This window comes from Cygnus olor, chromosome 1 (assembly GCF_009769625.2).
Source record: "Cygnus olor isolate bCygOlo1 chromosome 1, bCygOlo1.pri.v2, whole genome shotgun sequence".
Lineage (NCBI taxonomy): Eukaryota > Metazoa > Chordata > Aves > Anseriformes > Anatidae > Cygnus > Cygnus olor.
In genome coordinates this window covers 101,460,831-101,532,919 of record NC_049169.1, presented here as the reverse complement: position 1 = coordinate 101,532,919, position 72,089 = coordinate 101,460,831, and the positions used below count along the sequence as shown (strand labels likewise).

Below are 72,089 nucleotides of genomic sequence, written 5' to 3'. Positions count from 1 at the left end.
CTGTTCTATGATTCTGTGATTTCCAGGAAAAGACAAGAGACAAAAGGAAGAACTGAAGACCTCTGGTGCAGCTATATTGGCACTTACAGTAGAACTCTTGCTGAAATAGGGTCACCAAAGAAACTTCCTTCACAATCACGCACACACGCACTGCCCATGGACTTAGGAGTCCCATTTAACCTCTGTCTTGGGCCTTCAGTTCCTGCCTGAGATAAAAGTAACCTTGAATGAGTGGGTAAGTAGGATTCCACCTCACTGGGAAAGCTCTGGCAAGTGGTCAGGATGTTTTTCTAACTGTTGTGCTTTGAACAAGATAAAAAACTTTCTGTTGGAGAGTTGGGAAGCTTACTGTCAGTTTAGGTAAGAGAAAAAGCCCCATGGCTCTTGTAGAGGGGGAGTGCCTCAGAGAGTCAGGCACTCAATAAAAGCAGAAGTATGTTCTTTAGGAAAAGATGAAATTAGCGAATATGAAGCAGACAACCTAGTCCCACAAGTAGGAAACCAGGAGTGGGTTCTAACATTTAAAAAAAAAAAAAACAGTATTGTAGAAAAAGTAGGAAAGGACATGGAATCTGGCCTCGACTGTATACTAACATAAAAACTGAAACAGTAGGATTTTAAAGTTATAACATATGGAAATCAGGCCATGAGAGCCTTCTCACCTGGATTTCCTCAAAGACTTTAAGATAGCTCAAAGGTGTTGCTAGGAATCTCTAAACCATTCACTAGCAGCCTGTAGGAGCCCGTAACTGAGTGGGAGAAAGCATTATCTAAAAAGAAGACCTCGCTAATTAGTTTTACCTTGTGGTCAGGCATGTCACAGGAATACCTAAGTCTTTAATTCAGTAACTATGAGGTTCTCTGTGTAAACTTTGGAAATGGTAGACCCTGATTTTTTAATAGAAGATCTTGTTGTTCCTGAAGATACACAGGGGCTTCGAAGCATGTATCTGAGATGTATCCAAAGGAATGTTAACCCCAGCTCTGTGGCTAGCAACATTTTTGCAGTTTAGAAGAAATAAGAAACTTCTTAGGGCATGCAGAGTTGTGGTCAGGAAGGCTAAGGCGCAGCTAACACTGAAATTGATCAAAAACATCAAGAACAAAAGGTTTCTTCATGTATGTGAGCAGTAACCAGAAGAACAGGGAAGATATTAGGCCCATTGCTGAACAAGACAGGGAAACTTGTTGCTAATAATGTTGACAAGGCAGAAGTCTCACTACCTTCTTTACCTCTGTCTTTACCAGAGTAGCTGGATGCCAGACCACAGGACCAAGTGGCTATGACAACACGCTTTTTGACCTACCAGTTGTAGAGGGAAGGCTGGTCTGAAGCCTTTTGCAAGGTCTTAACACATATAAATCTATCGGCCCAAATATCTCTGATGACTGGAGGAGGGCAAAGATCATACACATTTACAAGAAGGGCACAAAAAAAAAAAAAAAAAAAAAAAAAGACCTAGAAAACTACAGGCACATTGGTCTTCAGTTGGTGGGAAAGTAATGGAACAAGTCCTCCTAGAAAATATTAAAAGCCAAATGAAGCAGGATATTAGGGAAAGCCAACGCAGATCTACCAAAGTCATATCATACCTGACTAACCTGATCACCTTCTACAACAATACAGTATTTTCTGTTGACACAGGGAGAGCAACAGATAGCAAAACATTCAACACTGTTTCCCACAACCTTTTCCTGGAAAAACTGACAAGATACAGTCTGTGAAATGGGTAGGAAATTGGCTGACAGGCTGCACTCGAAGGGTGGTGATCCATGGTTTTTACTCAGGCTGGCAGACTTTCACAAGTGGGCTTCCCCAGGGATCATACTGGGCCCTATGCTGTTTAACATCTTCATGAATGATCTATGTGATGAGATTGAAGACACTCTCAACAAGTCTGCTGGTAATACCAAATGGTTGGTGAGATGGTTACATCAGAAAGGAGAGCCATCTTACAGAGAGACCTATACAGGCTGGAGGAGTGAGCAAGCAAAATCTATAAGAAGTTTAACAAAGACAAGTGCAAGGTCATGCACAGAGGAAGACACAGCCATACAGCCCAATACACATTAGGATCTATGTGAATGGGGAGCAGCCTTGCTGAAAGAGACCTGGAGGTCCTGGTGGACAGCAAGCCGAACGTGAGTCAGCAGTGCACCACTGCAGTAACAAGAAAAATCAGATCCTGGGCTGCATCCACAGTGGCATTACTAGCAGAAATAAAAACGTGATCATCCCACTCTACAGAGTGCTTGTGAGGCCACACATGAAGTGCTGTGTCCAGTTCTAGTCCCCACAATTCAGAAAAGACACAGAAAACTCAAAAGGGCACAAGAGAAGGCCTCAAAGACAATCAAAGGGCTGGGAAACTTGCTTTATGAGAATAGACTGAATATCTCTACACCCTGGAGAAGGCTCAAGGGGGTCCTGGCTATAATATTGCAATACTTAGAGAAGTTCTTTCTTCACAAGGAACAACACAGAGAAGACAAGGGGCAAGGAGTCAAGGTGCAGTAGCATAGGTTTCATCTTGTTATAAGAAAGAAATTTTTTTACAGTGAGAACAATGAATCACTAGAACAGCCTCCCCAGGGATGTGTTAGAATCCCTGTCAGTGGAGGTTTTCAAGATGCCATTGTACAGGGTGTGATTATCTCAACCAGGCTCCCTTTTTCCACAAAAGGTTGGACAAGGCTATTTTTCAAGACCACTTTCAACCTGGGCTTCCTATGATTCTAAGAAGTTAGCGTGACAGCTGTTTGCTGTTCAAATTCTACAATGTTGAATTAAGGCAGCCTAAATACTCTGACTTCTTATTTCGTTGCTCATATCAGCCTTGGAAGAATCTCAGAGATCTCTGATAAATGAATTGTGGTGGTTTTACTTGGACGGGCAGCTGAACTCCACCACAGCCGCTCTCTCACTCCCCCTCCTCAAAGTGAAAGGGGGAGAAAATATGATACAAAGGGCTCAAGGAATGAGATAAGGATGGGGAGATTGCTCAACAATCATCATGACAGGCAAAACAGACTCAGAGTAGGGAGAATGTAAAATTTATTGCCTATTACTAGCAAGCCAGGAAGTGAGAAACAAAGAAAACAAAAAACACTTTCCCCCCTTTCCACTCTCTTCCACCTCTTCCCCCCAAGTGATGCAGGGGAACAGGTAATGGGGGCTGCAGTCAGTCTATAGCACTTCATTTCCACTGCTCCTTCACAGTCACTCTCTGCCCCTGCTCCAACATGGGGTTCCTCCCACAGGATGCAGTCCTTCCTGAACTGATCCTGCATGGACTTCCCATGGGCAGCAGGTCTTCAAGAACTGCTCCAGATATGGGTTCGTACCACGGGGTCCATCCATCAGGGGCAAACTGCTCCAACATGGGTCCCCCACGGGCAGCAGTTCCTGCCAGGTCACCTGCTCCTGTGTGGGCTTCTCTCCACGGGCTGCAGCTCCAGCCCAGAATCTGCTCCAGCACGGGTCCTCCACAGGCCTCAGCCTCCATTGGTGCAGGTCCACCTGCTCCACTGTGGGCTCTTTCACGGGCTGCAGCGTGGAAACCTACTCCACCATGGTACACCGTGGGCTGCAGGGGGACAACCTGCTTCACCATTGCCCTCTCCACAGGCCACAGGGGAACTTCAGCTCCAGTGCCTGAAGCACCTCCTCCCCCTCCTTCTTCACTGGCCTTTGTGTCTGCAAGGCTGCTTCTCACTCCTTTCTCTCCCAGCTGCACTTTCACAGCAATTTTTTTTTCCCTTTCTTAAATATGCTCTCAGAAAGACACAAACAACATCACTTATTGACACAGCTCTGGCCAGCAGCGATGGCCCCTATCTAACAAGGGGCAGCTTCTGGATTTTTCTCACAGAAGCCACCCCTATGGTCCCCCTGCTACCAAAACCTTGTCATGTAAACCCACTACATGAATACATCCTGCACGTTTTGAGTATTAGCCTGTAATAGTTTTGCTACTCTGTCAGGATAGCAGACAGAGAATTAAAATGAGATTGTGAGTGTTTTATTTTGGGTGACAGCAGAGGACACAATACTTGGAGCACACACACCTCTGAGTTACTCTGTTGTCCAAAGCATCATAAGGGATCTCCCTAATATGAATTTTTGATAGAAAAGTGACAATTTTGAAAGTAGCTCTTGATGGCATGGGTTCAGCTCTGGTCCTAGCTAACGTGGGAAATCTGGACCCTATTAAAATTTCGTCAGTAGGAACCAGTGTTTGCTGATGGCTTAGTAGAGCCATTCAGCTATACATCACAGGTCACACTGCATGCTACAAACATCCTGTGACCTGTGAAATCCCAGGGCAGAGTCAAAATATTTTGCTTATTTTTATTCCACTTTCACTCTACAGAATTTTCTTTCTAACTTCAGATCCCCGTAAGGCGTGAGTACACACATTGCTAGGATGGAAGGCTATTGTCAGGTCCCTGAGTGCCCTAATAGGCTTTGATGGCCTTAACCAGTCTTACCCAGGTCCTTCACAGATGCACACACATGCCCTGCCCATGGGCAGAAGAGCTCTATTTAAGCTCTGTCTCTGGCCTTCAGTTTCTGCCTGAGCTATGCTATAGGAGCATACATTTTTAGTTTAGCTACAGTTATCATAGAATCATAGAGTATCCTGAGTTGGAAGGGACCCATAAGAATCATCGAGTCCAACTCCTGGCACCACACAGGTCTACCCAAAAATTCAGACCGTATGACTAAGAGCACAGTCCAAATGCTTCTTAAACTCCAACAGGCTTGGTGCAGTGACTACATTCCTGGGGAGCCTGTTCCAGTGTGTGACAACCCTCTCAGTGAAGAACCTCTTCCTGGTATCCAGCCTAAACCTCCCCTGCCTCAGCTTGACACCATTCCCTTGGGTCCAATCGCTGGTCACTAAAGAGAATAGATCAGCGCCTGCCCCTCCACTCCCTCTCATGAGGAAGTTGTAGACCGCAATGAGGTCTCCCCTCAGCCTCCTCTTTTCCAGGCTGAACAGGCCAAGTGACCTCAGCCGCTTCTCATATGTCTTCCCCTCTAGGCCCTTCACCATCTTTGTAGCCCTTCTCTGGACACTCTGCAACAGTTTCACATCCTTTTTGTACTGTGGTGCCCAGCACTGCACGCAGTACTTGAGGTGAAGCCGCACCAGTGCAGAGCAGAGTGGGACAATCACTTCCCTTGACCGACTAGCAATGCTGTGCTTGATGCACCCCAGGATACGATTGGCCCTCCTGGCTGCCAGGGCACACTGCTGGCTCATGTTCAGCTTGCTATCAACCACAACCCCCAGATCCCTCTCTGCAGGGCTGCTCTCCAGCATCTTGTCACCCGGTCTGTACGTATAGGCAGGGTCACCCGGTCCCATGTGCAGGACCCAGCATTTGCTCTTGTTAAACTTCATGTGGTTAGTGATTGCCAAGCTCTTCAATCTGTCCAGATCTCTCTGCAAGGCCTTTCCACCATCAGCAGAGTCAACAACTCCTCCAATTTTAATATAATCAGCAAATCTGCTCAAAACACCGTCTAGTCCTACATCCAAATCATTTATAAAAACATTGAAGAGAACTGGCCCTAAAATGGAGCCTTGGGGTACCCCACTGGTGACTGGCCACCAGCCTGATGCTGACCCATTTACCGCAACCCTTTGAGCTCTACCTGTCAGCCAATTGTTCACCCATCGTGTGAAGTTTTTGTTTAGCAGTACGCTGGACATTTTGTCCAGTAGGATCCTATGGGAAATTGTGTCAAAAGCTTTACTGAAATCACAAAAGATCACATCAGCTGGTTTCCCTTGATCGACTAGATGGGTGATCTTATCATAAAAGGAAATCAGGTTAGTCAAACAAGACCTACCCCTCATGAACTCATGTTGGCTGGGACCAATGAGTGCATTGTCCCCCAGGTGTGCTTCGATAACTTCAAGGATAATCTTCTCCATAATTTTACCTGGCACTGACATGAGACTGACAGGCCTGTAATTGCCAGGGTCTTCTTTCTTGCCCCTCTTGAAAATTGGTACAACATTTTCCAGCTTCCAGTCATCTGGAATCTCCAGATTCCCAAGACCTCTGAAACATAATTGAGAGAGGTCCTGCGGTGACGTCAGCCAGCTCTCTAAGCACCCTGGAATGAATCCCATCTGAACCCATGGACTTGTACGGATCCAGGTGGAGCAGCAAATCCTGCACATGTTCAGGGTCGGCTGGGAGTTTATCATTCCCACCATCACAGTTATGTTTATGTTTGGCCATGGGTTCCAATGATCTGGACCAATTAGTCAGATTTCCAACTTGACCTCAAACTTGCTTTGTCACCATGGGCCTTCCAAATGATAAGAGGACCTTGGTTACCATCACTAGACATCATTCTGATCAATGGACTAACTTCGTAGCTTTATCTAAGAAGTGCATCATCACCACAAAATTACCTGATGATCTGGACTTGAACCTGGCTACTATCGTCAGGTTTGCTCACTTCACAAAGGTACTGTGGGGCTGGACCCTAGCTGATGAGACCCCTGTACTTCTTGGTGTGTGATAGTGCTTAGCTCCCTGTCCCTTAGGGTGTGACCAGCCCTTGCTGCTCCCTTAGATTTCCTTCACAATTTGAGAGGTCCTATAAAAAAAAACACTGCACTTATTAGTATTGAAATTGTAGTATTGAACATTGTCCCAGTGAAGTCTTGACCTCTCCTGAAAACTTTGACAGTAGCAAGAGACCACCGGAAGAGGCCAGATCTGACTGGTTGTTCTGCAAAAATTAACTTGGTCAACTCACTATTCCAGAAGTATTCTTAGAGTAGAAACAAATATCTCTGCCTGTGTGAACTTGTTGCTTTCAACAACAGGGTAAAAAAGAAAATGAAAAATGGTAGAGTCCTCTTATAGTATTTGAAGGGCTGCTTATAGAATTTAAGCAAATACAGAATTTGCATAGTAGAGAAATGACAAAGGAGCCAGTGGTTTATTGCATTAATCATTGGAAGGCCTTTGATTATGTGAATATATCAGAGTTTGATCCCAAGCAGAGTAGAAAAAAAAGTAGATAATGAAGGCTGCAGTACACAAGTAGAATTCATTCAACGAGAAAGCAATGAGCTAAATTTTTAATGAAATTTTGACAACACTGAGAAAAAAAGTGACAGACCTCCTGTAAAACAGAACTAGTTATTTTCTGTTTAATACATTCAAGTGGCTACTAAAACTAAGATAATGTATTTTTAAAATTAGTTATTAACAACTAGTTATTTTCCCCTTACCTTCTGCTGGAAAAGTTGCTGGTCGAGATTTTTTGTTTGTTTGTTTGTAATTTTTTTTCCATGGATTCTCTCAGTTTCACCCTATTTAATAATGCAGAATTTGCCTTATGAAGAAAATGGTCTATGAGTGCGTGATAACAGCAAGAACTTTCAGAGTCTTTAGCTGCAGTTTCTGTGTGCGCCTTGTCACAATGAAAAGCTTGAGATTTTTTGACTTCCTTAGCACTGTGCTGGATCAGAAGGTTTTATTTCATTGTCATTCTTTTGCACTTTTTGCAATATATTGAGGTTTTCTTCATGTTCATGTTATCCAATCAGACTTCATTAGCTAATAAGTTTTGAACCTGATATACCATGACATCAAAAAAGCTTCAAGTCCTGTATTTGCATTGTTTTTGTTGTTGTTTTTGTTTGTTTGTTTTTCTTTTCCTATGAAGTTGAAAATTTTACTCTATAACAGAAAAAAAAAGTCACTACAGACAGATAATTAAGAACAAGATGAATCACCACAATTTAACATTATGCTCTCTTCCCCAGAAAATGAGGAATATGAAAAATCTGTTCCCTGAAATAGGTCTGCACTGATTAAAAAATGAGTACAGAACAGAAGTTATTCTCAAAAGTTAAATCTTCAGGTACATACACATACTCCAGGCACTTCCTGGGCTGAACTGTTGTCTCTGGATTTTTCGTTTGTTTGTTTGTTTTTCTACCAGGAAGAGTTGAATTTTTCTATTATGAAGATTGTCCTAAAGCACTGTGAAATATATCTTGGTAGTGACCAGTAACTAAGCTCTTAAGACAAAAGAAGTTCCATTCACTTATATAACTCTGAATAGGACAGAATTTTAGAAAACAAACTTTTGGAACAAGCATTCTGTTTTTCTGAAGGTTTCTGAGAATAAAACTTGAAATAAAAAGTTACTTTCCCTTTACAAGTATGATTCATGACATGTTGCAGGCAGAGGCTCACGTGAAGCTTTCTATTGTCAGTGGTCATGGACCAAACAATTGAATGTGCTTACCTTTTCCTTAAACTCCTCTTAACTAAGGATTTACTTCTTTGTTGTTTAGATGATCCAAAATAACACTTTTTCTTGAGTGAGCAACAAAAATATCTCTCCTGCTCTGAGAAGAGTATAGGTAATATGACACAAACATTGCAACTTAACAAAGCAGTACAAATTTGATACCATAAAATGACATTAGGAGATGACTCAGTAGGAGCCTCATTTCTCCCTGTTCAGTCCATCTGTCCCAGTACGGAGGTATGTATACTGTACATCAACTGTCATTAAACACAAGCTCAAGGCTCAACATAATATCCAATAAATGAATAACAAATGTAAGTGCATATTTTACTTTAGGTATTCCCAGCAGTCCCTGTAGTGGGTGCACTAGTATTTAAAGTACTTATCTTTGAAACATAACAAGAGCTGACGTAGAGGTGGTATGTATGCTTTGACATTCCTCTGTCCTGCATGTGTTAATAAACAGAGACTGACTGCTCTCTACTGGATTGATGAAAGTATGCTCAAATTTTTAATGCTTTTCTTATGAATGCATTCAAAGTACAAAGGGTACCTTCAATAACTTTACAGATCACAAAATCACGGAGAGTGGTTGAAATGCTGAATAACAGGGCTGCGAGTCAGAGGGTCCTTGGTAAGATGAAGTTACAAGCCAACAGGACACTCATGGAGTTCAACTAACACCTGTTGGAAAAAAAGCTCTACGTGTTGGTACATGCTACAGGAAAGATTGTTTGGAGAGTATCTCTGCAGAAAAGAACCTGAGAGTCCATGTGGGAAGAAAGTTGAGCATAAGCCAGCAGTGTGCCCTTGCAACAGTGAAGATCAACCACATACTAGTCTGCATTAGCAAGACTGTAGCCAGTCTATCAACAGAATTATTATTCCCATCCATTTCAGTAGGGTTAGGTTTCATACCACAGAACATGTCCAGTGCTGGGGCTCACAGTACAGAAGAGAGGCTGGCCATCTGGAGCATGTCAGGCAGAGATCCACTCAGATGGACAACACTGTGTGTGGTGAGACTGAAGGAGCTGAGTTTTTACAATTTACAATGGAGCTAGCTACGGGAGTTGGGGGAGGGGGAACACAGGTCTAATCACAATCTCTAACTACCTTAAACAGGTATATAGAAAGGACAGAACCAGACTCTTCTCGGAGGTACAAAGGACAAGAAGTAAAAAGTTTAAACACTACAGTGAAGGTGGTTCTTGTAGTGGAATGGGTTGACAAAGAGAGAATGTAAAATCTTCATTCTTTAAGATTTTCAAAACTCAGTTAAACAAAACTGAGCAACCTGATCTAATTTTGCTGTTAGTGCTGTTTTGAACAAGGAGAGAGTACAGTCTTTTTAGAGGCTATGATTCTATTGAAGTGTTTTTAAGGACCAAAAGTTTGACAACTCTTTAAAAATTATATTTTGCTAATTAACATGTGAAATTCCTGCATCTGATCATTACCTGTTCACTGACGTTAATGCATGCTAGAGCTGTAGAGCCATCAAAATTATATCACTGGCAACTTTTTCAAACGTTAATCGAAGTAACTATTGGAAGTGAATAAACATCCAAGAAATGTGACTCTCTTGTCCTTCAGTTTTTCGTGTTTGTGAACCAGCTCTATTTGTGTTAGTATTTTCAACATTTAAGACCTGAATACTGATTCATTTTGTGATACAGTCATGAGTGAAGTTATATCTAAATCAACAGATTTTATTTATGAGTAACAAACAGCAAAAGCTGCATCTCCTATTTCTGCTGAAAAATAATTTTAAAAAATGGCCTTCTGAAACAAGAAAAATATCAATTTGTAACATTTATTTATTTAATTATTTTCTTCAAAGAAATGTATGAGGTTCAGGAGGTTTGAATTTTGCTAAAATAAGCTGGCAAGGTCTTGAGTTGCAAAAGAAAGAGTTTGACTTCCATAGTACCTGGAAAACTACTGTTCTACTTGTATACTACTATATATTCTACTGGATAGTGAGGTATCCAACCTCAGTTCCTCTACCAAATAATCCTAATCTTGATCTGTTTGGAATATGTAAACAACAAAGGTGCAACAACACTGTAGTCACAATATCTTTGTGTATTAGCTAAAAGATTTGTGGCACAGAATTCAGCATAAGCTAACTGATGCTGCTACCACCAGCCAAGATAGTTAATGTATCTCAGCACTACAGACTGGAGTGTAAATGTACTGCAACAAAGACCCTTTTAGTTTTCTCTGTACACGAGTCCCCTGTGATCCATTCTATTTCTCAATCCGATATCACTTGAAATGTGTGAGAACTCTGCAGTTTTCACCAGGAAGAAGCTACTTATTCCCTACTTCTCATGATTTCAGAGTCAAGTTGCTGGAAGCTCAAGGTCATCACTCTACCGAAAATAAAATGTAGCTTTATCACAGTTTTGGGAAGAGACCTCTGGTGCTATCCAGCCAAACCTCCCTCTTAGAGGAGGACATTCACAAATTCTGGATCAGATCAGCTGAAGCTCTTAGATAACTGATTTTGCATTACCAGAGCAGAGTAACAAGCATTAGGGCTCACATCTTTGCCCATCTTCTGATTTTAAGCCTGTGATGAGATGAGAGGTCACTTCTCTAGAACCACTGTAAGAACACTGTATCTGGGTGACCTTCATCCAAACCCTGAGGAAAAGACCACAAAGTATTTTTCCATGTGAACATCCTCTGTGCACCCAAGGCATTTTTCCATAATTTGCCCTTTGGAGTCATGAAGTTTACTGAAAAAGAAATACTGTCTGAACAAACCTATTTCACTTAGCTCCTCCTGTAGGTGGGAATGCCAGGGAAAAGTGTTAAATATCCAGGTTTCTCTGCCTCTTAAGTCCCTTCTGAAGACAACTATAAATATTGACTCCCAATCTATTCTCACCTGATGTCATATGCAAACTTAATCTGAAAACTGATTATTTCTATTAGAGACCTGCTCATTGGTTTAGTGTTTTGTTTCCAGTCTTACGAAGTATACTGTCACCTCTTGCTCTTTTCTTCCTTAGGCTATGCGGTCTTTTTAATCTTTTTCCATTTGGAGATTTCTTTTTTCATCAGTTTGAAACATTTTGGTTTCCACCATCATGTAATGGAAATCTGATGCCTGCTTCTTTGTCGGAAGTAATGTAAACAGAACTTGGAGTGTGGGAAGCATGCATATATACTCAGCACACTAATTCTTATAAAACCTGTAGGCATTACTTTGCCAGATCATTCCCACAGCTCGCAAAACTGCTGATTTGCAAATCCATGAGCTCTCTGCAGCTCTACAGATATTTCATGGCCATTTCTAGCTCCATACCATTTTCAGTTAAAGTTGTGTTGAAAGAGTACGTCATGATCAAGGAGAAGTTTAGAAATGATACTTTCTCGTATATACATATATATATATATATAAATGGAAGCAATGATTCTAACAATATAAATTTAAACTGTATCACTAAATTTATCTGAACTGGTAGTTTCCTTCAACTACTGCAACTATGTCTCCAACTATCTATACTAACTTCTGTGCCATGGTATAACAAGCACAAACTTTTAGCTGTGTTTTTAGTTCACATGCTGCCAAACAGTATTACATAAAGATTCTGTCATGTTGATTGTATGAAGTAAGAAGCAGGGACAGATATTCAGCTACTGTTGCCTTTTCGCATTACCTGTGTGAGAAGTATTTCCTTATTATAACTAGAGAAATAATGAATTATAATTTAAAACTAAAAAATCTAAAAGTCCAGACAATTTTCCCCAACTCTCTATGTTAGGGGAGAGATATACTTTGAAACCTTACCCAAATGAACAAATAACTTTAAAAAACATGAGTAACTTATTGTAGAGCTAAGGAAAGATAAATCATTTTGCAGTTTTAAGAATATTTCTCACTACAATTAAGTAAATATAATTTCTACCACCTTAAAATCAGCTTTCATTTTTTGCATCAGTTCTTTCATATTGCCTATGCTCTATGTAGTTTTAGTCTTTCCTATAAAACTATATGAAATATTTTTATATTAATAGCATATCGATTGTATTGTGTAGAAACAAAAAACTTTCCATGCCATGACTAGGAAGTCATGGAGAGAGAACCATAAGAGTATACCTCTTAAGTATGTAGTTTAACATGAAAAGAGCAGCACAAAGGAATTCCAGGCACTCCAGCCTGTAAGCCAGCTCCATCAGGGGCACAATTTAAATGTCTCTATGCTAACACACGTAGCATGGGGAATAAACAAGAGGAGTTAGAGATGTACACATGCCTGCAGAGCTGTGGCCTCCTTGACATTATGGAGATGTGGTGGGATGGCTTCCATGACAAGAGTGTTGAAATGGAAGGATACCAGCCCTTTAGGAAGGACAGGCAGGGGAGATGAGGAGGGAGCATCATCCCTTATGTCAATGAGCAGCTGGAGTGCACTGTGATCAGCACTGTTTAACATCTTTGTCAATGACGTGGACAGTGAGATTGACTGCAGCCTCAGAAAGTTTGATAATGACACCAACCTGTGTGATGTGGTTGACATGCTGGTGGGACTGGATACCACCTAGAGGGACCTGGACAGGTTTGAGAGGTGGGCCTGTGCAAACCTCATGAAGTTCAACAAGGCCAAGTACAAGGTCGTGCATTTGGGTTGGGGCAATCCCAAGGACAAATACAGGCTGGGTGGAGAATGGATTGAAAGCAGCCCTGAGGAGAAGGACCTGGGAGTGTTGGTGGATAAGAAACTCAACATGAACCAGGAATGTGTGCTTACAGCCCAGAAAGCCAACTGTATACTGGACTGCATTGAAAAAAGCATGACCAGCAGGTTGAGGGAGGTGATTCTCCCCTTCTGCTCTGCTCTGCGAATCCCACCTGACTGACACCCCACTTAGTGTACTGCATTCAGCTCCGGAGCCCCCAGTACAAGAAAGACATGGATGTATTAGAATGAGTCCAGAGGAGGGACACAAAAATGATCAAAGGGCTGAAGCACCTCTCCTATGAAGACAGGCTGAGAGAGCTGGGGTTGTTCAGCCTGGAGAAGAGAAGGCTCTGGGAAGACCTTACAGCAGCCTTCCAGTACTTAAAGGGGGCCTACAGAAAAGATGGGGAGGGACTCTTTGTCAGGGAGTGCAGTGATAGGACAAGGAGTAATGGTTTGAAACTAAAAACTTGTAGATTTAGATTAGATATAAGGAAGAAATTCTTTATTATGAGGGTGGTGAGGCACCAGAAAGAGGTTGCCCAGAGAAGCTGTGTATGTCCCATCCCTGGAAATGTTTAGGGACAGCTTGGAAGGGGCTTTGAGCAACCTGGTCTAGTTAAAGGTGTCCCTGCCCATGGCAGGGGTCTTGGAATTAGATGATCTTTAAGGACCTTTCCAACCCAAAACATTCTATAATTCTATGGAAAGAAGCTCAGAGGACAGTCACATAAGTTACTAAATATGAGGCATTTGAACTTCCCCACCTTTGGGGTTCATCTCAAAAACACTTGTGAATCTGCTATCTTTGGAATGAGGGAGGAATAACAAAAAGAATCTTCAAAACAACTTCTGCTATTTGTTTCCTAGGGCTAGACACACACAAAGTACAAAGCAAGACACACACAAATAAACTCAACATAGAGCTCAGACCAGGTGCTACAGTAGTGGGTCAGATTCCAAAATGTACAGATCAGATTAGAGATTGGGTGTCACATTATCAAGGGTACTATGACGATAATGTACATTCTGGCAAATTCTGCCCTTTGTTGCAATTCTGAGAAAGCATAAAAGGATTACTACTAGGGAGTATTTCTGCCACAACTGCACTTTTAGTACACTTTCTCTTGCCTTATAAACAGTAAATACAGTTTGATAGCAGCATAAATGTATGGTCATTTTTGAACAAATAGCTGTAAAAGGGATAGCCCCAGCTTTAAAGAGGTAGATAAAGAGAATGTAAAGCACATCTACAGAAGATAGGAAGTGTAAAGCATCTGAGATCATATCTTTGGAGTAGCATCTGCTATTGGTCTAGTCTGTCCTGCCACACAGTCACCTCATTTTAAATGCTTCACAGTGGGACACTAATACTTGTCTCTCCCTCTCCAGGCAGCTCTGTTTAGATGACTCAAATAAACTATCAAGCAATAATGTTGAAACATTAAATTTGGGATTAACTATTTTTGTTTCAGCAAACTGAAAAAAAAAAAAAAGGCAAACAATAAAATAAAATATAAAACCAACCAAAAAAAAAAAAAAGTCTAAAATTTCTAGAGCAGTTTATTGTCTGACTACCTGTGTCAGACACCTCGAAAGCTACACATTGTAATACTCCGATTTAGGTACTACACATGCAGATACTACTTAAGCAAAACCTTGTCTCCAAATGAAGACTTTGATATTTTGTAACTGCCTTCTTTTCAAAATCAGAATACAGTTATATTCAAAAGGACAATGCAATTCCCTACATCTGCCTTGTCCATTACAGCAAGTCAGTATTGCAAACACAGGCTTATGAATACCCAAGGAAGAAACTGTGAGAAGAGTGGAATTTCTCTGAATAGACTGGAAGTGGAATGATATCTATCCCATGGCAAATTCAGAAGTGAAATTCGCTGAGATTAAAATATAGTGTCCCATGGCTATTTAGAAAACATTATTAGAATAATAACAATGAAATAAATATAATTTTCTTAATAATCTTACTTAATTGTTTAAACAATTATATGCTTTTTTAGCTCTTTGAACACTAAACATTCTTCTTTGCTATTAAGAACAACTGATATGTATTGCATGGTAAAGATCATGCAGCTTCAGTGGCAGTACATAGTAACACTTCTGACAGCAGTGAACCTTCGCAGTCTTTCTTCCAAACAGCTTAACTGCCTTGGCTCTCTGTCTTGTCATTGTACATCCCTTGTTTACTCCAAACCAAATTACAGCCTGGAAGATTACATCAGTGATTTGTGTACCTTATCAAATGAATAGCTACATCATATGGTCAACTCTGGAGCAGGTTCAAGAGAAATTAAGACAAAATCTAGTATAATTGCCCATTCATAAAGAAAGCATGTCAGAAGAATGTCACTGATGTTTTGCCTGAGGAGAAAGGAATGCAAGGCCCTGACAATGAAACTAATGTTTTTGCATTCCCGTGGTAACTATACCATTCCTGTATTCTTCACTTTCTGTAAGGACATGAAGAGTTGCCTCACATTCTCATTTCCAAGAACCCTAGGTATATGTAGCTTTCATCCATTTGGAGGCCTCATTCCATTGCCATGATATATATTAAGTTACTGTATTTATTAAATAATGATTACTACTTATTTAATTAAATAAACATGAATTTGTATCTTTTCTTCATAGACTTTCAATCACTTCACCAAAGAAGGAAAACATTAATATCTACATCATGGGGCAATGAGAAAGGCTTCTAGAGGTACATCAGTAATAAAAAGAAGACCAGGGAAATTGTAGGCCCTCTCCAGAAGGAAATGGGAGACCTGCTTGCCTACGATATGGAGAAGGCTGAGGTACTCAATGACTTTTTTGCTTCAGTCTTCATGAGAAAGTGCTCTAGCCACATAGCCCAAGTCCCAGAAGGCAAAGGCAGGGAATGGGAGAATGATGAACCACATGCTGTAGGAGAAGATCAGGTTCGAGACCAGCTAAGGAACCTAAACAAGCAGAAGTCCATGGGACTTGCTGAGATACTTCTGCACGTCCTGAGGGAACAAGCAGATGTAGTTGCTAAGACACTATCTATCATATTTGAGAAGTTGTGGCAGTCCAGCATAATTCCCACTGACTGGAAGTGGGGAAACGTAACCCCCACTTTTAAAAAGAAAAAAAGGTATATGTAGGAAACTACAGGCCACTTAGTCTCACCTCTGTGCCTGGCAAGATCATGAAGCAGATCCTCCTGGAAACTATGCTAAGGTACATTGAAAATGAAGAGGTGATTGATGGCAGCCAACATAGCTTCAATAAAATAGATCATACCTGACAAATCTGGTGGCCTTCTACAATTGTTTAAGGCCAGGTTGGATGGGGCTTTGAGCATCCTGGTCTGGTGGAACGGGTCCCTGCTCATGGTAGAGGGATTGAAACTTTAAGTATTTTCAAGGTCCCTTCCAATCCAAACCATTCCATGACTCTATGATTTACTGATGCTGAATCAAAAACAGAGGGATGGATATATGCAGATTTTATGGAAAATTAAAATGACTTGCATTGTACAAGCACTAAAATGCCTTCTGCAGCAAGACCTTCAAAGCCTATACTGTATATTGGACTGAGTCCCTGAATTTTGCAAGCTTTTTAATAAGTGATTTTCTAGATTTCATTACTAAAATAAAGGAACCATAAAAATGTTAAGCAATCATATTCAGAGAACAGAAGGCAAACCTTATTGTGTTCCCATATTTTATTTCTTACAACCTTATAAATAATTTACTAATTTTCTGAAGAACTTGCATAACAATTGTGGCTGAACTAGTAAGTGTAAGAAGCTGAAGCTCTTTGTTTTATCTTGTGCCTAACTAGGGTTGTTTGAAGTCTAAAACAAATCTAATTAGATCACTCTGAAAGAGATTCCAACATTTGTTGATAGCATAAGGAGTTGGTGGATGGTTGTCAGAAAGACAATTGATTTGTTATCCAGTGATTGTGAGGCTTGAGATGGCAGAGAGAAAAATGCTTCAACAGTTAAAGTTATTGTGTGGGAGAATATTTTTTCTCTATGCTATGCTGACTCCTCTGCTGCTGAAAAAGGCACCAGCTTCTTCATCCATTTAAGAGAGGGGGCCTAGCAGTGGAGTACTTTGCTTTAGGAGCTTTAGGAGCTCCCAGATGTGGAGTTTCTCCTTGATCCGAATTCTCTCTTTTTTTTTTCTTTTTTTTTTTTCTTCAAAATGACAAGCAGGGGTGCTCATCTCACTTCAATCTAGATAGTTAAAAACTAGTTAAGTCTGATTTAGTCTATAAAGTAATTTATCCTGCATTGATACAGGTGTTTGAGCTGGTTGGGAAACATCATTCCATGGAGGTGATACTTTCTCTTCACTTGGTATTAAGGAGGATTAAGTTTACTACAGGTTTGAAAACCTAAAAATTAAACATCTAAATTTTAGTGAGATGGCTTAGGGCCCTACAGCCTACCATTTGCCTTAAGCATGCAAAATCCAAAGTCAAATCATTCGGTAACCTTTTGAACATATTTCTAAGTCTTCAAGTTACTTTTGGCTTATCATCTAATATAACCTCCAAGCTACTTTTCTTCAGCACAAATTATAAGTATTATATAATTTTCAAGGCTGCTGCCACTATGAAAGGCAGACCCAAGTCTGAAGCTGTGTGGACAGTCTCATTTCCTTTTCCAAAATTCACACTAGATAGCTCGTGTATATTTCCACTGTTATTATTTTAAATAATTAACAGCAATCAAGAAAATAGCAGATTAAAACAGAAAACTTACAAACAGAGAGTGAGAAAAGAAAGTGACATTTATTGTCCATGATTCAGTGGAAATCTAATCTGCACGGTTTTTTGAAATAAAAAGCATCCATTGTTGCCATCACTCCCAGTTCAGAAACTTTTTTTACTGTGCCATAGTAAAATAGATGAAACCTCTAGGATAATAATGTTATATTAATCTCTTGCATGGGATGATACCACCTGGCTGCTGGTATCTGCTGTGTTAGAAAAACCAAGGTATCTTCATTTTTCAGGATCCAACTTTAGTGGTTAAAAAGGGACACGTCTGGAGCCATGTTTCCACTCCTTTTCATCCCTCTAGGTATACTATGTGCTGATGACCTTAGAAACTGAATTCTTCATGAAAAAGCAAAGAGAGTGTGTGTCTCACTGTGTAATGCACGTTGAGTCATGAAGAAACAGTTTCTAGTAGACCACTTGCCACTTTCGCCAGGGGAGGTTTAGGTTGGATATTAGGAAAACTTCTTTACTGAAAGGGTTGTTAGGCATTGGAATAGGCTGCCCAGGGAAGTGGTTGAGTCACCATCCCTGGAGGTATTTAAAAGATGTTTAGATGTAGAGCTTAGTGATGTGGTTTAATGGAGGACTTGTCTTTATTATGTCAGAGGTTGGACTAGATGATCTTGGAGGTCTCTTTCAAACTAGATGGTTCTGTGATTCTGTGATTCTTATAATAAGCATGTCTGCCAGAGGGGAGCCAGTTGCTCAGAATTTGCAGTGCAATTGTTGATTCCCTGCAACAGCAGATCAGTCGCCATAATGTAGAACTGTCAGCAGTTACTTCACCACGATTCCTGCCTGCCTACACTCACAACTGTTTATGGTCTGATCTTCATTAATTTCAAACACACAACTTCCAACATCCATCATTCCTGTCTTACAGATGTCCAGCCATTCCCTCCCTATGGTCCACTAATAAATCTGCCAATTGCTCTCTGTCCTGCCCTGCATCTCTCTACGTATTTCTGTTCTGATTTCTTCATGCAATTCTACCTGTACCATTCACCCTTACCCTATTACCTGGCTTTTGTAGTTCTGGGTTCTCTGAAGGACATGCTTCAGTCATGTCCTTGGAGTCCCCCATAACAGTCTGAAGTGTCCCCATGTTCTCCATCTCTATCAGTTTTCTGATCATGGCATCAAAATCAGCCAGTGGGTGTGGCTTTAGTTGCCTGGCAGTATACTGTCCTGTGAGAAATACAGCCTTAGGTTAGGATGCAGAATTTCACTGATTATGATCTTTCAGTCCATTTCCTTTCTTCCCTTCATTGGCTCCTTCTTGCCTCTAGGCCTTCACTGCTCCATTTTGGGAATGACTTTATAGCCTCCTCCACCCCCCCATTACAAATGCAGTGGGGCTTTGACCTCACACAGAGGAGTCATCTGATGCAGACAGTGATAACCTTCCTGGTGCTGCCTATGGTCCTGTGCTTCACTGGACCGGAGAGCTGCTTTACTAGATTTCACGCACCAGCTCTTTCAACTTGGTGAGAGAGAAAGCATACATTAACTAGTTTGTCTTATCCCTGTCCCTCAGGCCAATCTCAGAGCAGTGGCCAAAGAACTATACTGGCTTGATATTTTGATTGTCTTTGCTCCTCATATCAGGTCATGTTGCAGAGTTAACTAAGTAAGGAAAACATGAAATATTGAGTCAATTTTTCTAGAATGAGTTATCATTGCTATAACTCTGGTTTATCCAATTGTTTCAATTTCATCATCCCTTTCATAGGCTGCTCATTCCCCACCCTTCTGGATCTACAGTATGAACAGGGTAATCCATAGTCACTGTTCTTTTCTACCTTGGACCCCTCTTCAGAGGAATACAAGGGCAGGTATTTGGACTTCACTGAGTCCATTCCATTAGCTACAGAAATGCACTTGTATCTCTTGGTCTAGTTAGAGAAGCATAGCTTTAGACAGGAATTGGTTGTCCAGTCCAACCCCCTGACAATAAGCAGAAATGATTATGATGATGCCAGAAAAGGACAAGACGATATGGAGCGAGATTTTGCATATAAGCTAAACCTATTCAGAGGCAGGAAGTGATGTCAAACTACCTAATGTCCAGGCCCAAGCACAAAAAACTGTATTCAAAATATGTCCAATTTAGATGCAATATCCAACAACTTCAAATTAGCTACATTTTCTGTTCCTTCCCCACCTCCAGAGGATCTTTTTTACCCATTCTCTCTGATAAAAGCCCCAGCTTCCTTTCTTAAATGCTACTATCCCTTTCTTAGTTATAACTCTACCTTTCTCTTAGACATATTTACCCCTAAAACAATGTATTGATCTAATTTTGTTTGATCATTGACTTAGTTATTTGGGTTAAAGGCTTTTTCGTTATCAGTTGAATTAATCTAATGAAGATAGACCTATAATGTAGAGGAATCTACATTATACAAATCAGTGTGAGTGAAGTAAGTGTGAGCTCCGCACTAGGGGCTGGATTGGGGCTGCAGATCACAGCCTGTGTGCCTGGTGCTGGCTGCTGGTCTGGGGGTCGAGTGTCTGTATCTTCCCCAGACCTGGTGGGTATGAGGGGGTTTGCATGTATTTGCTAGCAAACTTCAAGCTGGACTAGTTGGTGAGTCCTTGGCTGGGGAATCAGGTGGACAGGGGATCTGTGCTGATATGCCCAGGGGGACTTGTGAATGCGTTGTGCATGAGGGACAAGTGTGTAAGTGCATGTTTGTTTGCATTGAACTTCAAATTGGACTAGCTGGCAAGTAGGTGACCCATGAAGGGGGTAGGAGGCCAAGGATCTGGGCCGGGGTGCTGGGCAGACAGAGGGACTGTGACGGTACTCAAAGGATCTGCAAATGTATGCTTATGAACTTGGAGAACTCTGTGTGTGCCTGCAGCAGTGAACTTCTAACTCTACCAGCTGGAAAGGAGGAAGGGTGCTGTCTATGTCTATGTTTTACGTAAGTCCTGAGTGTAGGTGATGTTGAAGGCAGTCCTCGGCTGCAACAGCCTGTATGACCGGTTGTGTCAGTGTCCTGTCTCTATCTGTGCGTCTCTGGGATACGTGCTCAGTTTTGCTGCTGGTTAAACCTGCGAAAAGGAAAGTGGCAGCCCACTCAGTCTGGGCAGAGACCATGGCTCCCCCAAGCACAAGGGTGAGCAGCAGCAGCAGGACAGGAGTGGTCCTTGTGCTGGAGCAGCTGGAGGACTCGGGCCACTCTTTGCTCCACTTCACACATAGTTATCTGGATCTAAAACTCACCCATTAGAAAAGTGATCTAGCAAAATGCCTGTATTTAAAACATTTTTGTCACTTAATCTGTCTGGTTAACTGTGCCACAGCAACACTAGTGTCAGCACAACAGAAGATGTAGAAGCAAGTGTCCCATGTCAGAATCCTCCTGGTAAGGCAGAAGCCCAGATTTATGCCAGAATGAATACCATGACCTGAATGCCATGACTTCAGCAGGAGTATGAGTTTCCACATCTGGGATTATTTACTTATCCACTTTGGTTAAATAAAGGTGCTGGTGAGGACTTGAAAGTATTCCACAGTCCCTATGAGGAATGCACACCTTTGATATGCAATCTTAGCACTGAATTGGGTACAGATTCCTTTAGACCCGGAGATCTCTACAGGGAGCATGCCCCTTGTTTTACTAGTCACATGGCAGAACTGAAAATTCCACATTCCAGTCCCACTCCCTCTTACTCTGTCTTATGAGCTGTGTCTTGAGATCTGTTAAGGCCTGAGTATATTGCTACTGATATATGGTATATTGATCTCACTCCTTATCACACACCACTGCCCACTGTAGGAGACAGTATGTGACAAATTTATACATCTACGTATTATTCAACCATTCAATTTAATAAATATTTCTGGAAAAAAAAAAAAAAAAAGGAAAAAAGAAAAAAGAAGAAAAAAAAAAGAAAAAAAAAAGGATTTTAAGTTCCTGAAATCGTATTCTAATAATTGCTTTCTGGGATTAATCTTTTTTTTTTTTTTAGATTAGCTGGAATAAAAAAAAATACAAGAAAGAAAAAAAAGGAAAAAACAAACAAACAAACAACAACAACAAAAAAAAAACAACCACACTTGAATATTTTGAACAAGAAGCTGAAGATGACCAAAGCTCACCACCTGGTACAGAGATTTCACTGTCTGCAAATCTGCAAATCACTATATATATATATATATATATATACTTGTATATTTTTACTTCTGTAGTGAGTTCAATAGGCCTGGGAGAATTATTAACTTGATTTGACAAGTTAAATTCCTGACATGCCTAAATTCCAGACAGGCTTTGAACATCTCAGGAAAAAAAAAAAAAAAAGGTCTTGAATATAAAGATCATTACTAATAGTAAAGAATTAATTAATTAATTAATTAATAGTAAAAGCCACTGGTAACATAAAACTCTACATAAAGTCAAGAACTGTGGAAGATATTTGGTACAGTAAATGATAGTTGGGGTTAAATGTGAGTTTGAAAATAATTAGAGAATTATCCCACAGGCTACATGGTGAAAAGCTATCATTCAAGTCCTAGACAAAGCTTAGTCCAGACTGAGACTCCATTATAAATGGCAATTTGGTCTGGCAAGGTGAAAGGCGAGGGTTAATAAGACATGAGGTTTTTGTTTTGTTTTGTTTGTTTTGTTTGTTTTCCTCTAGAACAGGTACTTTGTAAGAACAGCTGTTCCTGCATTTGATATTGTTAGATCACCATCTAGAGGACATTTAAGAACACATGCTTATAATTCTGATTATTTTTTTTTAATATTTATTTTCTCAACTGAGAGACCCAAAGAACATGAAATACACAAAAATAATAGACATTATATCTTCTTTTCCCTTTCAATTGTACCAGTCTTATATTTATCTATTTATATAGATATATATTCCAATTTCAGAGTTACCTTGGGCACTTCTTGAAAGGAGTGGCTAGAGAAATGTTGAGGATGAAACATGATATTTCATATTAGGTGACCTTCTATTATTATGGTCCTATCAAATGTAGACCCCTTTCAATTTCTCTCTTTCTAACTTTGAAGAAAGACATACTCTCACTGATTCCTAAAAGCTTTCACACTCTTTTCATGCTTTAGGATGTCGTTAGTTAACTATGAGGCAAAGTCCATGGTGTTTCTGCCTGAAAGTGTACAGCACCTTTGTATATCAGAAGAGCCCAGTGATGTCACAATGCGTCCCAAGGCTGTGATGCCAGGGAAATTCTGACTGTTAGCTGAAGGAGGGTGAGGAACAAAAGTGTGTCAAGTGGACAAGAGATTTGGATGAGGAGTAATCCAACCCTGATGGTTTCCCTGAGATTTACTATCTGTCTGGTGTCTATGCTCCTTGCCACTTACTGCCTCATCTTCTCCAATGCCTTCATACCACTGGAAAGCCAGACCATGATTCACACAGCCAAGGAGGGACAGCAAGAAGGAAACAGTCCATCAGCAGGTGAGAAGATGTGTTGAAGTGGGAGAATGAGAAAGAGGAGACTTTGAGAGTAAGAAAGGCAGAAGGTGAGATGGGGTATGGACACAGAAACTTGGTTTTGCAAAGACAAAATCAGGAGAGGTGTGAAAAGTGATGTGAAAGGATGATGGGGATGAGCTGCTCCCTAAGGAGCAAGAAGCCACCAAGTGTGATAACAATACCTGCAGGGCAGAGAAGATGCGGGTGGATGCACAAGCTTAGGCAAGTCAGGACAATTAAGGTCTCTTAGTTCACTCACAGTCCTGACTGCAGCCTGCATTCTCAGTAGGTCCGCCTCACAACTTATGGAGTGAGGGTTTAGAATAGTCAGGCTGTAGAATGATTTAATTGTTACAGGATGCCACAGGGCAATTTCCAAGGGTGAAGAGCCAGGAAAAGGGACAAGGACCTGGGAAGTGGACATGGCATATGGGGGACCTAAAGCCCAGTGTGTGTGCTCAGTGTGCTTGAAAAGAAGGGTCCAGGCCACCTCTGGGGAGCACAAGAGACTGGGCGTCCTAGGGGTGCAGGGGGCCTCACTCAAAGCCCTGGTGGCTGGGTAGGTGATGGGCACTGAAGACATCAGTGACCAGAAACAGGCTGATCCTTCAGAAGGGATCATAGGCTCTGCTCAGTGGTGGGTGCAGCTCCATGTTGTTCAGCTTAGGGCTCAGGAAAACCCAAGCTAATTTTCATTGAGTTCCAGCTGCTTTCTAAGGGACAAGGAGCCAGTAGACAAGTGCAGGCTCAGCAAGGCAAGCAAGGCAGGCCTGGAATGCTAGTAAGGGTCAGTCAATGATATGGATCATCGGACAAGTCCATGATCATGAGGCAGATCAATGGTCAAGCTGGAGATGAAAAGATCAGGACAAATGAAACTAACCAGGGTCAGACCTTCCAGTGTCTGCCAGGCAAGTCCATAATGATGACACATTCAAGGCCAAGTCAAGAAGTCAGTCAGCAAGTTGGGAGCCAGAATAATAGGGTCCCTGTCCAGGAACAGATAAGGTGGAGCTGGAGCTGGGGATAGGTTTACTTACAGCATACCCCAGAAAGGGAGTGGAGTCCCAGGCCTGAGCTTAAATGAAGCTCCCAGAACCATGGGCAGAAGATGGTGCTCCAGGTCAGGCTGGTAAGCGATATTAGGGCCTATTAGTGTAGTCATGGCTGTGCAAAGATGAAAGAAAGAATCTGGGATGACCATTGAGAGGGAAAAGTACAGTAAAGGAAAGAAGGAAGAAGATACAAAGGAAGAAGAGTAGGGGGAAAGTAATTTTCAAAATAAAATATTTCAAAAGTCATATTTTAGGCAAGAACTCTCTTATTCATTTAAGCAATAGCCTTTTTATTGGTCTCTGCACTGGTCTTGTACAATGTTCCGATACTCATTTTTGGAGAGTCACATTGGCCAATGTGGTTACAGTCTTTCTCATGCCACCTCTTATTTAATGGAATGGATTGTAATAGTAAAGTTTTTTGCCCAGAAACTGGAGGTTTCTCAAAGTAGTGCCATAAGAAAGCAGAAACTTTGTTCAAAGCTGAGCTTCCTCAGAGCATGGTGGAAGTAGGAACGAAAAATTCTTTAAGAATCTCTGAGGCAAGAGTTAAAACTCTAAGGAGAAAATAATTCTTAGAAGATCCCACCTGTGATAAGAAACAAGTGTTCCTAATGTGTAAATCCCTGCAAAATCAGATCAGTGCTTGAGAGAGCAGTATCTAAAATAAATTACCCTGTGGCAAGTCAGTAATTACTATTCTTAATTCCTCAAAAAAAAATTGATTAGCGGTGCCCTGGAAAAGGCAATGGCTCTGGACCTTTATCTGAATTGTTATCTTTGGAATTGTGGTTCTCTTTAAGTTCTCCCATCTTTTTCAGAAGTGATCACTTCCTCTCAATGTGACAATAGGTCACTCTTAAAGAGAAAGAGAGAAGGAAAGAGAAAGAGAGAAGGAAAGAGAGAAAGAGGGAAAGGGAAAGAGAGAAAGAGAGAAAGAGGGAAAGAGAGAGATAGAGAGAGAGGAAGGAAGGAAGGAAGGAAGGAAGGAAGGAAGGAAGGAAGGAAGGAAGGAAGGAAGGAAGGAAGGAAGGAAGGAAGGAACTTGTGACATGCTGACCATTCAAGTATTGCTTCCTAGAGAAGGTCTGAGCTTTCTTCTTTCTTCTTTCCTCCTTCTGTCTCTTTGTTCCACTGGTCATTTTCCTGCTGTCTCCCATGCAGCAATGAAATTGAGGCAGAAAAATGAGTAAGCATACCCATACAGAGCATACCCACGAAACAGTATCAAAGTGCAGTAATTCAGGGACAACAAGTCTGAGAAGTTGGGCCAGCACGGGAAGAGAGAAAGCAAGACATGCAAGAGTCAGGGAGAAGGTGTGTAGAGAAGGAAATGGGGAAACTGCCCAAATGCAAGAGTGTGAAAAGGAGGGAAGAGAAAATCAGTGGAAGAAAAGCACACTTGTAACAAGAGAATGGGAAAGATTGTGTTGAGAAAAGATGGAAAAAAATAAATCCTGCAAGTCTCAAACCACTGGAATCCAGATGCCAGTCCCCAGTTCTTCCAATGCCTTGCTTCACTGTACCTCAGTTCCCCTGGTAAAACAGCAATAAAGATGGTCTCCCCCTCCTCAATGACAGCTTACTACCCTGTAGCAATGGCATGAACTTATGAGGGCAGAGGGAGAGAAATTCAGGCCAGGTTTACACACATATCCACACACATCGAGGAAAAACACTTGCAAATTATGAGAACACTATGGGGAGGGCGAGCATTGAGGAACGCATACAGAATTGAGAAGAATAAATCCAAGGAAAGACCAAGGGAAGCAGACAGAGAGTGGTGTGAATGAAAAGCTCCTTAGTATGAAGGAGAAAACGGACATGCAGTAAGGGTAAAGTGAAGTCTTAAGTTTAGAAAGCAGGTAGAGAAAAGAGCTAATGACTCAAAGTTCAAAAGAGTCCAAAAGGATATTTTAATACGAAATGAGAGAAAGAAGAAAATTTATGTTGTCCATACTTATCTCTAGCTGCAGGCTGGGAGCAAATGGAAGAAACATTTGTGGCCTCGTCTACGGGAGAAGGAATGGAGCTGATCAATATGGTGCAACAGGAGGACTATCAGAGACTGAGGAATTCAGCAGTGAAGGATCTGCTGTTGGATCAGTCCCTTTTCTTGAACATTAGCATCGTTGTGCTGTTTCTTCAATGCACGACATAAAGTGTGAAATCATTGCTGTGGTCACGGATGATGGCAATGTGAACATCTACTTGTGTTTCAAGATCACCTACTAGGCAGCAAGGCTTCTTTTCACCACCCACATCCCACTGAATCCACAACACTAAGAAAAAAAGGAGAGAGACCTTGTGCACATATTGAAAGTGCTTATTCTTTCTTCTCCCCTTGAAAAAAATAACCAATAAATTCATTAAGGGCTCATGCAATTGTTTTCTAAGCCAGACTTCCCTTCTTGCATTTCTCACATACTTTTCAACTCTGAGATGAAAAGGTTCACACTACTCTGTGTGATAAACTGACTCGATGGTAGAGCTCATAGGATTATAGTGGTGGCCAGTTATCTGGCTGATGGCCAATCATCTGTGGTGTTCCCCAGGGCCCAAGTCTAGGGCCAGTCCTGTTCAACATTTTAATCAATGACCTGGATGCAGAAGTTGGATGCAGCCTCAGCAAGTTCGCTGATGACACTAGACTGGGAGGGGCTGTTGACTCTCTGGAAGGCTGAGAGGCCTTGCAGAGAGATCTAGAAAGGTTGGAGGACTGGGCAATTGGCAACGGCATGAAGTTCAACAAAGGAAAATGCTGGGTTCTGCACCTGGGACAGAGTAATGTTGGACGCAGGTACAGGCTGGAAGAAGAGTGGCTAGAGAGCAACTCAGCAGAAAGGGATTTGGGAGTGCTGGTTGACAGTAGGCTTAACGTGAGGCATCACTGCACCCTGGCAGCCAAGAGAACAAACTGCATTTTGGGGTGCCTTAACCACAGCATAGCCCGCCAGTCAAAAGAGATGATTCGTATGCTGTGTTTAGCATTGGTGTGGACTCAACTTGAATATTTTGTGCAGTTCTGGTCTCTACAATATAAAAAGGATAGTAAGATAGTTGAATGAGGAGGGCAACAAAACTGGTAAAGGGGCTGGAAGGCAAGTCCTATGAGGAGAGGCTGAGGACACTTGATTTGTCTAGTCTGGAGAAAAGAAGGCTAACAGGCCACCTCATTGCTCTCTACAGCTTCCTGAGCAAGGGAAGCACAGAGGGAGGTGCTGGTCTCTTCTCCTTGTTAACCAACGTTAGGACACGAGGGAACAGCCCAAAGCAGCACCTGGGAAGGTTCAGACCAGATATTAGGAAAATTTTTTTAGTGCAAGGGTGTTCAAACACTGCAACAGACTTCCTAGTGAGGGGACTGATGCCCCATGCCTGTCAGTATTTAAGAGGCATTTCGACAATGCCTTCATTAATATACTTTAACTTTTGGTTAGCCCCGAAGTGGTCAGGCAGTTGGACTAGATGATCTTTGAAGGTCCCTTCCCCAACTGAACTACTCTGTTCTATTCTGGTAAAAAAAATAAAAATAAAAATAAAAATCATCAAGATGAGCCTTTGCTTTTTATACACATTATAAACAAAGAAGCCAAGTTGTCTCAGTCCAGTGAAATAACTGCTATAATACACACAAGGTCTGGTATAATGATGCATATAATTAATTATTATAGCACCTGATAGAAAGACCAAACATTTTGAACATGCCGGTAGGACAAACTTGATTAAGCAAGTAGAGGAATAGTATGCACTGTTTAAAATATAAAGATAAACAAAATCTGAATTTTGTTATTTTTTATGATGGGTAAATAAATCCCATTATTCTGAGGTATTATTTATTATTAGTGAAGTTCAGCTACAAACTCTGGTCATGCTGGGAACTGTACAAATAAAGAATGAAGAAACAAAACCTGGCCATAAAGAGTTTCTAATCAAAGTATATTTTTTTTCCTGAAGCATGTTCTTTATTAATATTTTAGTCTTTAATAAATGAAAAAATCTCTGAACAGTCTACTCTTGGGAAATACTTTGCTGCATTGGTCAGTACTTCAAAAGGATTAATACGGTTATTAAGATTTCCATAATGGTAGTTATGCTTATATTGATAAGGGGTGTTTTCACTTACCATCATCTATTCTACGAACAATCCCCAGGCATACAATATATTAAGTAAAATAAATGGAACAGTTTGAAGTGTATGCAAAAAGGAGAGTTTTGAATACTTATTAAGTTTGGTAAAATGTGTAGAAGATTGATATATGTATATATATATATATATAAAAATTATCAGAACCTGAAATTGATGAAATTAATATGTTGCTCTTGAGAATGTGCTTTAAGCATGTCTCTTGCTACCCTAAAATATATTATTTCTTACTCTTTTTTTTCTCTAAAGTAAATTAATATCTAAAATTCAGTTTCAAGTAGATAGTGAAATTCTATGTCTGACAAACTCCTCTTTTTGGATGGTAAATATTTACAAATGTAGGGATAAGAAAACTTGTAGGGATGAGAGAAACTGGTTTGGGTCCAGAGAAGTTCTTGGAATTCTGAATATTCAAGTTAATGATCTTCAGAGATCCCTAGAAACTCCTGTTACTGTTCCACGCTTCACCCTTAACCATATCCTCGACCTTAAACAGAGACTAAGAAAGAAAAAAAGAATCTTGCTGGAAAAGAAAGAAAGCAGAAAGAGAATTAGTTCTCAGCTCCCAGTCTCACTTTCCTCAAAGAGGATACTTTCCTATGGAGTACCTGCGTAACCTTCATTATTTAGTAACTCATCTTCCAGCCTAGAAAATGCAGCCACTAAGTTTTCCCTACTACTTATCAACAGATTGAATAGAAGTGGATTCTTCTTTCTCTGGTAACTTACATGTGTAGTTTGCATAGTAACACATAGAATTTTCCTAAGAGACAAACTTGTATGAACAAATCTTAGGAGTCTAATATATTGCCCTGCCCATTCAACATGACCGAGGTTGCTAGAGTAGACAGGGAAATGCACTGAACAGATGGCCTAATGATGCAACAGTACTTCTGTTTACAACTCCTCAGAAGTTGTTACCTACTAGAGACTAGCTAGTCACCTTTTACCTTGGGACTTCCTGGTCTACAGAGTTGTCCCATTTGGGGGACAGTGCTGGGAGCAGTGGGAAGACACCTTTTCCCCTTATGAGCTCAGTTGGAGGCTTTTGCTACCATAAACTGACAAGAAAAGGATATCAAGAAAAAGAAGGCAGAAGAGTGAATAAAATCCCCATGTCACCCCATGGGCCCTGAGTATGACCCCATGGGTCACACTTGCACAGGTCAGGCCTTCATCTTCCCGCAGTTGTATCATTCATCCTCCTCCAGACAGATTACCAAATGTGGCACTTGCTGTCTGGGTTCATTGGTGATCTACTGGGACAGTGGAAGTGCTTGGAAAAGTCCCTGCTATTGCTAACAGGCCCACAGACGCGAAGTGACAAGGGACTGTGTGGATCTGTGTTCAAGGAAGACTGTAATTCCTCAGGATCCTGGTGTCCACACATTGCCTGAAGGAAAGTAAAACAGAAAAGTCAGTCAGGGTGACTGTCCTCATGTAAATAAGTCATAAGTCTTCATGCTTCTGCACATTCCACACCACTGAGGCTGCTGGAATAGACTAAGAACCACTTTCATGGGTACCAACAATGTTCAGATACTTCCCTTCACAACCACAATTTATGACTATTTTCCCTTCCCTTTTCCTAAACTTCTCTGTCCCAATTTTCCTATCTGACCAGCCACCTGCTTTTTCTCTAAGCTACACAGTCCACAACAAAATGAATTTAGACCACCTTGGATTTTGGGTTCATGCAGCCTTGGACTCCAAGGTTCCTAGTGTGTCCTACTGTGTCTTACTGGGTCCTACTGCGTCCTACGGTTGGCCTACTGTGACAGTATAGATGTAGCCTAAGTGTCCAGACTTAGTTTATTAACAAAAATGAATTATATCTCATTAGGAAAGGTGAGCACTCATCACAACATCCCATTACTACTATATTGGGGAGAAGATTATGTGACTTAATTGGTGTTACAACTGAAAATCCGAATTTTCACTCTTGTGATTCCAGTCTTTATTCATTAACAAATGATGTAGTAGCTGTCAGATCACCTCTGAAATGCAAATCTTGGTGTCGAGACCCAATTATTGTAATTTCAGAACTGAATTACTGCTTTTCTACATATTGTGTGGACCTGATGCCAATACATAGAGAAAACTTTTCCTTTTGCACATTTACAGTGATTAATATGGGTATGACCTTTCTGAGCACAGAAATCCAATGTCATGATGATGAAAAAAAAACTCACCTGCACAACTTTGCACAAATCCTTAAACAATGTTCCCACAAAAATCTCCAACTATGTGTACATGTATTTCTCATTCTTTATCTCTAAACTATATCTATAATCTAAACTTTTTTCTCTACCAGTCACTCAGAATGACCTTATAACTTGACAAAGAGATGGATGGAGCAAGGGATGGAGACCTATGTGTGTTTTCCACTAAAATTTCATTTTCTGTTAGTAAGATTGCTCAGAGTAGCAAAAAAGTACTGAGGATGGCAAAGAAGTCTTCTTTCTCTGACACAACTTGTCTGCTACAACTTAATTTTGGTAGACTTCAGAGCTTTGTAAAAGATATATTTACAGACAGGCATCTTGTTTGCAGTGAGATCCATGACAGATTAAGAGCCCCATATGTGAATTTTAGCTTTCTAAATAAGATTCTGAATCTACCAACAACATCTATCATTCCCAGTTCTAGGAAGAATGGAGAAAAAGGACTGAATATTGAGAAGGACAGACTGTAATAATGTAGAAGACAATGGAGAGTGAGAGACACATGACTAGCCTAAAATTCATTACATGAGCGAAACTGAGGTAGAAAAGCTGGTCGTGTGAAAGTCCGATCTTGGGTAAATCCTCCTGTTTGTGCTTTTTCAGCCAATTCTTATAGGCCTGTGGAGAGAGAAAATTAATAATAAACTCCCCTTCAGACAGTGTCCAAGAAACATGTCTTCTGTCAATTAAATATATCAGTCTGGTATATATTCAATATATTTAGCATGCTTGTATCTCTTTCTGCTCACTCTGAGGTGTCTGGCTGCTTGCCATTCCCCTAATAGCTGTAAGAAGGGAGAATAACAATGTTAATTCCTTTGCTTCCAATTTCTGACACTACTATACACAGCTGGTCAGAAGAGATGTGATGACTACACTATGAAAAAAATGAAAATTACTTTCAAAGAAAGTCACAAATATCTGAAAAACTTTATTTATTGGTGCTATGAATGCCATCAAAAAATCTTTGCACCTGTAACAGTCTCAAAGTTCTTCACACAGAAATGCAACAAGTACCATCTGACACCCAGAGAACTCAGAGCACCCTGCACTCATTAATTAACTAAACCTCTGAATTCCTGCAGGAGTTCTAGCCGGAAATATTGCTGAAAACATGACAGCGGAGTAATTTTATCACAATACAGAATTCTAGTTCTTATCTCAGCTTAGTTCCTTAGGTATAACATAAATATATAATAACCTAATATAAAATAATAACGTGTTTTGTATGCATTACATAATTAGGGAAGTAAAAAAAGGACCACCCCAGAACAGGCGAAGGGGAGAAGTGGTCTTATATGGAAGGTAGTGAGATTATAAGCACAGCTCTGTGGAGAACCTATGTTTGGAATAGCAGAGGAAATGCAAAGCACATGCTGCACTGGCACAGACATGCAAGAAATCTGGGACTGGAGCAGTATGTAGGACAGGGATATAACAGGGCAGTCTTAAGACATGCCAGTTGAGCTGTCTGGTGAGACTCTGAGATCATAAAAATGAGATCAGAGAAATAAGTAAACTACAATACCTGGTAAGCAATGGCAAGCCCTCCATTGTCAGCTGTATTCTCCAAGAGCGTAAGAGTACCGTTGACCTTAAAGTCAAAGCTTTCATACTGTTCAACAAAGCAATCTACAGATTTCTGTAGCACACTCCTGTTGCATGTAGGACAGCCATCAGGCAACACTGTAGGGAAAAAAATATCCTAGAAAGTAAAGCTATTTCTGATGTTCACTTGTATTCCCGACACTGAGTTTTCTTCGTAGTTCATTTGGTATGGAGTGGATTTCCTTAGCTTCACCTGCTTTAATAATGTATGTATACATGGATATAGGGGTCAGGACTGAAGAACCCCAAAGGGAAACTACCACTGGGGGCCTAGAACAGTAAACAAAGAGGATAAGCTTCACCCTGCAGCTGGTACCCACCATAACCATAGAATGCGTGAAGAAGTTCATGTGCCATGAAGACCCCAATAGCTCCAAAGTTCACAGCACTGAAAAACAAACATGAAAAGAGTGATTTTGAAAAGAAGAGAAGAACAGGTGAGCATTCTTTATCACCACTGAGCACAATTGTGGACCCGCAAAGAAGCATTCTACTCTGAGAGCCCAGAGAAGCACTTTCTGTTTATTGCCTCCCAGATGTGGTACTCTGTAAAAATATGAACACAAATGTAAATTACTCTACCGATGCTTGAAATTGCACAATGGACTTGCATTAAAGCATTCCAAGCTAATAAGCCATCTTAATAACAGAGAGAGCTAATTAAATTCTGCCCTTATTAACTGTAATGTGATACTCTGTTGAGATATGTCCTTAGTTACCCATTATTGGCTGAACTGCTACATAAACAGTAACTGCAATGGCAAAATACAAGAGCAGGATGGTTGGAAAGGCAGTCTTGCAGCAGTCACCTTGTGAAACATAATACATAAAACTGGCAAGGCAAATTAAAATCATGAAGGCTTGACTACAATTACTCAGGCCTAGCACTGGTAATCTTTCCACTCACTGCAAGCAGGAGGTTCTTTCCAATAAGAATTTCTATCATTCTGTGCAATGAATTTACAGTCACACAAGCATGAGTACAATTAAAATAGATTTCCATAATACAAAACAATTTTATTTTTTTTTACAGGCACTGATTAACACTGCTAAAGCATGGAACGGGTCTAGAATCATAGAATCATAGAAAGGTTTGGGTTGGAAGAGACCTTGAAAATCATCTAGTTCCAACGCCCCTGCCAATGGGGGCACCTTCCACTAGACCAGGTTGCTCAAAGCCCTATGCAACCTGGACTTGAATACTTCCAGGGATGGGGTATCATTATTACATCACTGGGAACTCATTAGGACACCGACAAGGACAGGATAATTCATCTTCTTTTAGAGTTGCTCTTGCAGAAACTCTGTAGCTTATAATGATTGAACTGTCTTGCCAAATTCTAGTTTTAAAAATTATACTCATAGTTATCTGAACTGGCAAATTCTTTTTGACAGTAAAATTTAAATTCTGGAGCATCATCTGACCAACTGTTAATGTGCCAACACAAGTTTAACTTATGAGTCTACTGACCTGGAATGACAGTGAGAAAAATATATTTTACTAACACCAAATACAAAAGGAATAAGAAGCTGCAGACACTTTCTCTTTTTTTTTCAGAGGAACAACAATGTAAAAACCTACACAACTGGATTTTTTTTCTATTATTCTTTTCCTATTCTCCACAATATAATGAATTCATGAAACAATGCAAATACTAGCAAATGTCATACAAGTAGTGGCAGAAGATTACCATGGAAAAAATAATTACTTTAACTGAGATGGGTTTCTTTCAGACTTCAGTCTCTTCCCACTGTGTGAATTTATCTTTGGAGTATGATGGTATTATGTCAAGTCTCTGTCAGTTATCATGCAAAAAAAGGACATAAGATAATATTTTTACAGTCAGCTAAGTGCTTTTAATACCAGAAAAAAAAATGTTTAAAAGAACTGTTCAGTATGATGAAAGAACCCAACTATGAAAGTATAGTCTACTGAGGTGTCGTTGTTGCAGGAGAAGCCTCAGAATGAAAAATATGTCTGCTAATTAGAGGAGGTTTCTTGAAGAAAAGGAAGAACAGAACTGTGTTTGATCCATTTGAAAAGACTTTTTACATGAAGTTGCTCCTATTTGCTCTGGGTTGGATTTCTATGAATTAGATTGCAGAAATACTTGGAATCTAGAAAAAGAAAGGCAGAGGTGCATTGTGTTGGTTTTTTTTTTTTTTTTTTTTTTTTGCAGTTAACCTATGCAAGACTTCTACCTCTTTGCTCTGGGATGATACACTTGGCTCAGCTTACTTTCACCTATATTCGAATATTGCTCCAGCAAACCCTTTCTCTGCTTCCAGAGAAAGATCACACTCTTTCAGAGTTCATAGAGAAGAACTGGCAAGCCACATCCATTTGGCTTTAGAAAAAGTTATTTTTCCCCTTATACTGGATCTTTCTGGGATGCAGTTGGAAATAGAGGTTCAAGACACATTTACTGAGATTCTTCCTGGAAACATGGTGTAGCAAAAGGACTACATTCAGCTTCCACTTTTGCAGCCCCTTCATACCTGGGAAAATCCATGTGGAAAAAAGGGCTGCGGAACATTCCAGCAGGAAAGACCACCATGTGGTGCCTTAGTGAGTAGTATGAATGGACAGCCCAGGGGGACACCTGCCAGCTAGAAGCAGAAATGAGAGCATGTATTAATCTGTACCTCATACCTTGCTCCTTTCCTCCATTGGGTTTGCAGAAATGGTTTGCTCCATGCAACTGTTCATACAATGAAGGAAAATGATGAAATTCACATTATCTAGAGTTAAAGGTGTTTGAAACAAACCTTCACTCATTTACAGACAGAGCTAGTAGCTTAGCTTTCACATACATTTAGAGATTCACCTTCACAATTTCACTGTCAAATAAGTCAGAATTATTAACCATCTGTAATGTCCTGCACAGAATACACCTCAAGTCCCAAGTATGCCTATCTCCACTCCCTGCCTTCAGAAGCATCCGTGTCCTGACTTTGAGTTGTCCCTGCCAATATTCACCTCCACACAATGCTTTGCTGTCAGATAGCTCAGCCCAGGAGCACCAGCTCTTCCTCTTTATTAGGGGTTTATGACAATAAGCAGAAAAGGTCCCATTTTGAGGGGTTTGGGATTCCCTCCACAACAGTGGTGGTTTTGATAGCATGAACTCATGCTGAACACAAGATAAGGTGCCAAGTTCAGGGCTTTTTTAAAGATGAGGCAGCAATGTGCCCTTGCAGAAAAGGACAACAGCATCCTGCCCTGCATTAGGTGAAATGTCACCACTATGTTGAGAGGTGGTTATGAACCTTTGTTCAGGACTGGTGTAACCACTGTTATAAGTACTGTGTCCAGTTCTGCCAGAGCCTTTCCCACCTTTAGTAAAAGAGAGATATAGACAGACAGCCGGACACACTCCTGAGTGACCTCTTTCAGCTGATCCTGCTTTGAACAGGAGGGTTGGACTAGGAGATCACCACAATTACCTTCCAACCTCAGGTAGTCTGTTTTTTTCATATCAATATCTGACACTTACTTAACGTGTGAATGATGCTGAAGGAGCTTTGAGTAGGAATTCTCCCTCATTGTCTTCAAGCAAGCCACCACGTTGAGGAAAAAAGTGTCTTCATTTATCTCCAGCTAAGGGAAGAGTTGGGAAATGTCAATGTCACATGGCATGAGAGAGGAATGAATTGGACAGTATGAGAGAGAGGAAAGTCCCACAGGTCAAAAAAAGAGGTTCATCAAAAGACAAACCAATGGAACACTTGTTTTTTTTTCCTCTCCCAGTTCAAAAGACTTTTGATTTAAGATGTGACCAGAACATTATCTGCAGCCAAACAGAACATACAAACAGGTCACAATCAGTAGGAGGCAGCATAGGCAACACTGAACAATGTAGAAGCAATAGATACAGGTTGTCTGGATCCACCTCTTCTCAGAAAGTGATATGTGCGTTGCTCAGAGGTCATAGCCTCTTTTATCAGCAGACAAGATAGCAGTTGGTACAAGTAAACTGCCAGCAGTGAGATGCACAGGTTTACATTATATAGCTCACATTCTGGTATTCCAGGTTCACTTTGGCAGTCTGAAGTATGTAAGCTGGATAGCCAATCTCCACTTGTAGCGTGGACACCTAAAATCATAATAGAAAGAAAGAAAAAAAAAAAAAGAAAGAAAGAAATGTGACCAACAGGGAGTTTTACATTTTGGAAGTCCCTTTTATACTCTATTTCTAAGCAAAAATATGATCTATTAATCAGCCGTTTTTTAAAACTACTCTTTTTCAACAAGACATCTCCTCTTGTTATTCTGTTCTACTATATTTTTTTAGCACTGTTTTCTGGAATTCAGTTTATATTTTTAAAATTCTATAGATGTGTAAATCTGAAGGTACATTGTAACTCATTACATTAATTCACAGTATCTGTGGCCTCTCTATGCCTATGTATCAGTGTCATGTGCGTGATGACACCTATAGAACCACATACAGGTTTTAGTGTGTGTAAGGAACCTATTTTAAATTGTGTGCCTGTAGAAACGGGTAGAAATACATAGGCCCTTTCCACTTTTCTCCAGAAACTTTAGGGAAAGGTTGGCCTCAGTAACTTCTGCCTTCTGCACGCACCAAAACTTTAGCTTGTTGGCGTGTTTGCTCATCCATCCACTCCAACCGATCCAGTTGGTTGTAGAGGGCATCTTGGATCTCAGAGAACATCTCCTCAGCCTGCCATGGAGAATAGAAGGCACAGTCAGAACTGCAGAAAAACATTGTTCAGGCCTAGTTATTGTCTTCCCATGTTCCAGCAATTCAACCGTACAATAGTTGGGAGATTATTCCTCTTCTCTTGATGAAAGAAGAAATAGCAGTTTCTATATCTGTTCAGGCTTAAGTTTCTTAGGCATCCAGTGGTTCCTCACAGATGTCATCATTCTTTCCCACACACCTTTTCCTCTTGACTATCATAGTAAGAGGGGAAACATAATCCTTTTTCATTAAATCCCTTTCGGGATGGGAATGGACCAAATGATTGTCCCACTTCACAAAATATGCACAAGAATTTCTTATTGGTGTCTCCCTTTCTAAAGTTATAGCAGTCTGAGTCTCTCTCACAAAATTGTGCTTTGCTTATTCAGCTTTTTGCTTCAGTACATAGTCTTAGTTTTTCATTACCCTTTCTTGGAGTTATTATTATTATCCTTGTTACTTTTATACACTGAAAACTCTCAAAAAACTTGATGCCTACACTAATTTCCCTCCATAAAAAAAAAAAAAAAAAAAAAAAAAAAAGTCTGATCATCAAAGTAAAAACACGTATCTTTTCCACAGTGCCAGCAGGTGTTCCATTTACTGTGGATCCTCTCAGAATGTTTTGATATTGATTTGTTTCTGTAAAACTGATCACAAACATTATGCAGTCCTTGCTCACCCACCATTCTCTTATTGGCTTTATGATTCAAAAGTTTCTTTAAATACTTCAGGATTTCTGATGAATACTAACTGCCATTTCAGTTAAACACACTGAAATGGCATGCAGTTGCAGGGTTCTCATAGGTATTTGTGCAGTCCACATAGCTTTGCTAACAGATGAGATAAAGATTCTAAGTGGTATTTTAACATTGATTATTCTAGCAGTGACAGTGCTCTTGTTCTGATAATATCACACATTTCCCCCAAACAGAAGAGAAGTATGTGACTACAGGAATACATAAAAAGGTATAAAAGCTTTTGCTGCCTTGATGCTGTTCTAAGCTGGCAGGGCAAAAAAGGAAGGAACAAAGCTGAGCTCTGCTTGCGGATTAAGAAGATGAATACCTACATGTTTCTTGGTTTGCTGAGGGAAAATTTCCTTCACAATCATCTGCCCTAGGACTGGCTCAAAGAAAGAGCTGGTATCAGTCAAACACTTCTTCCAGCGCTCAACTGGGATCTGTAAGAATACAGAAAGAAATAAAGACACCTGAGAGTGAAGAGGAAGAGACAGAAAGATGAAGACAGTAAAAAGATAAATAAACATGCTGTCAGTAGTTTATATGTTGTTATTTAAAAATGACAGCCATGAATAATGAAAACTTTAATACAGTAAAACAAAGAATTATTTACCCTACTTACATTCACACAAGATGAATGCTCATATTCTGGCTGTAACAAATAAATAGAAGTAAGGTGGCCATCTATACATTGTTTCCCACCCCATGATACAGTGCAATTAGCACCTGAAAGTTTTTTTTGTGTCATGTCTACAACTCCTTGAGAAATGTGAAGCCTTAATTGGCCTAGTGAGAGTGGTTCTCCTCCCCAGATCTATGAAGCTCCATCCAGGTGAGGAATCAAGAGAATATCCAGAAGGTATGTGCTGTGGAAGTGAAGATGGTTAAAAGCTAACTCACCACTCTAGATCCCATTTTCCCATGAAGAATCTTAGATAGCTCCAAGCGTGCATCTTGGAATCGACTGTCAAGGGCAGGGGAGAGATTCACAACCAGACAAATAATCATATAGATGGGAAGGGCCCTGTAGGAACATGACATTTAGAAAGACCAATAGAGAGGACCACTTTAGCCCACAGTAAGATGAGGTCACCTCCTAGCTGGATGAAGTCAAATATTTAATCAGTAATTCCATCAAAACCCTGGACCTAAAAAAATGAGCAGAAACCAGTTAGCACTGAACAGCAAGCAATATTCAATTTTATGAATTAAAAGCAAATATATGGACAGGATACCATGCAAAAGCTTGCTGGAAATGCCAAAAATCATGAATAACTCTAAGAGAAGAACAAAGTCAATACAGTGAATTTTTTTTTTTCAGCAACAGTCAGATTATGATGTTAAGAGGTCACCATAAACACAGAGGCATGGCAAGTGTCAGAGGAGTAATCTGAGGCAGAGGAAACCTGGTAACCTGAACACTGACAACAAAGTATCCTGAATGGACTACTCCTGGGGCTATCAAAAGGAGGATGATTTGCTCATTCATTTTGCTATGAAAGCCGCTGACATGAGTCAACCAAAGAAACTCACACTCAAGAACACCCTGAAGACTCAAGGGATAATTACCTACTGGGATACAGGATTCATTATGGGAAGAAGGGGAAAGAACACTTTATGACTGGGCAATACTTATTATGGGATATTTGAGGGGACTGTAGGATCCTGTGAGACTTAATATGGGATGCTTGTATGAAGCACCAAAGGTGGAGAAAGGGACAGATCATGGTGGACTGGCAGGAGTTACGGTAAAGTTAAAGTTAAGGGGTAAAGTTAAGTAAAGGGAGTAAAGTTAAGCAAAGGGAGTAAACTTAAGGGGAAAGGTGATAAGAGAGAATGGACTAGTGTAAACTTGTGTCTTGTCAGTATGTCTGTCTGGTTGAGTCCTGTGTATGGTCACCAGAGTCTGTCTCATCAAGTTATTTTTAAATATTTTTGTTTGTGGGTGTGTTTGTTTGTGGGGATGGGACTGGATACCGGGGAGACAAGGTCGGCTATTGGAGAGACCAACAGTTTGGACCAGCTACTGGAGAGACCTGTTTTTAATGTGTATTTGTAACTAGAATATATGTGAGTACCAGCAACCAGAGTAGGGTTGCAAGTCTCAGTGGCCCACATATCCAGGTGCCAGCAACAGTGGAGATCAGGTGGGCTGGGGCAGGCTACTGAACATTCTGAATATCAAAGGCCAACTACTGCAGTAATCTATATCATGTGTGTACATAAATATGTTTATCTATATTTCACTAGTGTAGTCCAATCCTGATCAGCTGCAGAGGAGGACTAGGATCAGGCCGACTGTGCTGTTCATGTTTATATGGGTGGGTGGGTGACAATGTATTTCCTTATATGTGTACGTATATGTTGTATGCATGTGCAAGCCTATTGGGAGTATATGCTCATCCTCAGCACTGGACCTGTGGATACAGAGACACAGCAGGCTTGCAACTCATTAACTTATGGTATCAGAAATAAATATTTCTTAAGGCATGAACAACCTCAACCATAGATTTGTACAACTCCTACCTGTTATTGTGCCATCGTTCAATGAGCTGTGACATGCCTCTTAAGTAATCCATGTCATGCACTGCAATTGGCTGAGAGAGGTTCATTGGCATAGGATGGAAGAGGGCCTGGAGACATGACAACCAGTCAATAGCAGGTGCCTTTTCCTAGAAGTAAAACAAAGCTTACATGCTGAGCTATCAGTCTAAATAGATTGTCAAGAAATACTAGGGAAACTGGGATTGTCTCCTTGATACTGGTAATGGATACTTTCAACAAGTTGAGCTGTTTTTACGGTGTGGGTATTGATTATATTAGAAAAGGAGAATAGACATATACTTTATCGGAACAGCATGGGGGAGGCGGGGAGTGGATTTGGGGACCTGGAAATTCCAACTGCTATCAATAAGGGGCAGTAAGTTAATAGGTTATTTAAATTTCAACAGTCTCCAAGGGTAATTTGCAAGGGAAGGGCATCTAAATAGTGTAGCTCACATCTCTTTTGATCTGCATCTTCAGAATGTGAACATCACATGTAATCGTGTTTCTCAAGTTCTAAGGCACAAATAGATACCTGTAGCTCCTTAATGGTAGTGCGAAAGAACAGCATCCCCCTCTGCTGTCTTTCCTGCAGTGGGGTAACAACACGCTGGAGGTTAGAGATGAAGGACAAGGTAAGGGAAAAGGAATGAGGGGAACCATCCTGTGGACCTCCAAGTAGCCCCCCCAGTTTCTGCAGGTATGAGAGATAGACACGGAGAACCTGCAATACAGAGCATATGACCAGGGGGAGAAACATGACTGAAAGTTAGTCACCTCATCCATTCATCCATCCATCCATCCATCCATCCATCCATCCTGACCACATAAGATTCACTCTTTCAAAAACAATGTAGCCCTTGTGCCAAAAACTGTCATCTTCACCACAACATCCTCATGTAATTCTTCAAGTGGAATACACTTTGCCAAGTACAGCTCCTTTCTCAGTGAAGAACAGTGAATTCTCAAAAGGTAATAATTTTAATTTGTCCCAGCTAACAAATACTTTAAATACCAGAATCATTTTAGGGCTGCAGGCTTGCTGTCTCTGAAGTTAAGAGAGCTGTAGTAGACAGTGGCACAATAATTCAGTATTTTGGACGGAGAGGAAATGGCAGTCTTGCTTCTATGTTCATGAGCTATCACAGGAATACTTGTGATGGCTAGATGGGTTTATTTTTTGAGGATTCTTCTGAAAGAGTCAGACTGAGAAACTGAAATCAGCTCAGTTTTTATGCAGTTCAGAAAAATTAGATAGTTGTGATGAAATTATCTTTGCTGCAATGACTCCCACAGTCAAAGACCTTATTTCCCTAGCTTAGGTTAAAACATTTTAAAATTACTCCCCAACTACACCAATGTTAATAGGTTATAAAGCCTTTATTTTGGACAAGAAAAAAGTTTTGAAATATTCATTCAAGATAGAGGGAGCCCCAGATTCATATTACCTAGTAAATAAAAAATAAAATTCATAGAAATCATAGAAATCATAGAAACACAAGATTGGAAAGGACCTACAAGGTCATCTAGTCCAACCATCCTCCTATCACCAATACTACCCACTAAGCTACTAAATCATATCTTGATTTTATATCTCAACCATATCTCGAAATTGTAACATTCTCTTTCTACACTAGAAGTTTTAAAACTGGCATCTAAAATCGGTAGCATTTTAGAAACTAGTATTTTACAAAAGTAGACAATTTTATAACTAATTCCATCTGGTGACGTTTTTAGAGGTCACCAACCATACCTCAAGGAAATAGGTCACTCTGAATCAGGAAGAAATTCAAAGAGATCCCTATACCAAATTGCTATTTTTACCTTTCTTCAGCCTCTGATATGTTACCTCAAGATATTTTTTCTCTTTGAATTTACTCTCAGGTGGCATCTCAAACTCAGGATGGTCAATCTGCAAAAAGGAGTAAAGGACAAATATCTGGCTATTTCCAGAAACACTAGAAGTGTTAAGAATATGTTAAATAGGCCATGTTTGTCTCTGTGTCACAGCATTTGAAATGTTAATAAATAGCTTGTATGATTCAAAAATGTTCGCTAGGTACTTTTTGTGGATCTATCACATTCTGCAGCTTATTTGCAATCTCATTACAAATCTGTGGTGACTGACATTTAAATATAAACCACACTGTTAAATATTTCTACATGAGATGCAAAATTAATAGTATACTAATATATTAGACACTTAACACTTAGAGTACTTTAGTAGAGTACTCTGCTCTACTAGCCACACCTGTGAACATGTGAAGAACCAGACACTTCCACAACAAAGAAGAAATTTACACCAATCAATCAGAAGAGGTGAAAGTAAGCAATCTATTCTTCCTCATCTCCAGAACTACGGGGTCTTTTATGCAATAAAATTTTGAAGTTTACAGAAAATTTTATGAAAACTTTCTTCAGAGAAGAACTTGAGCAAGCCTGGATCTCATGAACTGTGTTACTGACTCTTTATTCACAGCACTTCCTGATAATTCTCTTTCTTTAATCCACTCACCTGAATTACATTGGTCTTGGGATCAAAAGGACTAGGTCCCACATGCACTGTGAAAAAGGGAAAGGTGTTGTATCTGCCCATGAGAATCTGAAGAGTTTCATTAAAATCTTTTGCTTTCCCTATGCCTGTGATGTTCCATCCACCAACCTAGAGAAGGGATAGACAGCATGACCATAGGTGAGAAAGACACTTTTTTTGATTCTTATTTACAAACACTTTTTTCACTCCTATGAACTCAGTCATTATGACAACAGAGAGACAATAGAGCAAATAGCAACAAGGAAACTCCTGAATATTTCTACATACCCTGCTTTAAAACTACCTGTCACTTTCACTTAAGGAAAGCAATGAATTGCAAGATGACACTGGAGGGGAAAGAGAAAGAAAAAAAGAAAGCTGGTTAATATTCAAGGATCCCCTCTTCCTAGTTCAAAAATGGTCCATCCCAATGAATAGGAGGTAAGGCAAAAACGCCAGGGTGCCTGAGTGGATGAACAAGGAGCTCCTGGCCAACCTCAAACACAAAAAGGAAGCCTACAAAGGGTGGAAGCAAAGACAGGTGTCCTGGGAGGAATACACTGTCCAAATATGCAGGGATGAAGTTAGGAAAGCTAAAGCCCTAATGGAATTGAATTTCACCAAGGATATTGAAGACAACAAGAAGGGCTTCTGTAAGCGTAACAGTGAAAAAACAAGGACTGGGAAAGATGTGAGTCTGTTGCTAAATGAGATGCGGAACCTGGTTACACAGGAAATTAAGACGGCTGAGATTCTGAATGCCTTCTTTGCCAGAGTTTTTACTAGCAAGACTAGAAACCCAGGTCACAGAGACAAAGAGGAAAGGCTGGAGCAAGGAAGATGTACCCTTGGTGGAAGACCATCAGGTCAGGAAATATTTTGGCAAACTGGACATACGGAGTCCATGACCCTTGATAGGATGCACCCACAAATGCTGCAGGAGCTGGCAGTTATTACCGTGAGACCACTCTCAATAACCTTTAATTGATCATAGAGACTGGGAGAAGTACCTGGAAAGCAAACATCACTCCTCTCTGCAAGAAGAGCATAAAGGAGGACCCAGGGAACTGCAGGTTGGTCAACCTCATCTCAGTCCCTGGGAAGGTGATGGAATGGCTAAACCTGGAAATCATTTCCAGGCACATGAAGGAGAAGAAGATCATCTGGAGTAGTCAACATGGCTTCACCAAGGGGAAGTCATGCTTGATCAACAATATAAGCTTCTGCAATGAAATGACTGCCCTGCTGGATGGTGGATGAGGGGGGAGTCATTGGGTATTATCTTCCTGCACTTCGATAAGGCTTTTGACACTGTCTCCAAAATAATCCTCATTGACAAGCTATATGAGCTGTATGGGCAGATGAGTGAAATGGATTGAAAACTGGCTGAACAGCCAGGTCCAGAGGGTGGTGATCAGTGGTGCAAAGTCTAGTTGGAGGCCATCAACTAGCAGTGTACTCCAATGGTCCCTTCTGTGTCCAGCCCTGTTCAACATCTTCATTAATGATCTGGCTGATGGGCCCAGTGTGTCCTCAGCAAGTATGCAGATGACATAACACTGCGAGGAGGGGTTGATTCACCAAAGCATCATGCTGCCATCCACAGAGACCTGGACAGGCTGGTGAAATGGGCTGACAGGAACCTTATAAAGTTCGACAAGAGGAAGTGCAAAGTCCTGCACTTGTGGAGGAACAACTGCAGGCAGCAGTACATGCCAGGGGACACCCTGCTGGAAAGCTGTAGGGGGTCCTGGTGGACACCAAGTAGAACATGACCCAGAAATGTGCTCTTACCACAAAGAAGGTTAATGGTATCCTGGGCTGCATTAGGCAAAGTATCACTAGGTTGAGGGAGGTGTTCCTTCCCCTGTACTCAGCACTGGTGAGGCCACACCTGAAGTATTGTGTCCAGGTACTGGGCTAGTGGGCTCAGCAATACAAGAGAGACATGGAGCTACCGGGGAGAGTCCAATGAAGGGCCACAGGGATGGCTAAGGGGCTGGAGCATCTCACATAAGGAAAGTCTGAGAGAGCTGGTACTGCTTAGCCTGAAGAGATAAAGGCTCAAAGGGAATCTTATCAATGTATATAAATGTCTGAAGATGGAAAGAGTATAGTCAGGCTCTTTTCAGTGGTGCCCAGTGACAGGATAAGAGGTAATGGGCACACAGTAAAACAGAAGAGATTCTGAACATCAGAAAACATTGTTTTTACTGTGTGGGTGACTGAGCACTGGCACATGTTACCCAGAGACATTGTGGGGTCTCCCTCCTTGGAGATATTCAAAAGTCATCTGGAGAAGGTCCTAGGTGCTGGCTGTAGGTGGCCCTGCTTGAGCAGGGGAGTTGGATCAAATGACCTCCAGAGGTCTCTTCCAACCTCAACCATTCTGTGATTCTGTGATAGCGAAAACAAATGATAATTATCAACAGAACAGGGTACACAGGGAAAAAAAAAAAAAAAGGCAGTGAGGGAGAGAGGGAAGAGGACATATTTTTCTAAAGTTATCCAGGTGAACAAACAGAGATCAGGAATTTAGGGTCCCTCCTCCCTGACAAGCAGATACTCAGGTGGCCTTGCAGTCACTGTTCCTTCTGCTGAAAGTTTCCACATCTGCCTTGGAGACAGGGCATAACTGCAATCTGCTAACAGGAATTCTCCCTGGCACTGGGAGGAACCTCCCAGAACAGCAATAGAAGCATTTTCCTCTTCAGGCAAGTTTTCCTGAAGCCTGGAGTAGTATATGGCTGTCAGATCTTAGACACAAGCATTTCACCCATTTTGCAAGATGTTTCCTGATCTGTAAGTCAAATTGTATTGAACGGAGCTTCTGAGATTAAGTGATCCCCCTTTGCAGTCTTGGTTGTTGAACAGTTGTAAAATGTAAGGTCATGAGGGCAGATTTATGTACCTGATGTCAGAAAGCCAAATCTTTAAACAGCATTCAAATCGAGATTTATCATTTAGAAGTCGGGCTGTGAACCACGAGCTTATTTCAAAACCAGATGCTAGCAAAATTCAACCATGCAGGAACATATGGCCTAAACTTCACTCTTTCCTTTTTTTCCTACAGGAATTATCTTCTGCATGTAGAAGATGTAGCAGAAACATTCACCTGATTTAGGAGGTCCTTCAATGGTTGATTTCCTTGGGATTCTATCTTTTGGGTATCCATGCAGGAACGATAGAACTGGATTGCTTTCTCTTTAGCTGAGCCTCTTATCTCAAACTGTGGGGCCTCTGAGAAAAAAAAAAAAAAAGTATATGAAAAACTACAAGAGTGATAAAGGTGATAATAAAGACAGATGGGCAGTATTAGAGCAGAGGAAGGTTGTAAGAAAATATCACCTTGCACTTTCAGAGCAGTTTAGTAAATATATCTACACTTTGCCAAGTAACCCAAAGCAAGAGATTTTCTAGTGTTTGCTATGACTCTTCCTGAGACCAAATATGTGGGGTTTTTTTGCATGGAGACTGGAGCACAACAGAAAGGTTGATCATACCTAGGTTTCGGTCCCACATGGAGTCAGGACAAGGTCAGAGTGCACATTCAGACATGCACAGCAAAAGGGGTCTACTTTTACAAGGCAGTAGGAAAATGGTTTAGCTTCCTGAATTTTGAAGTGTGACTTCCATCTCTTACACTTGGCAAGGAGAACTGAAATGTTTGAAATGCAACTATTTAAATATGACCTCTCAAGAATATATCTGTACCTGTAATAACAGAAAATGAAGAGACTGGACTCAGTCCCTGATAGGAATGATTGTGCTCTCAGTTATAAGTATTCTCAGCTCTGACTCAGGAAGATGCTGAAAGTAACATAACAACCATCTCTCTCTACCTAAAAGCCTTTTCAGGACAAGCTGGTTTTCTTCCAACAATATATCAAAGACGTTTCGTGACTCTTCTGTGGTTCTGCTTGAGTGATTGCCTTCCCAGTTGCCGCAAGCATACTTGTAGAAATCCTGACAGGGGTCTACAGTGTCATTCCTAGAATTCAGGAGTCTGGACAACAGTGCAAGCCTCCGCTCAGCATCACATGATCCTGGACAGAAGTAAACAAGAGAGAACTGAGCAGTGGCAGTGAGAACAACTCCACACACACACAAAAAAAAGGAGGAGTTATCTGTGGGACATGCCTTTCCCCTCCCCCCAGATTGATTTTTGGTACAAACTCTTTTGCATACAGACTGTTGAATTCCTTGTAAGTTTTTGCTGAAGATGGAACAACACATGTTCTGTCTTTAACTTCACAGCAAGACTGCCATTGCACTTTGTAAGGGAGATTCTTTAAATAAAAGACAGGTAGTCAGTCCAGAGGTGGTGCCCTCCATTCTATGTAGGTGGTAACAGGTTGGATTATTCTGCCTTTTCAATGTGCCTTCTCTGAAACGGCACACAGTGATTTGGCCAAATCATAAGAAGCTACTGATGATGTCAACAAATGGAGCAAAAAAAGGACATAGCACAGAAAAAGTAAGGAGATAAGTTTAATACACAGAGGGAGATGTTCAAGCATAGGAAACAAACATTTCCCAGAAATGACATTTCTTAAAACAGAACAAAAACTTTCTAGTGTTTCTTGTATCCCTCCTTAGATAAAGGGGGATCAACACCCACCTCCCCACCCCCCCCTTCCCTTATCTAAGGTGCTGTGAACCCCTGGGTATGTGTTCTCTTTTTGGGTCAGAGTATCTTGTATCAACATCAGATCAGCTCAATTTTTAAATAAGCCATTTGTAAATCAAAGTAAGACTTTCCATTCTGTGGTTTCAGCAGTTCTCATGGGAGGAGATATGCAGAGTGAAAATAAGCAAGATCTAAACTAACCAATATCTTTCCTTGGTCTCTATAATGAATGGTTTCCAACATAAAACAGGGGCTGGAACAGGTTTGTGCCTGTTCCCTATCATACTGCCACTGGGCACAACTGAAAAGAGGCTGGCTCCATCCTCTTGACAACCTCCCCTCAGATATTTATATACATTAATGAGGTCTCCCCTCAGTCTTCTCTTTTCCAGGCTAAATTGGCCCCCTTCTTTCAGTGTATCCTTGTACAACAGGTGTTTCCGTCCTCTAAGCATCTTTGTAGCCCTTCTCTGAACTTGCTGCAGTAGTTCTGCATCCTTGTTTTACTGGGGAGCCCAGACTAGACTTCTTAAGTCAGGGATGGAGAAGTGGATGAGGAGCTAAAAATCTCAAATTCTGCACCAGTTTCCTGAAAGTTACTACAGGGTCATAGAACCTGGAGACCAGGACAAGGAGACTCAAGAACATCTTGACAATATAATGCTGCTGTCCCACAAAGCTGAATCCAGGCATATTAAATGGCAGGCAGAGGAGGAGGAGGAGTGTGGGGATATATCCCTGCTATGACACAAGGAGGAGGCAGAAGAATGTACCTTTTTCACAACCAGTGTCTTTTTATGTTTCTTCAAGATTCTGAAAGTCTGATTCTTAAACACATGCTAAGCCTAATAAGCATTGGAGGCAGATAGGAGAGGAAGGGGACTTACAAATAGATTGTATGAGGAAGCAGGGAAAAGGATATCCCATATTATACCTAGACCACAAGTCATCATGATGTAGGTGATAAGTAATGTAAAACCAAGGAGAGTACTGAGAAGAAGTGCACACAGAAGTAGGCTTTTCCCTTGAAGACATCGTTCCTTCTTTACACCTGTTCTCAGCTCCTGGTCACAGGTCTGAGGAGAGAAAAATGAGACAAACAGAAAAAAATGAAGAAAGAAACATTTGTGTTAAAGTTAGCACTGGTCATATACTCTGTCTTCTCCCTTATCTACTAGAAAATCACTCATGGGACTAGTGACAGAATACTAACAGTGGTCCCAGTCATCTAATGAGTTAGTTCCCAGGGGCATTCTCACCTCTTTCATATCCCTTTCTTTTCCAGCTACAGCTTTTCCACAGTGTTATTAAATACACATCTAAACACCGGCTTGCCATGAGGCAGCCTACCCTCCCATAGTTTCTTTTGTTTTATGGAATCATCTTGCATATGCTTCCTGAAAGTGACAAAGCCTTTTTAAGCCCGTAAAGCTAACAACAGGATGGCTAGGTGTGGTGGTTTTACCCAGTCGGGCGGCTGAACTCCATCCCAACCTCTCTCACTCCCCCTCCTCAAAATGGAAGGGAGAGAAAATATGATGAAAAGGGCTCAAGGGTTGAGATGAGGACAGGGAGATTGCTCAACAGTTGTCATCACAGGCAAAACAAACTCAGCATAGAGAGATTGATATAATGTATTGCCTATTACTAACAGACTGGAACAGTGAGAAACTAAAAGCAAGCTGAAAACACCTTCCCCCCATCCACCCTCTTCTACGTCCTCTCCCCAAACAGTGCAGGGGAATGCATAATGGGGGCTGCAGTCAGTCCATAATGCTTTGTCCCCACTGCTCCTTCACATTCAATCTCTGCCCCTGCTCCAGCATGGAGTCCCTCCCACAGGATTCTGTCCTTCCTGAACTGATCCTGCGTGGGCTTCCTACAAGCAGCAGCTCTTCAAGAACTGCTCCAATATGGGTCTGTACCATGGGGTCCATCCTTCAGGAGCAAACTGCTCCAACATGGGTCCCCCACAGTCAGCAGCTCCTGCCAGACCATCTGCTCATGTGTGGGCTCCTCTCAACAGGCTGCAGCTCTGGCTCAGACTCTGCTCTGGCAGGGGTTCTCCTTAGGCTCTCCTTCAGGTCAGATCCATGTGCTTCACCGTGGGCTCCTCCACGGGCTGCAGCATGGAGATGTGCTCTGTTGCACTAAGCCATGGGCTGCATGGGAACATCCAGCTCTATCATGATCTTCTCCACAGGCCACAGGGAGCTATTGCTCTGGTGCCTGGAGCATCTGCTCTCCCTCCTTCTTCACTGACCTTGGTGTCTATAGGGGTGTTTCTCTCTCCTCACTCTCCCAGCTGCTGTTGTGCAGCGGGTTTTTCACTTTCTTAAAACTGCTCTCACAGAGGTGCAAATAAGGTTGCTTATTAGCTTGGCTCTGGCCAGTGGTGGGTCCCTTTTGGAGCTGGCTAAAACTGGCCCTTCTCTAAATGGGGCAACTTCTGGACTCTTCTCACAGAGGCCACCTCTGCAGCCTCCCTGCTACCAAAACCTTGCCACATAAACCCAACACACTACGACTAGTGGTTCTTTAATCTGTTTGCCAACTTGAGCACTAATTTCAACATGAGCACTAATCTCTTCTCAAGAAAGAGCTTCTGAACCCTAAGCCCTGTAGTCAAGTTCAAATGAGAGAGATTTGTCCCATTCTAAAAAGTGCAGTATGCTGTGAGTCACAGGGAAGATCTTTTATACAGACTGTTTACATCTCACTTAAATTTGGTTGTATTTGCAATTTAGTCAGTGGAGAAGGTTAGGCATGTTATGAGTACTGCTTCTATTTCAAACATGTCTTAAGATAAACTGAAGCATTCTCCAAAGATACCGGTCTTTTTCTCCACTGACTGCAAAGGAAGCCACCTGACTAAGTCAGGCTACACTTCTAAATTCCACCTGGGTAAAGTTACATAAAGTTACCTTTGTTGTGTGTGTTCACTGCTTCTACCTACTTTGGTGTGCATGAACATGGACAAGAACAGTAGGTTACAGCTTACCACAAGGGAACAGACATGGGAATGGATGCTGGTAGTCTAAAAAAAAAGAAAAAGAACTGAAAAAATGAAAAGTAGAATGATTGAAAAGAATATACAGGGTGAAAAAGAAGGCAGAAGGGGAAAAAAAAAAAAAGCAGAAGATAAAGGAAAACCTGAGACTAAGAGAATAGTGAGGAAATAGTATAGCAAATAAGGAGTAAACCTAATAGTCTTGAAAGCTGAAGGACGTCCTAGTCTGAAATTCTTACATGTCGTTGTTAGGACCTGGCTTGCACTTCCCCCACCACAGTTCCAACTTAGCTCCCTGTGCTCAAGCCTGCCTCTCCAATAAAATAAAGTTGTTTGAGAAATCTTGACAGAGAAAGCTAGAAGAAACCTCGGTGGAGGTGCCCACTGAATGCCACTGAGTGCCTTCGGTTGGAGCTGCTTTTTCCAGCTTTCATGTATGATCTTCATCTCAGCTATGCTTCAGCAGCATTATAGCCCCACCTATGGCTGGCCATGTACCCCATTGATCTGAACCCTGACCTACAGACTTGATTGTGCAGGTTTGACCTTGGACCTGCCTCCTCACAATGGACTTACCTTGCAATCTAGACTCTTGGTTGACCCTGGCTACTGGCACCAAGCCTGCCTTACTCCCTTCATTCCCATACTGTGGGTTTGCACCCTTTGCTGGTAAGGCCAGTACTTCTTGCTTGTCTCATCATGGCTCCCAGCTTACAGAATTTTTCCTTGTTTGCCCTTTCTGCTCACTTACATGGAGCAGCTAAAGATTACATTAAAATGCATTCGTCACAATGCTTATTATGCAAAAACAAACAAACAAACAAAAATCAGAAAACATGTATCTTTACAAAAATAACAAAACCCTACAAGAAGTAGGCATATACTTCACAGCATAGGCCCCTTCCCCTGAGGAAAGGCTAAGGAAATGAACAGCCTGCTGTTAACCATCTTAGTAAATCACCTCCAGAAATATATTTCTGGAGTATGTTTGGACACTGTGGTGGTGATTTCTGCACAAAAACATTAACAGAATAGAAAATACAGAAAGAAACAGAAAACAAACAAACAAAATAACAACAACAAAACAACAAAACAGACCCTATTATTTGATATATTTCAAATGTCCATTTATTCAGTCAGTAACATTGACTTCTCAAAAGCAGCTTATTTGACAGCTGTAACAAGGGTTAAACGCCTAACTACTTTTATCCCTTTATAATCCTTTTCTGATGACTTCTTAAGACAGGATACAGGATAACTAAGCAGAGAGCAAGTGCATACAAGTGAATCCTGGCATTAAAAGGTGCAAAATACAAAACATGAACATACTGGTAAAGTATAGTGTAGGAAATAAAAAAAAAAGGAAATCTAAATTCCTTTCAAATGCCCCTGTAGTAAAACACTTTAGCTTTTACTCTCCAAGTACAGACGAAGTGAGGGAAGTGAGCAAAAGAAAATTTGCTTTGCTGAAAGGAAAAAGAAAATCCAAGCACTTGTCACTCACCATTTAGGAAAGAGTGAACTATTTATATTCACTATGCTCTAGAATTTTCTAGAATTCTGGAATACTTCTTGTCTTTAACACTGAAAATCTGTCCTATACCTGTAACAAAATGATTAGCATTTTGTAGTTCTTTAGTCTCACATTATTAGAGGATAACTATTTCTCTCTTTTGAGTGCTAATTATGCTATTTAGTACTCAAAAGAGAGAAACAGATACCCTCTGATAACATGCAGATACTAATGAATCTGAGAAATCAATACTCAAGATCAAAGTATTTGTTAACAGTAGATCTACATCAGTCCTATAAATTACGTTCCTTTTGAAACAGAAAATGTCACAAATAACCACCTTTCTTTAAAACCTGTAAGAAAAAAGAAAACTCAACTGTCCCCCCCAAGACTCCAGTGTGAAACAACTAGAGAACTGCACATATACCAGGAAGAGAATAGCAGAATACTGCAAAGCACAAAAAAAAAAAAAAAAAAAAAAAAAAAAAAAGAAGAGAGAGGAGAGGAGAGGAGAGGAGAGGAGAGGAGAGGGGAGGAGAGGAGAGGAGACTCGAAGAGAGGAGAGGAGAGGAGAGGAGATTTGGAAGGAACCTAGAAAGATAATTGAGTCCAACTGCTTGACCACTTCAAGGCTAACCAAAATTTAAAGCATATTATTGAGGGCATTATCCAAATGTGACTTGAACATTGCCAAGGGAAACTGAAATTGGTTGTGTACCTCTAGATTAAAAACTGGAGTCTAAGGTCTGTGTTATCATAGAATTGCAGAATCATATGATTCTATGATTATACTTCTCTATTAGAAACTGGATTTTAAGGTCTACGTTATGTAAGCCATAAGGATAAAAAAATTTCTTTAAGCACCTCACCTTCCCTAAGGAATGTCTCTCTAATCTGGCCTCTGTTACTGGGGCTGGGTTTGACATTGTGAAACTTAAAAGTGAAATATAAAGTCCATCCTAATTCAGTGATCCTTGGCAAGAAAGTGTGGATTTAACTAGGTGGAACTGGAAATGGGCTATACAAACTCCCAGGGCACAGGACACAGGAACGTTACAAAGCTCGCAGGAAGTAGAAGCATTTTATGTGATATATTTGAGGTTTGGTTGCATCACCCAGCAAGCCCCATATAAAGAGACAAGTGAATGGCCTGAAGAAGCCTGTGCAAGAGGATAAAGAGCCTTTAATCTCTGACAGAGCTCTTACATATGGACCTCATTTGAGGGAGTGAGAAGTATGATTAGTATATGCATGAAGTTGAAGATAAATTTCCACTACGGTTTCGGTTCTTTCACATTTTTCTTTGACAAACGTACAAGTGCTTAAATTTAAATGGCTTCACTGTAGCTAAGTGAGAACAAATGCCTGTAAAATCACTATAAGCAGACTTCTAATTGTCCTTGGTTATGAAACGAACAACTTTGAAGATATGTACTACACAAATTATCCCTTTTGAATGAGAGCATGCTAGCAGAATCCTGACAGGTACTGGGTAACTTTAAAGAAAAAACAGTTTGATGCAATTAAATCAGCCAAAAAAATTGATTTTTCTTCAGCATCTCCTTCTTTCTCTTTGCAAGACATCTCTGAATTCTGCAGAGGTTGATGTTCCTCTGCCCAATTCTCCCCCATCTCTTATTTCCCCGGTGTTTAGTACTGCTGCAGAAAAAGATAAGTGTAACTTTGAGGAAAATTAAATTCATTAAAATAAAGGGACCGAAAGTAGGGAGAATTGGAGCTATTTTTCATAAATGTTTACCAGATGATTTAAGGGTACTGTTTATCAGCCAGTAGACTATTCAAGAATTACTGACTTCAATTGTTGCCCAAATTGTCTATATCACATTAGTTAAGTGGATGATGTTTTCAAACTAATGCCTTAAAACTAATTTAGCATTTTCTTAAATTTATCTTTTGTCAGCAAATCATTTAAACACATAAGTTGAGCACACTGAATGGCATTTGAGAAATAATGTTTTAGACTGTGTTCAAAGTATCCTACCTCCTAACATGAGAAACTAAACAGAAAGTGTGTTGAATTATATTCTGAACTACTAAAAGTCAGAAACATAACAAAGGCCAATAACTATTTGAAATTGTGATTGTTGGCTGATCTCCATCACACAGTAATACAAGAATGGATATACAAACCAAACATTTCTGCAAATTCTTTAGCTAGAAAAATGCAGATGAGATAAAGTGAATGACCATTGGCAATAAAAACGTAGCTCTTGCAACACTGAACAGTTTTCAACATAACAAAATATGTTTCTTTTCAATATAATCTAGTTACATTGAAAATATTACTATCGCTACTATATATGAATGTTTTGTACCTTTTAGCAACCCTCAGCTAACCATTCGATTAATAATTTTTCTATAAATATCCAATTAACACTCTACTAATCATTTCTGTGAGATGTAAAACCAGAAAAAGGACACCATGCTGCATGGGGAGCAATTAGCCATTTTCGTGTTCAGAAAGCTATGCCACATTTACCCACAATTTTTTTTGAGAGAAAAAAAAAAAAAACAAAAAAACAACATTTCTGCATAAGTGCTTTCTGAAAATAATTTGTTTGTTGAAAAATGAGGATACAACAAAAGAAGCAAATAATCAGCTTATTAATATTTATTGCCAGGGCTTCAGACAGGTCTGAATAGAGCCTTGGAATGGCTGTTAGGATGACTAACAGGAAGAGCAAGAATCCCTAAATCCTCACACCATACCCCACCACATCAGTAATTCTGAGACCTGGGCAAGACCCTTCTGGATACAAAGTCTCAAATCTCAATTACTCCAGTACCCTAGGGCAGTAAGAATAAGAAGAGCTGCTGTGACAGGGAAAGAAAATAAGACAAACCTTCCTTACCTCTGGAACAGTCTTCATTTTTTGTCACTGAGCTGGCTTTGCCTCTGTAGTTACCGCAGTTGTCAACTCTGTTTACTTGTTTACTATCAGTCTTCTGTGCTCATGGCACACTACTGAGTTCAGAGACAATCTCTTCTTCCCAGCTTGGCTGATTGCTGTGGGGAGGAGAAAAGCAAGGAAAAGCTCTGAGAAAAACACCCTTAAAGCAAATGGGAGGGAGGGAAATGGATATATTTCTGCAACTCTCCACCCACCTTCTCTTCCTAACACCCCTGTTTCTCATAAAACTAGCTTTATTGTTCCCTTCTGCATCTCCCTGCAACCCAAGGTCTTTCTCTCTTTTGGTGCTATACTGAAATCTATTTGAAAAGAAGTATGTGATTCTGTCTCCTCCAGCCTCTTCTCAACTATTTGCTTCTTTTCTCTCCAACGGCCTTACTATCCTACCCACCCAACAAGCCTGTTTTGGTCTGATATTTTCACTGCTTCTAGCCTGTTTCAACCTGATGCTCTGTGGCCTAGAGACCTCTGTCTATTGCAAGATTCTGTGGGATATGGATCCTATTGTTCCTCCTCCCCCAAAAAGGAAGGCTGACATGCTGCCTTTTTTTTTCTCTGTCTCATCTGCATCTAAGTTCATTCAAGGCATGAACAGAAATCCACTTCTGGTTCTTTTTCTTTTGGATTAAGAGGCATTAAATAAATAAATAAATAAATAAATAAATAGATTGTTACTGACTCTATTTACAATTGAAAGTTGCTTCTCAGGTGATGGCAGCCTGTGCTTCTTTGCTTCCTTAAGAATGTATATTGGAGAGATTAAGGCACACGGTTAATTTACTTTGAGTAATGAAAACAAGGATCACTTCCCTGAGACATTAAAAACAGAGTAATGGAAGTTGGGAGCTGAGACCTGATCAAGTGGATTCTGGGATTTGAGAGGGATAGTGGAGACGAGTTTGGTGTCAGCTTCCAAAATGACCGAAGCAAGCAGAACACTGGGACAGGACAGTTTACCTCCCTACCTTGTGAGTATCTCAGGGGAATACAGTGTCTTTGTTCACTAGTTTGGAAATAAACAGATATCTGTTCAGTTGTTCAGAGCTTCCCAAAATTTTGGGAAGCTTTCCTAAAATCCAAATCTTCTTCCCACCACCAATCAAATTTTAATCCATATTCCAGTAGTGCTGAAACTCTGGATATACTGTGACAAAAACACTTGTTATATGTCTGAGACCAGTTACATATACCCAGTTCTTTCTACCTCTGAGGTCACTAGTAGTTATATATTTCTATATTTAATTAATATCTCTAAATACTGTAAAAAATTATTGTATACAGCAAAAAAGATCCTTACTGACCTTTCTTTCCTTGCAATAGGTCACCTCCCTTCAGCTTAACTTCAGACTCCAATTTGAAATACTTCTTGCATAAGTGATTGAGATTAGTCTTATTGGAAGCTATAAGACATCATTTTTTGTAGTCACAATTCCTACATCACTGGAATGAGTGTTACTGTGATTCAAACTGTCCAATAGATGCAAAGGTGCTTTGTTCATGATAGCCTAAAGTAATTTACAGCTAGTCAGATCCCAAATCTTTATGCAAACTGAGAAATGTAAATATGTAAAAAAATAATAATAAAATAAAAAAATTGTAATCTGTTTTTTTTCAATACATCTTTAAGTCTTTTGTATGTTTTTGTATTTTCTGCCACTTTTGCCTTTGTGCCTTTTCTACTCTTCTCTACTTTAAATCTTTTCTCACAATAGCTATAGTTCTAGTAGTCTTTCACAAACATTTTTCAGTAGTTGAACTAATACTGCGTACAAAGAAATGGTATGAATATGTTTGTAGGGACCTGACTAGTTTTAACTACAAGTGATCTTACAGTGGAGATATCTTTGTGAATTGACTGAACAAATTCTTTCACAGCAATATACAGTTTATTTATCTGCTTTACCTATGTGTCTGAACTCTTTTATCTTCATAATTATGCCATCTAACAGCTCCCAAGCTTTAAGTATTGAAGGTACCTTAACTTGTACTTTCTCTAATGAACACTATCTAAGCTTTATAAATTCTCTAGGCATGGAATTTATTGCCTTTTTAGTATACAATGGCTATGATCATGTAGAACACAATGTAATTTCATTAAAACAGGTAAAATCTTGGCTGAAGTATTAAGTTTTAAAACATAATGTAAGAAGACCAAAAAAAGCCTCATGTGAATACGCTAAAGCAACACGACTGCAGTTTCCTAGTTTCATAAGCTGGTATCTTTTACACAGATCCTCTGTTTCTTTGTGGTTAAATGTGATTTTAACACATAAATTAAGAAAATTCTACATTGGTATTGCAACACCATATGGATCCTCCCATATACACTATCTAAAAATACTTTGAAAGTACATGTATGTATGAACATTCCCACACTTTGTAAATTAATCAAGACACATCTTGAAAAGCAGTAGGATTAAAACTTCATTGTCAGTACAGATAGAATATTTCCGGAAGTGGTGCTACTATTCAGAGAAATACTGGTCTTTGAATCCCAGGGCCATTTTCATTGGCCCTGGGATGCTGAGAAAGCTATCTTGCAAGAAGGAGAGGAGAGGAGAGGAGAGAGAGGAGAGGAGAGGAGAGAGAGGAGAGGAGAGGAGAGAGAGAGGAGAGGAGAGGAGAGGAGAGGAAGGAGAGGAGAGGAGAGGAGAGGAGAGGAGAGGAGGGAAGAGGAGGGGAGAGGAGAGGGAGAGGGAGGAGAGGAGAGGAGAGGAGAGGAGGGAGGGGAAGGGAGGGGGAAGAGGAGGAGGAGAGAGGAGAGGAGAGGAGGAAGAGAGGAGAGGAGAGGAGGGAGGAGAGAGGAGGAGAGGAGAGGAGAGGAGAGGAGAGGAGAGGAGAGGAGAGGAAGGAGAGGAGAGGAGAGGAGAGGGAGAGGGGAGAGGGAGGGGAGAGGGGGGGGGGAGGGGAGGGGAGGGGAGGGGAGAGGGGAGGGGAGGGGGAGGGGAGGGGAGGGGAGGGGAGGGGAGGAGCTGGAAGGGACCTAGAAATATAATTGAGTTCCAACTGCCTGACAGCTTCAGTTCCCTTGTGTCCTAATGTTGGTTAACAGGAAGAAGAGACCAGCACCTCCCTCTGTGCTTCCCTTGCTCAGGAAGCTGTAGAGAGCAATGAGGTGGCCTGTTAGCCTTCTTTTCTCCAGACTAGACAAATCAAGTGTCCTCAGCCTCTCCTCATAGGACTTGCCTTCCAGCCCCTTTACCAGTTTTGTTGCCCTTCTCATTCAACTATCTTACTATCCTTTTTATATTGTAGAGACCAGAACTGCACAAAATATTCAAGTTGAGTCCACACCAATGCTAAACACAGCATACGAATCATCTCTTTTGACTGGCGGGCTATGCTGTGGTTAAGGCACCCCAAAATGCAGTTTGTTCTCTTGGCTGCCAGGGTGCAGTGATGCCTCACGTTAAGCCTACTGTCAACCAGCACTCCCAAATCCCTTTCTGCTGAGTTGCTCTCTAGCCACTCTTCTTCCAGCCTGTACCTGCGTCCAACATTACTCTGTCCCAGGTGCAGAACCCAGCATTTTCCTTTGTTGAACTTCATGCCGTTGCCAATTGCCCAGTCCTCCAACCTTTCTAGATCTCTCTGCAAGGCCTCTCAGCCTTCCAGAGAGTCAACAGCCCCTCCCAGTCTAGTGTCATCAGCGAACTTGCTGAGGCTGCATTCAACTTCTGCATCCAGGTCATTGATTAAAATGTTGAACAGGACTGGCCCTAGACTTGGGCCCTGGGGAACACCACAGGTGACTGGCCATCAGCCAGATAACAGGCTGCCACATTGTCAGCTCCACTGTTCAACCAGTTCATCATTCATCATATTATGAAACTGTTCATCTCAGAGTTGGAGAATTCTCCTGAAGGACAGTGTGAGGGATGGTATCAAAGGCCTTACTAAAGTTCAGAAAAACTTTATGCACCACCTTCCCTTCATCCACTAGTATTGTTGTAGAAGATTGAATTACTAAAACAGGACTTTCCCTTCATGAACCCATGTTGACTATGCCTGATAACAGCTTTATTCTTTGAATGCCTTTCAGTAGCACACAGAATAATCTTCCCCATAATCTTTCCAGGCAATGAGGTTAGACTAACAGGTCTGTATTTTCCTGGGTCTTCTCACATGCCCTTCTTGTAGCATGAGAAGACCCACCATAGCAGTGTTGTATAACGTTGGCTTACTTCTAGTCAGACTGGACCTTCCCATAGTCCCGGGACCTTTGGTAGATTGTTGAGAGAGCTGTAGTTAGGATTTGGTAACTCCTTCAGTACTCTAGGGTGAGTTGCATTAGGTGATGCAAACATTCAGCTGATAAAACTGTTCCCTTTCAATTTTATTTGCCACAAATGGAAAGTCACTGCTTCCCAGTCATGTTTGTCCAACTCAGAGGGCCAGGCAACCCAAGGTCTATCATAAATATTAAAAACTGGAAAAAATATATAAATAAATAAAGGCATTAAATGCCTCAGCTGTTTCTTCATCCTAGTAGAAAAGATGCAGGAGATAAGTTTCCTCTCTTAAGTCATTACAGACCATAATAGCACTGCATAACTGCTCTGCTTATGATTTCCATTGGAGACCATGCTCCTGAGTAGCATTCTGCTGCAACAGAGTTTGTTGAATAGTTAAGCAGGAAAGTGACAGTGTTATGGAGAGAATCAAGATGCTAAAACTTTTATTTACTCCAAAGTTCCTGTCTTCCTTTGGAGAGAATGTGGATTCATTTCACGTAGGTGCACTCTCTGTGCCTGTGTTCTGAGATATCCAAGTATTTTATCCAAAATTATGTGAGTCATACTTCATAAAAATCTGCTTGACTGTGGTCATTAACTGGAGCTGTGTAACTCAGACACTGTAGTTATGTGCCTTTTCAAGCAGACCCTCCTGCATCTGGCAAACCCAAGGTGAGGACAAAACACATTTTCATCTGGCAGCAATAAGCCAGGTAAGCAAGCATATCTTGTATGTCCCAAACTACGAAGTGGATATGCAAGTCTTTTTCATGTCAGGTGCCACAGGTCAGTGGAATATCTGTATATACATTTAAGCCTTGAGAAAGGTCTACCCTGGAGGAGTCTGCATATTGTTAGTGTGCAATAATGTCTTTATTGAATATACAGCCTGTACATCTCTGGCAAACTTGTGAGGTGAATACATGAATTATCCACATATACATGAATACAGTGCTGTTTAAGTAAAGTTGTTTTTTCCTGTTAGCACGTAAGTTTCTTTGAAGACACTCTTATCGATTACTGAAAGTAAAGACAAAGAGTTTCCTTGTTTTCTAACTACTGAGGTAGAAAGAGTGGTTGGCAGTGTGTGTGGAGGGAGACGTCATAAGTAATCCTTATCAATCGATTCCCTTCTTATCTTTAAGGCACAGATGACTGCTCTGCTCTCCTAAGCCCACAAGTTAGTGAGAGGACCTCTAGCTTTTTTCTTTGTGACAGAATCCCCAACTTCTTTCGCTTCTCTATACAGTGTGTTAGGTTTTCCAAGTGTAACACTGATCAGCACAAGAATAAAATGTTGGATATGCCTTCCAGCTGTCACGCAAAAATGGCAATTATCTTTCAGATATCTCCTTGATTCTGGTTCATAACAATGTGCAATTAAGTGCATAGATATGTATTTAGCAGATATTGTTAAAATACAATCAAGATGGTTGTTAATCTAGTAAGATTTCAAAAAAGTATTTTCTTGATATCTGTCCTGAAGGGACAGTGAACTGGAGTTGTGCACTAATTTTTACCTGTGGCAAATTCAGGATAAGATCTGTGCTGGTGAGAGTAAAATGAAACTAAGGCTTATAACCTAAACTCTGGATGCTAATGTGTGAGGTGAAAAGGGCCTTGAATTTCAGAGATTATTGGTCTAATAAGCAGAAGCAATTAAATTTCAAGTGTAGATTATGTTATTTTGATGATGAATCACTAAAAATCTATAATTTGCAATCACTATAACTCTAAAAAGAGTCAATTTCAGTTATAAGACTTCAAGCTCACTTTCTTAAATCAGTTGTTCCCTGGAAAATCCAGGCTAAACTGTGATGAAAACGAACATTAGGAGAGTCATATTGGAAGGAAAAAAGGGATTTGAGAATTGAATGTGCAGGAATGAAAAACAAAAATTGCAATGGTCTCATGTTAAGCACTGTCAAATACTGACACAGAATGCTTGTGTTCCAGAAAAAGAGTTTGTGAATGGAAAAATAAAACAATTAGTTTAGTTTCTTAGGAAGTACTGCAAATCCTTAGGAATCTTTTGGGGGCTGTACTACTTGAAGGATGAAAGTTGAGCAGGACAGTATCCAGGAAAAAGAAGCAAGCCCAGAAGAATTTTGCAAGAAAATTGATGCCTTTGAAATGGGTAATTGACCTAGACTAAGTACTAAGCATAAATTAATCCATTTTTAAAACAAACTGCTAACTCTGAGTAGCAGAACAGAAGCACATAAGTGCTTAACACTGTCTGAAGACAAGGCAGTTAAAAAGGAAATGATTGATAAAAGCATTCAAATTGCATGCATGGGTACTTTTTGCAAGTGTTTGAACTTGAGTACATGCAATCTTTAGCTATTCCATTATTTACTAACTAAATTCACTTGAGTCATGGCTGTTACAGTACAATAGACAATTACAACTGAGAAGCTTGTGTCTCAACATTTATGTTTTAACTGTATTGTCACAAAAATAAATTATGCAAAACCACAATATTTACAGTTAAATTAGGTAACATAGAAATTCCACGGCTATTGGCTATGCTTTAACAGATGTCAGCAAGAACACTGTTTTTCAGTATTGTTTTGGACAGAAGTATATCCATATTATTTACCAATAGTTACAGCTCTGAACTGGATATCTAATGGTCTTCGGTCATAGAAATTCTTCCTTCTATCCAGTCCCCAAATCTGCTGTCCCCATTTGCATTTTAGATCACACTTAACATTACTTTGCAATGTCACAAATAATGTTTGTGAAATACAAAGAAGATAGACATATAAAAAATAAAATAAAAAATAAAATAAATGACCTTATCTTTCCTGAGCAGAGCCCTCAATTTCCTCTGCTTCCACAAATTTGTCATTTTATATTCATACTCTTTTGTTTTAAGTTAACAGCAGGATCCAAGAGAAATTCACAAGGGCTAAAGAAAGAAAACTTGTGGGGTGAGGTTAAGAGTTTAGTAAGTGAAAAAGGAAAAAAAGGAAAAAAAGAAAAAGAAAAAAAGAAAAAAGAAAACAGCACAAATCAAAACAAGTGATGCAAAAAGTAGTCACTCACCACCAGCTAATCAATGTCCAATGACAGACCAGGCAACCCCTCCCCACCCCAAACAGGTTTGGTTTTTTTTTGAGTACTACATCATATGCTACAGAATATCCCTTTGCACAGTTGGGATCATTTGTCTTGATGTGTCCCCTCCAAGCTCCTTGTGCATCCCCAGTCTTCTCACTTGCAGGGCAGTGTAAGAAGCAAAAAAGCCCTTGATGTTATGTAAGCACTGTCCAGAGATAGCTAAAATACTGGTGTGGTATTAGCATTGTTTTAATCACAAATTCAAAACATGGCACCATACTTGCTGCTACGAGGAAAATTGACTCTATCCAACCCAAAACTAGGACACCTTTTCATCCTCTTTGGTATATCCAGGTATTGCACTGTCCTTTAGAGATTAAGGTCTAAGTTTAGGATTATGGAGATTTCAAGTTACACTCTTATCTTTGATTCATGATGCGTGATCGTGAATGATCTGCTAACTTATCAGTGCATTTGTAAAATGGAATTTTTTGCATCTGTCCAGCAATGTGTTATATTTTTGAAAACAATTAAATAACTTTCTATCTGTCTATAATGTGGGAATAAAAATGTTGTTTTTGCAGAGTTACATTGTTTAAAGGTAAGGAATGGGGTATTGAGATATGCTTGCAGTCATAAGAAAATTTAGCAGGCGACCTTGTAAAATGCAGACAGCCAGACTCCTCAGAACAATTAGGTGAAAATCACGGTGTTAAGTCAAGTCAGATAAGTGAAGAAACATTACCACTTCAAACAGTAAAAAAGTCAAAAGAAATTTGAAATGTAACAGGACGGCAACTGAAGGCCAGGCATTGCCTGTGAAGCATCAGATAGGTTGTGAACCTGGATTACCCACTCAGTGGGGAAACAGGGGTGGGTCCTGTCATCAAAAAGTATATAAACTGTGTTTTGGAACCAGTAGGTGCGCTCCTGCTTGTGGGACGCTTGCCATTGCAATTGCGAATAAATTACTACTTCACTGAGATCCTCTCCTGAGACTAAGTTATTGGCTACGGAGTGTTTCTAACAATAAGGCATTATTAAGTACTGAAAACTGAAGTAAAGTCAAAAGACAAATTAAACAGCCTAATTAGCAGAGGAAGATTTTGTCCCAGACTGATGAAATAGAAATGAATCCTTTTCAGTAGACTACTATGCAGTTAAATGGGTAAGTTGTACTTTCATTAATTTCTCAAAAGCAGGATCAACTTTCCCTGTGAAACTTCTGTGACATTCTTGTTCAAACTCTTCTAAAAAGCTTACAAAGAGAATATATACGAACTTTTTTTTCCTAAGTTTTATCCCTGTAATCATAAGAAAGATCCAACTTTGTCATTATGAAGCCTGCCACTCCTTGCTCTATCCATAATATACATGTAGAAAAGTTTATTCCTGTATTTACAGAGTTATCTTTTCATTATTTAAGCCCTTTTGTAGATTTCTTTAAACTAAATAAGACCATTCCTTTCAATTTTTGCATATTTTCCAATTTTTACCATTCTGTTGCACAGCTTTAATAAAGCCATATAGAAAAAGGTAATGTCTTAATCTGTGCAATAAACAAATGTGCTGTTTATATTCCAGCATGTCATTTGTCTTTTTTCAGTTGTCTTCACAACTGTTTCTTTCTCTTCTTCTTCTGATCCATTGTATCCACCAGGTCCTTCTGTGCAGTTCTGCTAAATGACAGCTTCTTCCCCATCTGGTACATTTGTAGATGTATGTTCATTTGTTCGTATTTTTTCAGTCTGCTTCTCCAGTTTGTCAAGATCATTTTGAGTTCTGAATATGTCTTCCAAAAAACTTCACAACCAGTTCCAACCTGGTGTTATTTGTAGAATTAATAGTCTCCAGTGACCAGAAAAATAAAAATACTGCTCAAAGTTATTAATAAAATGGCAACCTATCAGAATTCTTGGATCAACCCCTGAGGAATTTTCCTCATTATTTTCTCCAGTTTTGATAGTGAACTATTTATATGACTCTTTAGGTCTGAATTCTTCAATGAGTTTTTCATTCAGTTTACAGGATAGGTTTCCCAGTTTGCCTATGGGAATATCATTTGAGTGTTAAAAAACAGGAGTGAAACTGTATCACTTTCAAATTTATTTCCAAATCCACAGTCTCCTACTCTGTCGAGAGAAAAATTAGACAAGTTTAACATGATTCCTTACTGACACAGTCAGCTATTATTCATTTATTCATTTCCTTCTACATGTTATTAAGGATTTCTTTTTCTCCTGGAAATTGAAATTAATTTCACTTTATAATTTCCTAGTATTAAAAAGAAAGACAATTTGCTTATTCTTTCTCAGTCTTTCTATTCTTCCTCTTCTTCAGGTGGTCTCGGGTTACTGGAATGCTTCTGACATCTCTTCAATCTTTAGTAAAATACCCTGGGTAAATTCTATCAGGATCAGCTGAATTAAGAACATCTACTCTTCTAAGTATTTTGTAACACATTCTTTTCCTATTACAGCCCATCACCTTTTTCTCATGTTGCTGATGCAAATGATACTAGCTATCTGATATCAGTTGACCACTTAAGGAAACAAATCAAGAGTTTCTTCCAACTTTTTGATATGTTCTTTGTCTTAGGAATTTGAAGGACTGTACTACTACAGATAGTCACAGAGAGAAGAATAGGACTCTCAGGTTTCTAACAAGGATATAAATACCATCTGAGACTCCATAATGAGGTACTTGCCTTTTCTAAAGAATCTAAACAAAAGGAGACTTTACAAAATAAGCACATCAAAAAATGGTTTTTTAATTTTCCTCACTTTTTTTTACATTCTAAAAAGTGTATATTGTTCTGCAATGATAATGAAATGAGATCAAATTTCTCATAGTAAAAATTCAAATTCAAAGGATTCCCAGTAACACAATGTTAAAAATATATATACATTAACGTAAATAAGAATCCTTTCTGTCTTTGCACATCAAAATAGTAAAAGCAATTCATTTGAATAAATGAGGAAGAATAATTTCTCTATATACATCTCTTTTCTAAACAACTGCATAAACTGCTATGGTTTAGGAAAGACAAAACTGCCAACAGTGGAAACGGAGAACAACTAAGTTCAGCAGGAACCTCAGGGGGTCTCTAGTCTAACTTCCTCTCAAAACAGGGTCAGGTCTTAGGTCAGACCAAGACACTCAGGGCTTTATTCAGCCTTGTGTCCTGGTTTTGTCTGGGATAGAGTTAATTTTCTTCAAAGGCTTGTATGGTGTGGTGTTTTGGATTTGTGATGAAGATAAAGTTGTTAACACATCAATGTTTAGTCTTTGCAGTGTAAGCAGTGCTTACACTAAGTCAAGAACTTTTCTGCTTCTCATGCTGCCATGTCAGTGAGATACCCGGGACTGCAAAAGAAGCTGGGAGGGAACACAGACAGGATAGCTGACTCAAACTGACCAAAGAGATATTCCATATCATATGATGTCATGTTCAGCAACAAAAATCGGGGGAAAAGAAGGAAGAAGAGGGAATGTTTTAAATAATGGCATCTGTCTTCCAAAGTAACCATTAAATGTGATAGTGCCCTGCTTTCCTGGAAATGGCTGAATATACGCCTGCCGATGGCAATGAATTCCTTAATTTGCTTTGTTGTACATGCAGCTTTTGCTTTATCTAGCCAACTGTCTTTATCTTAACCCACGAATTCTCACACTTTTACCTTTGTGATTTTCTCCTCCATCCTGCTGGGGTGGGAGTATGCAGGTGGATGTATGGTGCTTAGCTGCCTACTGGGGTTAAATCACAACACCTTGTCTTGAATATCTGCAAGGATGGAGACTGCACAACCTCTCTGAGAAAACTGTCCCAGTGACTGAAGGTTCTCACAATAGAAAAGGATGTTCTTACCTGGTTGGAACCTTTCCAGTCTCAGTTTATATCCATTTTCCCACCACACACCACTATGGAAAGCCTGGGCCCATTTTCTTGATAACCTCCTTGTAGGTACTGAAAGACAATTAATTAGGTATCCCGTACATCTTCTCTTTTCTAGGCTGAACAAGCTCAGTTCCCCCAGCCTCTCTTCTTAGGGTGAGTACTCCAGCCCCCTAACTACCTTGGTGCTCCTCTACTTACTTATGGCAATTTTTCAATGTGTTTCTTCTATCAGGGGCCTGAATATTGAATGCAGTATTCAAGATACTGTCTAAAAAAGTGCTGAAAAGAGGGAGGTTATCACTTCCATAGATGTACTAGTTATGTTGCTGTTAAAACAGCACAGAATACCATACACTGTGCATATAGTCTCTGTACATTTACTGAATTTCTTTATGTACCTTACTGCTTAACTGCCGTGGTAGTTAAATTTGTTTAAGCAGACTGTTTTCTTGGTAAACCTTTGGAATACACTTTTTTAGAACAGCACTGATATTATTCTTTTTACCATCAGATGTAGGAAGACAGTACTATTATGGACTCACTGGTGAAGTTTTCAGTAATGCAGATTGTCATTCCCTTTGCACTGCTCCTGGGGTTTTGGCTGCCTGGGTTTTGGCTGCCTAGGTTCATGTCCAATTTTCACAGTGCAACTGTTTGACCTTAAATCAAATCCCTGTGAGAAGCCTCAGTTGGGTTTGTCCCCTTACTTTGCTTCTAAGCTGGGATCTCACCCTTGGTCTCTACTTGAGCTATGTTACAGGTATGCCTGTGCTTTCATATGTGTTTAGCTGATCCGGGTACTTGATCCTAACCTGTGGACTTCGCTTTTTGGCCTGATCTTGGCTCTGCCTTGTCTGGTGCTCTATGGACTTGTCTAGCAATCACTGGACTGCTGGCTGACCCTAGTTACTATCACAGAGCTTAGCTGCTATCTTTGCTCATATACTCTTGTATACCTTACAGTGCTGTTACTGTTCTTGCGTACCTTGTGGTGACACTAACTTCCTGGCTCACCTTGCCTTATGGAAGAGCCTCTCCTGCTGTTCCCTGATCCAAATACATGCTTCATCCGTAATTATCCTTCTGTGACTCATCAGGACTTGAAGAATGTTGAGTAGCTTTGAAATAGATGACCTGCTAGTATTTTCTCTATAAACAGTGTATGGGGACACATAATTTGTTAATTGCCTCCATGCAGATGGGAAATTCAGGTTGGGCTAATGCACACATGACCTCTGTGTTGTTGTTTACTCATGGGTAGATAGACTGAAGGAAAGCCTGGGAGATCTCCAGGATATCAACCTTATGCACTATGGACTTCAAAATGGCTGCCTAGCAATAAGCACCAAAATAGTGAGGCTTCACAATGCAGTGGAGGACTTTCTCCACAGGTGTTAGCACCCAGAATGTGGTATGGTGACACATGACAGTAGGCACTAGAACATTGCATAGAACCTTGAAGGTGACCTTCCTTATATCAAAATTCTATATTTTCTGTTGGTCCATCCAGGTGCACAACACAATATGACCCCAAGTAATGGAGGGTCATTTTCTGCAGAGTGAAGAAATTATCTGCCCTTCATCATCTCATTTCCTGGAGGAAAAGACTGGTTCAGTTCTTTCTAGATGCTTCCTGAGCATGAATGTAATTGAGTATACAGCAGCAGTAGAATCAAAAACAGCAGCCAGAATGGCAGCAGTATCTGTCAGCTTGTTAGTCAGTTGCCAGACAGGGTAATCTTGGTCTGGCTTTTGAGGTGTGTAGTGAGTATTTGCATATGAAAAGTTCTGTAGCAGATCATCAGGGCAAGAGAAAGTTGATGAAATTGCTACAAGATCTGTAATTTGCTTGTTGCATAGGGGATGAATTATAATATACTAATAGTCAACAAAAACTAAAGATTATTTCTCTCAGCAGTTTGGTGACATGAACTGTGTCCAGCTCTATAAATGCACAAATAATTTAAACCATTAAGATGGCGCTGTAGCATGTTAATAACTGTATTAACAGATTATAAATTGTTACATAATTTCATTGAATGTTGAAACATCACCAGCATAGATGGTATTTATAATACTTGATAAAAGCAGCATTTAAGCCTACTATTTTTCTGTACTGCTACAGTTTGATGAATCCACTAGCCTGGCAGAGGCATGGAACTGCATCTGTTGAGGTTGGTCTGGTCATGGTCTGGTCTGGTCTGGTCATGAAGCAGAGCACATACTCCTTACACATCTACAGAAGCACACACAAGCACACACAGTCACAGACACAGCCACACAGATCACCACACATAGAAAACAATTATCTTACCAGCACACATATAAACACAGTACTCGTACAAACCAAAAAACAACCACAGACGGTCTGATCTTGACAAATACAATACGGATGGTCCCTCATCTCATTTAGTAACACATTCACATCACCTCTAGTCTTTGTTTTGTCACTGATACGCTTACAGAAGCCCTTCTTGTTGTCTTAAATCCCCATCGAAATTCAATTCCAGGAGGGCTTTGGCGTTCCTAACTTCATTCCTGCATGCTTGGACAATGTCTCTGTATTCCTCCCAGGCTACCTGTCCTTGCTTCCACACTCTATAAGCCTCCTTTTGTGTTTGAATTCGAATAGGAGCTCCTTGTTAATCTGCACAGGCCTCCTGGCAAAAGAAGGGGAAATGAAAACAGGTGCCCCCCTCTGGGGGCAGAACCCCTGCCAGAGCAGAGTCTGAGCCAGAGCTGCAGCCTGTTGAGAGGAGCCCACACATGAGCAGATGGTCTGGCAGGAGCTGCTGACTGTGGGGGACCCATGTTGGAGCAGTTTGCTCCTGAAGGATGGACCCCATGGTACAGACCCATATTGGAGCAGTTCTTGAAGAGCTGCTGCTTGTAGGAAGCCCACGCAGGATCAGTTCAGGAAGGACAGAATCCTGTGGGAGGGACTCCATGCTGGAGCAGGGGCAGAGATTGAATGTGAAGGAGCAGTGGGGACAAAGCATTATGGACTGACTGCAGCCCCCATTATGCATTCCCCTGCACTGTTTGGGGAGAGGACGTAGAAGAGGGTGGATGGGGGGAAGGTGTTTTCAGCTTGCTTTTAGTTTCTCACTGTTCCAGTCTGTTAGTAATAGGCAATACATTATATCAATCTCTCTATGCTGAGTTTGTTTTGCCTGTGATGACAACTGTTGAGCAATCTCCCTGTCCTCATCTCAACCCTTGAGCCCTTTTCATCATATTTTCTCTCCCTTCCATTTTGAGGAGGGGGAGTGAGAGAGGTTGGGATGGAGTTCAGCCGCCCGACTGGGTAAAACCACCACACCTAGCCATCCTGTTGTTAGCTTTACGGGCTTAAAAGGCTTTGTCACTTTCAGGAAGCATATGCAAGATGATTCCATAAAACAAAAGAAACTATGGGAGGGTAGGCTGCCTCATGGCAAGCCGGTGTTTAGATGTGTATTTAATAACACTGTGGAAAAGCTGTAGCTGGAAAAGAAAGGGATATGAAAGAGGTGAGAATGCCCCTGGGAACTAACTCATTAGATGACTGGGACCACTGTTAGTATTCTGTCACTAGTCCCATGAGTGATTTTCTAGTAGATAAGGGAGAAGACAGAGTATATGACCAGTGCTAACTTTAACACAAATGTTTCTTTCTTCATTTTTTTTGGCACGGCAGTTTGCACATCAGGGCGAGCAGGAAGGGCTGTAGGCAGGCAGATCTCTACCCTCTATTCTGGAAGCGTCAAGAAGTGGCTTTCCAGTGAGGCAAAAATGGTGTCCACCTGCCTCACCTGCCGGATTGAGACTGAAATCCAGACGGAGGGGCCACGACCCACCCTGGCAGACGTCTCTATCCAGACAGACCTCCCAAGGACCGAAAGAGCTGCCCAGACGATCCGTTGCAGGGAATTCCAATATCTTAAGGTCCCCATAGGGCCTGAAGGCAGAGTTGGGTGTCATGGGTGCAAGGGTGACCAGGCAGATGAACTCTGAGCAAGTTGCCAGGTCACGAGAAGAGCTCAGCAGGTTGCAATGCATCCAGGAATCCAAGCAAGAGATCGGCATGTTGTATCATGCGCTGGCGCAGGCTGAGCAACAGCCTTACCTTAAGTCCTTGCAAGGGAGTGGTAAAGTGGATTCTGACCCAAAACCGTCAGAATTTATGGACTCGCAAGACATGAGAGGCTGGATCCTCATCTCTGCTCAGAGCAGAGTGAGAAATATCCCTCATGGCCTTGAAGTGTCCCTACACAACAGATATGATTCTCTGGGGCTCAAAAAAGGGAGAGGGTGTCAATAACAGCAATGGTAATGGTCAAGACCCAGGAAAGGGCAACTCCAAAAAAGTGGACCAGCAAACCACTTGTATAAGAGCTAGTGCCACAAAAAAAAAAAAAGCACAGAGTGTGTTGGTAATTGAAGACTCTTCTCTGAGAGGCACCCATTTGCCACCCAGACAATCTCTTGAGGGAGGTTTGCTGCCTGCCTGGGGCCTGCATTTGTGACATCACAAAAAGGCTACTGAGCTTGGTCAAGCCAGACTTGTTCCTGCTCTTTCATGTAGGCACAGCTGAGGCCACAACAAGGAGACTCAGAAACATCGGAAGCAACTTTATGTCCCTTGGAAAGATGGTGAAGGGATCAGGAGCACAAGTAGTGTTCTTCTCAGTCTTCCCAGTTGGAGACTGGGACCCAAGGAGGAGGCAGCATGCACATCAGGTGAATGATTGGCTTCGTAGTTGGTGCCATGTTCAGGGTTTCAGGTTTTATGATCTTGGGTGTGCTCCTTGCATGGTTTGGAGGCAAACTATTGCAGCAAAGAAATGGGAGCCAGAAGTACACAGGATGTCATCAATGTGGCTAATTTTATAAAAACAAACCTTAAAACAGTAGAAACTTTACAATGCTTTGTATTCAAGATAGGGATGACCATAAAGATGTTTTGTACCACACAGAGTTTCATTCATTATTTCATGGCAAAGGGCTTAAAAAAGATGTCAAATTTAAAGACAATTTTTTACACATTTTTCTTTTACAAAAAAGGTGTTCTGAATCTACTAACCTTTTTTGTGATAAGTGGCTGTCAGTAGTATGCTACCCAACAGATATTTTCAGAGAAATAAACATATCTAATCTGTCCCTTCAAGGTTAAAGTGACATTTTAACGAGTGAGAAAGTAAGTGTTTTTCAAAAGAATCTTGTGCTGTGGAGATTTTATGATTTTCTTGTTGAAAATGATTTGGGCTACCTGTAAAAATTCTCATATCTCTACAAATAAAAAACTTGAAAACAATTTTCTAACCTGTTTCCTTCCACAGGAAAGTTTCAGTGGATTTTGAACCCATTTATTAAAGATATAAAAATGCAATTAATTTGCAAGAACAACTGACTGACATCAGGGAAGATGGAAATCTATTAGCTGAATTACAGCAAAAACAACTGCATAAATATTGAGTGGAATTGAAAAATCAGTATCATGATTTAGTAACTGCAGCCAAAGACACACTTCTTCCATTTCAATCTTTGTGAGGTATCTTTTCAGCTCAGACAGCCATTAAAGCCAAGTTGTGAAATAAATTGAACCTACAACCAGACCTTGAATCACTGTATGAACCAGATTCAATCACATTACTCTCACTAATAAAATTTGTTAATATTTTAGTGTGAAAAAAAATGTTTTGCACCATTAAGAAATCAAGTAAAATAAAAATAAAATATTTTTATTTAATCTTTTTCTATTTTTGTATGTTTTATTATGCAAATGGGCATAATATGTACATAATACATACACATGCACAATAGTACAATTATATTCTTTAACAATAAATATGCATATATCAGGGATTGCATGCTCAAAAAATTTTTACCAGTAGAGGTGCACAATCAAAAAAGTTTGGAGACCACTGTCCTAGGCAAACATAGATTACATTAAAATATTTGTAAATTCACACTACATAAAGAAACACTTTTGAAGAAAATATTTCAAAAAACTTCCCTTC

The 72,089-nt window shown here is 40.4% G+C and overlaps 1 protein-coding gene across 2 annotated transcripts; it reads right to left on the bottom strand.

Moving 5' to 3' along the window:
- Nucleotides 1–26,941: 26,941 nt before the first annotated feature.
- Nucleotides 26,942–55,375, bottom strand: KEL (Kell metallo-endopeptidase (Kell blood group)). 2 transcript variants are annotated; one of them, XM_040574145.1, is made up of 19 exons: nt 54,829–55,375; nt 51,019–51,202; nt 48,367–48,508; nt 46,645–46,848; nt 45,918–46,042; nt 42,785–42,931; nt 42,119–42,181; nt 40,805–40,993; nt 40,252–40,397; nt 38,626–38,749; nt 38,055–38,165; nt 36,863–36,961; nt 36,293–36,370; nt 35,771–35,874; nt 34,773–34,883; nt 32,594–32,661; nt 32,194–32,351; nt 31,191–31,283; nt 26,942–29,833 (listed from the first exon to the last, which is right to left on the bottom strand). In XM_040574145.1, the coding sequence occupies exons 3-19, from the start codon at nt 48,383–48,385 to the stop codon at nt 29,657–29,659; spliced, it is 2,016 nt and encodes a 671-aa protein (XP_040430079.1). In that variant the 5' UTR covers nt 48,386–48,508; nt 51,019–51,202; nt 54,829–55,375; the 3' UTR covers nt 26,942–29,656. The 2 variants fall into 2 exon arrangements, with proteins under 2 accessions (XP_040430079.1, XP_040430067.1); XM_040574133.1 differs by lacking the exon at nt 51,019–51,202.
- Between the last annotated feature and the right edge of the window lie 16,714 nt (nt 55,376–72,089).

Bases quoted from the DNA above. Each gene is read 5' to 3' on its own strand.
- KEL (XM_040574133.1), bottom strand. The intron at 40,994-42,118 runs GTAACATATCAG...TCTGTATTGCAG, and splicing joins AAGAGAAAAAATATCTTGAG to GTTCTCCGTGTCTATCTCTC. The intron at 34,884-35,770 runs GTAAGTGTCAGA...TTCTGCTTCTAG, and splicing joins CAGCATCATTCACACGTTAA to CTGGCAGGTGTCCCCCTGGG.